Source organism: Cygnus olor, chromosome 7 (assembly GCF_009769625.2).
Source record: "Cygnus olor isolate bCygOlo1 chromosome 7, bCygOlo1.pri.v2, whole genome shotgun sequence".
NCBI lineage: Eukaryota > Metazoa > Chordata > Aves > Anseriformes > Anatidae > Cygnus > Cygnus olor.
The window spans coordinates 23,465,920-23,523,607 of record NC_049175.1 but is presented as its reverse complement, the minus strand read 5'-3'; the positions used below and the strand labels follow the sequence as shown (position 1 = coordinate 23,523,607).

The 57,688-nt window shown below is 62.1% G+C and overlaps 1 protein-coding gene across 1 annotated transcript; it reads right to left on the bottom strand.

The window, feature by feature from the left end:
- Positions 1-8,130: 8,130 nt before the first annotated feature.
- Positions 8,131-52,075, bottom strand: SLIT1 (slit guidance ligand 1). Its single transcript, XM_040564078.1, has 37 exons — positions 51,762-52,075; positions 41,864-41,935; positions 41,523-41,594; positions 40,896-40,967; positions 20,147-20,218; positions 19,945-20,016; positions 19,686-19,757; positions 19,286-19,449; positions 18,800-18,947; positions 18,223-18,294; positions 18,020-18,091; positions 17,844-17,915; positions 17,585-17,728; positions 17,300-17,463; positions 17,191-17,214; positions 16,681-16,825; positions 16,480-16,554; positions 16,125-16,268; positions 15,743-15,886; positions 15,383-15,549; positions 14,654-14,786; positions 13,968-14,036; positions 13,639-13,710; positions 13,339-13,410; positions 13,157-13,228; positions 12,277-12,440; positions 11,891-12,015; positions 11,639-11,736; positions 10,954-11,093; positions 10,705-10,798; positions 10,437-10,574; positions 9,920-10,157; positions 9,716-9,846; positions 9,458-9,612; positions 9,097-9,385; positions 8,690-8,901; positions 8,131-8,611 (listed from the first exon to the last, which is right to left on the bottom strand). Exons 1-37 carry the CDS (start codon positions 51,968-51,970, stop codon positions 8,364-8,366), a joined length of 4,626 nt encoding a protein of 1,541 aa, XP_040420012.1. The 5' UTR covers positions 51,971-52,075; the 3' UTR covers positions 8,131-8,363.
- Positions 52,076-57,688: the final 5,613 nt, after the last annotated feature.

The window sequence follows — 57,688 nt, the reverse complement described above, 5'->3', positions numbered from 1 at the left end:
ACACGGGGCGTGCTGGGCTGTATCCGTCTCCGTTTCTGCTGGCTTTGGCACGAGCCGGCCCCGCTGTGCCCTGGTGCTGGGCAGAAATCCTTCCCCATCAGCACCGCGCTGCGTTCGGGTTGGTTTTGTGGTCTCTGGCAGCGTGCTCGGTGCTCGGCTGAAGGCTGAACCTTTTTACAGACCCACATCCTTCTGGTGCTGGTGCCCTGCAGAAGGGGAGCCCTGTCCCTGGCAGTGCGTCCACGTGCACTGGTTGCGCAGCGCCCTCCTAAGCCTGGATTTGCAGCCTTTGGAGCGAGGTTGAGAGAAGGGGCTGGCTTGAGTGTAGTCTTTACTGTAGTTTGCATTTCATCCTTGTGTGAACAAGGTGTGGTCGTTTCGCCCTCGCTCGTGTCTCGGGGCTGTGCAGCGTGGAAGTGCTCAGCCCGGCTGAGCCGGTCCCTCTCCTGCACGCTCCCATGCTGGGCTCCTGTGCAAACCTGTGCAGCAGGTGTAGGAGCCAGCTGGGCGTCTGGCGTGGAGGAACAGGTCACCAGTGCCCGGCACCTCGGGGGAAAGCTTGTTCACAATGCACAACGCTCAGCGGCTGGGACTGGGCTGCTTCAGTCTGCATGCACCGAGCGGGTCCTGCTCGGCTGCCGCGTTTCGATGGCTTTGCCTGCACCTTGCTGCTGCACGAGGTCTCTTTGCATGAATCCCATCGTCAGCCTCCTGTGCAGACAGCAGCACTGCTGCAAGGGGCATTGCTTTTCACGTTTCACACTGATCCCAAATCCTGTGGAAAGCAGCTAATTGTCTCCAAATCTTTCATGGTACCCATGTAGTACAGAGGACGGAGTGAGGCGTTGGAGATGCGCATGCCCTTTGCAGAGCACCCCGGCTCCCTTGCAGGTGTTCCCTTCCCCCAGCGCTGGCGCGCACGAGTCTGCCGCACGTTTTTCTCTTACTATGAAATGGCTGATATAAAAAAAAGATCTTTTACCTTTCCTTTAAATCATGAAAGAGTAAGTTAACTCTCTGAACAGTGATGAAGTGATTAAATCTAGCCTGTCAGTCCCTGTACAGATTAATACAAAGTTATCTATTACTTTAATTTTTACTGCGTGGATTAAATATGTCAAACATTCCATCAGAAAAGGTTTAAAAGCATTTCAGGAGAGGTGTGAGGCAGGAGGGCACTGCTGGCAGTCAAACGACTGCGCCGTACCTTTCTCACAGGTTCTCTCTCCCTCTCGCTTCTCTGCCTGCGTCCGCATCTTCCTTTTCCTCCAGCTGGGGCAGCTGCTGCACAGACACGCGGCTCTGGCGTGCCTGAGCCCCCGTTCTCCCTCGGAATTTCCTCCCTCGCGTGCTGTATTTAATTTTTCACTGACTTCCACTAGCGCATGCAGGCGTCCTGCTTTCCATCGTCCGCGCTTCTGGGAGCAGGAGCCACGCTAGGATGAGCGCTCCACGAAGCTGTCAGAAGGCAGGAACGAGGTGGTGCTGGCCTGGCCCTGGCCACACTGGGCACCACGTAGGCATCATGGTCGGAGCCCCAGCAGCTCGTCCCAGCTCTGGTGGCCTTGACCCAGCAGCTCTGCCTGTCCCTGGGGACGTTGGAGGGCTCGTCAAGCTGTGGCTTTCCCACTCGAAGGGTAACGCTCCCAAAATCTGTGCGAAGATGCTACTGACTTGTAACAGGAGCTGGGCTGTGCCTAGGAGGTGTAAATCTGAATTTCTGTACCTCTTGCTGACGAAACAGAGGTGTGTGTGTGTGTGCGTGCTGCACAGTCTTGGTTATGCTGAGGACTGGGAGCAGCCTGGGCCATGGGGCACCTGGCGAGGCGGCAGAAGGCTGGCTCTTCCTTTTAATTTAAAAATTACAGCTTTTGACTTGAGGAAGAAGGGAAGCCAAGGGGTGGGTTACGTGCAGCCATCGCCTGTGGCTGGGTTATTGCAGCAAGCACTGTGGGCATGACCCAGCCCAGGTTGAGGTGGGCACACCGGTGCTGTATCGCAAGCTCTCTGAATTGCAGACTGGTGCAGGCACCTGGGTTACCAAGCCACAGATGCTCCTCATCTCTAGAAAAGCATATTAAGGCTTCCTGCTCGGAAGAAACTCCAGCTCCGTGCCAGCCTGCCTTCCTTGCTGCCTCTGCCCTCGGGAGATGCCGTCCCTGGCCCTTCTTCGTCTCCTGTGCATGTTCTCATGCTGACACCAGTTGTAGCTTCCAGGTCTTGCAGGCGGCGAGACTTGCATTTAACATGCATTGCACCTGCTTTTGTGAGTGCTGTATTTTGGGGGAGGAAGGAGGAATGCTTTAATTTCCTAATAGATTAAAGGGTTCTGCATGCAAGGCGGCCACCCGGCAGGCTGGCATTGCCTGGGTAACTCCATTCTTTTCATCAGTGCTCAGATGTGAACTGTTGCTCCTTTTCTTCCAAGTAGCCTTCGTGTTGCAGCTGGTTTCCCCTGGCCGTGGCTGAGGCCGTGCTCTGCTTGTTTCTCTCCGTCCCGCGGTGAGGCACGCGGTGAGGAGCGCTGCTGAGGCGTGGCCCCTGCCTTACAGCAGCGTCTTTCCAGTAAATGCAGCTTTTACGCAATGAAACGGATGCACGGGGAGTTGCAGATGATCTTAATGAATGGAAGAAAATGAGCAGCGTGACTTATTGCCTTATTCCACACGGGCATCCACTGCGTCCTGGTTTGCTCAGGTGCAGAGCTGCCCATGGGCACTGCCGCAGTGCCCTCCGCAGCCCCACAGCCTCACTGCGCTCCTGCTCCGTGCCACCCTGCTCGCTCCCTCATTTCAGGAGGAGCCAAGTGCTGTTACCTCTGCTGCCCCTTTGGCTTCTGATCATATTCTTGAAACTGTTTTCCATCCCAGCTCCTCAGTCTGTAGATCAGGAGCAGCATCTTTCTAGCCCTGCATCTCCACAGACATCTTTGGTGTCCCTCTTCAGCCGGGTCCCCTCTTTCCTTTGCTCGGTCATCTTCTCCCTCACCGTGTCATTGGCAGCTCTGGGTCTTCACGCTTCATGTGGCTGGGAGCTCTTCTCATGTGGCCTCCAGAAAGGGCTGGCCTGGCTAGGTTTGCTGTGCTGAGTCAAACTTTATCTGTCGGGCATGTGTCCGTGATGCTCGAGGGCTGCATCCAGAGCAGCTCGAGGCCAGGACGGCTCCTTCCACCTGCAGCTGTTAGACGTCCAGCAGCGACATCCCTGCAGTCGGTTCCTCTGCTGTCGGGTGCGTGCTGTATATCCCAGATGTGCAGTGTTTGTATTCCTCACTAATGAGGTCACTTTCACGTGGGTGCAGCGTGTGGCCGTGTTGCTCTGCAAGCACTGCCGTGCTATGTATTCGCAGCAGACTTTTTCCCAGGAGCTATCTAGCAGAAGCTGACTCTTTCAAGCAAGCTCTCTGCTGCATCACTGGTCGTCCCCTGGGGCCAGGACAGCAAGGTGACCCCGTCCCCGGGAGCAGCTCAGCCTCCTGCCCGCGTGCAGCGAGCAGAGCACAGCCTGGCCCGCGTCCCAGCCGCTCGCCGGCACCTCCGCAAACCTCTGCCGGTGTTTCCGAAAGCTCTGCCAGCTCCCGGGAACCTCCCAGGAAACGGAGAGGCAATCTCAGAAGGACACGGATTTACTGCTGCCCTGCTCTTAAGACTTGCTAATGGACTGTTTCTCTCTCCAGCTCGTGTTCTTTCAGCCTGACAGCTGCAGTCCCGGTTCAAGGAGACTGAAAGCCACGGTGGGAGGCAGCGGTGGGGCCTCTGCCCTCCCCATCGCCCGAGGCCACCAGCCTGGTCCTGGGGGTCCCGCAGCTCAGGTCCTGCCTTCGGAGGGTGCATGAGTGAGGCAGGGACAGGCCGGTTCCCCCACCAGGGAACACCACTGACGCTTTTCTCGTAGCTGTAGGTTTTTGAGCAAACCATGAGGGTATGGTTCCCCGGCATCGCGCGCGTCCCCCGTGTGTTGTAGCGTCCGTTCAGCCCATCCTTTAGCTCGGTGGTTGTGAAATGAATCCATCTGTTCTAAGATGTTCTCAGGAGTTCTTGTTTGTATTAAGATCACCCCTAGGCTTAGCGGAAATCACGGTCCCCGGCTCTCCTCGTCCCCTCCCTCCCCCTGGACCCCCTCTGGTTTGAGAGCACTTCCACCCCTCCCCGGGGGCCGCGGGGGCAGCTGGCGGTTTTGATTCAGGGCACGTTGGCAGCTTCGGGGCGGCCGGAGACGTCGAGAGGCACCCGGGCGGCTTTCGCGGCGTTGGCTCGCCCGCCGGTCCCTCGGACCGCATTGCTAGCCAATGTTTTCTAAGTCTGTTTGTAAGAGTACCTAATTTTAAAATGAAATGTGAATATATATTATGTGTAGGTGCCATGTAAGATAGTGTTGTGCTAGGCGGCAGGATGCTAACCTACTTTTTAAGCTTTTGGGGCAGGAAAAAGCGTTTTTCTCTCACTTCTCACAGATCTAATATTGTAAATAGTTTTTGTTTTTTATATATATTTATTTCATGGGCTTTCCACAGGTTCTTGTTCTGACTGGTGTTGGTTGGCGGGAGGGGTCTCCCAGCTCGTGCCGGGGGTGCAGCTTGCCGCGACCAGAGGGCTGGCTTATCGCGGGGGGTGGGATGGGGGGAACGGGGCTGGGAGGGGGGGGGGGGGGCGGAACGGGACGGTGATGGTGATGGGTTGGTTTTTGTGTCGCATCAGCGTTGAAGCATTAACTCTTCATCTCAGTTTTGATGATGTCAGAGCCGGCCGGAGGCCACGGGGAGGCAGCGAGCTGCCGTGGCCGGCCGGGAGGGCCGGGGGTCCCCGGGGCGGGGGGCACTGCAAGCAATAAGATTTGTAGTAATAATGTCTGCTTGGATGACGGGGTGCTCGGTGGAAAGAGCTTGGGGAGGGTGTGGGGGTCTCCGATGGGCGAGACGGGGGTCTCAAGGAGAGAGATGCTGCCCGACCCCTGGAGCCCCCCGGACGGCCGGGGCAGAGCGGGCAGTTGCCGACAGCCGAGCCAGCTCCAGAAGGCCGTTTGCCTACTTGCTTGCCGTTCTGCAGTTTTTATTCCCCTTCTAGGGGGGGGTTGAGGTTGTTTGCGTGTTCTTTTTTTTCCCCAAGTGTGCGTGGATTTTTTTTCTTGCTTTTTTTTCTCTGTGTGTGTGTGTTCTGGTTTTTAGCCCCGTTTGTCTGGGCGTGTGCCCTGGCCGCGCCCCGGCCCGTGAGCGGGGTCAGCCCCGCGTTTGTGGTGACAGGTCCCTAATTTTGGGGGGCAGGGTGGGCTGTGCATTGGGCTCCTGGCCCTGCAGGGTTCCCACGAACCCCATGCATCCTTCGCCCTTGGAACAGTTATGTGGAAAAACAAAAAAAAAAAAAAACAAAAAAAAAAAAGGAAAAAAAAAGAGTAATAAAATAAAACTACCAACCCAGTGCGTTTTTTTCTCTTTAAGATACTCAGCGTTTAACTATTAGTTCCACCCCGATAGCAAACGTTTTTCCTTCAACTTTGTCTGCTTCCCTGGGAGAGTCTTGTCCCTCTGTTTGTTCCTATATGAATTTTAGACACTGATCTGAAAAGTCCTCCTGTCCGGTACTGTATGTTTGAGCCTAACCAATGTGAACTTGACAGAACAGCGATGGGAAATGGCAGCTGGTGACTGCACGCGGGGGACTGCGTTCCCGTGTGCTCCGGGTATCGGGAAGTACTGCGTCTTGCTTGGAGAAAATGAACTGTCTGCTGTGAATTATTGGTTGGAAATGTTGAGAGGGGTTTCCATTAGATAATGTTTACATACCTCACCTGACGAACCTTTGAAAGTGTATATAAAAAAAAAATAAAATAAAATTATATTAAGTTGCTTTAAATCAATATGTATAGCTATAAGAGCTGGGTCATTTGAACTTTGACTATGTATCAACTCTCTAAATGTTGACATTTTGTGAACTCTGTGCTCCTGTCTTTTATTTCATACTAGAGTATCGAGGAAGCTGTGTTCTTGTTACAGGTAAAAGGTCCCTGACTCAGATTTGAACTCCTCAAGGACTCCCACCACCTTGTTTTCTTTTATTCCTCCATTGTTGATATTCACCCTATGAGCTTTCTAAAGGTCCGTATTTTATTGCAGCTTATTAAACGTTTCTTTGATATCAAAGTCTGTTTGCTGTGATAACTGGGCGAAGGAGCGGGGTGGCGTGCTCCAGCTCGCCACAAGCAGTGCAAGCCCTTGGTGCCTGCCTGGTGCCACGGCACGGCCGTGTGCTGCAGGGCTGGATGTTTGCACAAATAACCCTGGCTGTCCCCAGAGGCGGGAAACAGCCCCAAAAGCCGTGGCCGGGGCTGCTCCAGGAGCTGCAGGTCCCCATTTTGCCCATGCTGTCCCCACACTGTGCCACCACCTCTCGTGCCCAGCCCGTGCTGTCCCCCTGAAAGACGAGGCTGGGGCTCTGAATGAATCAATGTCATGTTCACGTGGAAGACAACATAGACAATACCGAACATCTCCTAAAACAATACAGCCTCTGCCAGCGAAAGGATGCTCAGCGCCGCCCTCCCCAGCCTAGTACAAACCAGCGTCTTCAACAGTGACACACACAAACCCCACGGGCCAAACAAAGCCACCGTCATTTTCCTGCCCAGTAGCATCTGTAAACAAAAAGAAAACAGCATTTGTTGACCCCGAACATATAAAAATACTATAACAAAATGAAATACAAATATATATTAGAATCTGTAAGTATTCTGTATAAAGAGATACTTTAGCGGTTAGCTTACAGCAAGAACAAAAACACAACACAACCAAGCCCCGGCCGGGCCACGGGCAAAATGAGAGGTGTCCCAGCTCCGCCGTGCAGCAGAGGGGTGCTGGTGGCAGCGACGTCCCCGCAGCGGTGGGCTTGTCCTGGAGGCCAGCGGTGAGCGGGGACGGCGACGGCACCCATCAGCCAGCTGCACCCCATGCGGACCGGAGGCCAACGCGCTGGTGTGATGCGATGGAGAGAGTCGGGGCTGCAGCCCTGGGAGGGGTTGGTCTGCCCGGGTGACGAGGTGATGTCCTGCCATGGGTGCGTGTGGGGTCCCAGGTCGGGCTCACATCATCCTTGGCCCCCGTGACCATAGAAGCAAGGCTGCTGCAGAGGTCGGGGTGTGCGGTGCCCCTGGTGCTGTGCCAACCCGGCGTGTCCTCCGGCACCACCGGCTTCGCAGAGCTGCTGCCCGGCACCGGCAGCTCCCACCTGAGTCCTGGTGGGACCTGTGCCGGCAGCTGTGGCACCTCCAGGCTTACCACCGCCTCAGGCACCTTCAGCATCCGTAAGGCTCGAGCCCTGGCAATCGGCATCGCAAACCTGCGTGCCAGCAGCCGCCGAAGGGACATCCTAAGCGGGGCACCAAGGGTCCCCCCCAGTTCTAAGGGCACAGTGCTGGCCCGGCTCGCAGCCTGCCCCAGCAGTGGGTGCAGCCCAGGTAGGGCTGGGGATGTGGGGTGGGGGCAGCACCGCCTCCCCCTACACACAGAGCAATGGGGAGAGGGTCCCAGAGCCCTGTTCCCCCCCAGTGTGTATGGGGCAGGGCTGGCACGCGCGCACCAGGCACTGCACAGTGACACCAGGACCCCCAAGGGTGTCTGCACCCCACTGCCCGTGCCCCTGGGTCCGTCCTGCTCATGTCCCCAGTGCTACTGAGCTACCCACCCCCGGGCACCGCAGGGCATCTGGCTCTGGGGGCTGCTGCTGTGGAGTTGGGGTCATTTGGAGCGCCCTGGGCTCCAGCACCCCAGCCCTAGTGCCACGGGGCTGGGCACGCTGCTGGCTGCACGATGGTGGGTCCATGGCAGGAAGGGGTGCTGGGGCCCAGGGGTGCTGGCTGCGGTGCACGGCCCCCCCCTGCCAGCCCTGGCTTGCCATGGCACACGAGGCTCTGCAGCACCAGGTCCAGCACAAAGTGTTGGAAAGCCCCCATCTGGACACAAGGGACTGGGCTGCTTGGGGGGGGACACGCAGTGGGAACACGTGCTCCCCTCGCCAGGGGAGAAGGCAGAGACAAGGGGAGAGCAGGCATAGGGGCAGAGCAGCCAGGCACAGCTCCCACATCGGATACACATGTGTAGCTGCAGTTCTTAAAAAATTCTCTATCTACACATTTGTTTTGTTTGTGTTTTTTTTTTTTCTTTTTTTTTCCCTTTTTTTTTCCAACCCTCTAGATGCAACAGATCTACCCTCCTCCAGACCCGCCAGGCTGGCCGGACTCCTCCGAGAAACATGGATGGGGTTTCGGAAACGTCCTGGCCCGTGGCCGCAGGGCTGCGGGGTAAAGCAAGGTCCTGGCGCCGGGGGCTCCCTGCTGCCCCCCCAGTGTCCGCAGCAGCCCCTGTGCCCCGGCGCTCACAGGCACTGGCTGCAGCCACACTTGCTGGGCTTCTCCACCTCCTCCACGAAGGTCGCGCCGTTGCTGCACTCAAAGGCGTATTTTCGGCGCCGCGGCCGCAGCCCGGTGCAGCAGCTGGCACCGGTGTCACCGCCGCAGGCACCCCGGCACTGCACCCAGGCCACCGGCCGCGTGGTCTGGCAGATGGCGTAGCCCCGCTGCACCTGGTGGTAGTCCCGCACCGGCTCCCCCCGGCACTCGAGCTCTGCAGGACAGCGGGACTCAGCCGGGCGCGCGGTCCCCCCGGCACCGCCACCTTGGCTCCCGCTGCCCCACCACCTACCTTGGTCGCACAGGGCCCCAGTGTATCCACTGTGGCACTCGCAGGTGGGTTGGCCACCCGGGGCCAGGCGGCAGCGGCCGTGGCGGCAGGGCAGGAGGCGGCAGGGGTCGGGCGGCGCGGCCGGCTGGTTGCACAGGGCGCCCTGGTAGCCCTGGTGGCACTGGCAGCTGTAGGAGAGGGCGTCGAGGGGCAGGCACAGCCCGTGCACACACCTGCGGGCACCCACGGCCGTCAGGTGCCTGCTGCGTGGCACAGCACAGCACCGACACGCACGGCACGGTGGCACCGGCACGGGTGTGGCACGGTGCGGGTGTGACATGGCACGGCCACCGCCTGGCAATGGCTGGGCCACTTGCGGTGGGGCAGAACCGGTGCCGTAGGGCAGCCGGCGGGGCGGGGGCACTCACTTGTGCCCCTGGCAGGGGCCGCCGCGGGGCTGGTCGCAGTGGGGCCCGTCCCAGCCGGGCTCGCAGTGGCAGACGGGGCCGTGCGTGCCGGCGGGCTGGCAGATGCCGTGCAGGCAGTAGAGCTTGCGGCAGGGCTCGCAGCCCGGCACCACGCCGGGCGTCATCCGCGTCTTGGTGAAGTCCTGCAGCTCGTTGTTGATGTAGAGGTTGCGGATGCACCCGTGGAAGCTGGTGCCGTTGAGGAGCTGCCAGAGGCGGAAGGCGGCCGAGTTGACGTCCACGGGCATCCCTGGGGAGAGCGGGGCCGTCACCGTGTGCCCGGCCACCCCCTGCCACCCCCACTGCCCTGCTGACCCCGTACCTCCCACGTAGAGCGGGGCCTCGCTGTTTAGGGTGTAGTGCTTGCCCGAGTTGTCCATGGTCATGGGGCTGCCACCGTCGATGGAGAGGTTCACCATCTGGTCGAAGGTCACCAGCTCCACGGTGTGGAACTGCCCGTCGTTGATGGTCTCGGCGCTGGCAGGGAGGGCCGTGTCACCGGGGCGCACCCTGTCCCACCGGTGTGGCACCGTGCCCGCGCAACGGGGTCGGGGCCGTGGGGAGCAGGGACGGCCAGTACCTGTATATGGCCGAGCTGGGGTGGGTGCCAGGGTCGTAGCTGACCCTGACGTGGCCCTGGTACAGCTCCACGGCCATGTGGTCGCTGTCACCGTTGTACAGCAGGATGCCATTGCCCTCAGCCGTGGAGACCTGGGGGTGGGAGAGGTGGGACCCCGCACCCCATAGCTTCCCCCCGCCGCCCTGCATGGCCCCGCACCCTCACCTGTAGGGTGATGTTGGCCCGGGGCCAGTCCTGCAGGTCGGTGAACTGCAGGTACGTGTCGCGGTCCACGAAGTTGACGCTCAGCAGCTTCTCGCACTTGGGGCCGCCGAAGCCGGGCAGGCACTGGCAGAGGGCGCGGGCGCCCCGCTCCACGCAGGTGGCCCCGTTCTGGCACTCGGCTCGCTCGCAGGGGCCGGGCGGGCCGGCGGCACGGGGCGGCATCTCGCACAGCTGCCCGCTGCGGGGCCGAGGGCGCGCTGGGCACGGGGCTGGGAAACCTCCCTCCCTGTCACCCCCCATCCCACGGGATGCTGGCAGCACCCACCCATGTTGGGGTCCCCACCTGCCCTGCCAGGAGGACATGAAGATGCCAAGCCCTGCCCTGGGGTCCCTCCCGGGGACCACACCATGGGGACGGGCATGGCCTCTCCTCGTACGCTGCAGGGATGGCTGGATGTGGTGGCCAGGACTGGTCCCTCCTGCACGGTGACACCCCCGTTAGCCCCCCCGGCGGTACCTGTAGCCCTCGGTGCAGAGGCAGGAGTAGCCGTTCACCTCGTCCACGCAGCGAGCATTGTTCTGGCACCGGTGGTCCTGGCAGTCGTCAAAGTCCTCGCTGCAGTTGCTCCCCACATAGCCGGGCACACACTCGCACCTGGGGCAGGATGGGGATCACAGCTGCCCCAAGCCCGCTGCGACTCCCCAGCATCCCTCCCCGGTGGCCCCCCACCACCTTGCAAGCTGCAGCCCCCCCAGAAACAACCCCGCTGTGAGCCAGGGCTCACCTGGGCCCCTGGCTGGTGGAGATGCACGTGGAGCCGTGCTGGCAGGGGCTGAGCTCAGCCGAGCAGAAATCCGGCGGCTGCTCGCAGAAATCCCCTGTGGGGCAGAAAGGGGGTGCCAGGGGGTACCCAGATGGGTCCCCACACAGCTCCAGACCCCGGGGGACAGCTTTAGACCCCAGAAAAACACCGGGCACGTCCTGGTAATGGGATGGCGAGGCCGTGGCGCCAGCTGGCTCCCACGCCAGTTACCTGTGTAGCGGGCAGGGCACAGGCAGGTGTAGTTGGTGGCCCCGGGCACGCAGGAGCCCCCGTTCTCACAGCTGTGCTCCTTGCAGGGGTCACTGACGGTGTGGCAGCTCAGGCCCTCAAAACCCACTGCACACAGGCACCTACAAGGCAGAAAACAGCATTTTGGGGGCAATCTCCCCAAAAACACCGGCACACAACCTCGGCACGGAGCACACGTGCACACGGAGGCTCCGGGGAGCAGGGCCCCGCGCACCCCTGCCCTGCAGCTGCCCGGGGAGCAGCACAGCCCAGCCCGGCCGGGCGCTCGGCGAGGATGCTGAGTTGCCAAGACAACGGGCTGAGAGAGGCCATTTAGCACAGGAGGCCACGAGGCTGCGCAGCCTTCCTCCGCCTGCAGCCCGGCGTCTATTTTCGGCTGCTAATTGTGCCCCAGTTCCCAGAAAAGCCTGAAGCGTTCGGGGTAGCGAGGGTTAGGCAGGGGCATGGCTGCTGGATCAGGGCCGCATCCTGCCCTGTACCACGGCTGCAAACAGTGCCCAGCAGAGGGATAGAGCTGCCGGGTCTCCAGGACCCGGGCGAGTGCGATGTCCCAGAGAAAGGAAGCACCTTGCATGTCCCTGGGGTGCCACTGCTCCATGCTGCTGCCCCAACACCCAAATTTCACGGGTCCCCATGCAGCACTCACCTGAACCCGCCTCCTTCCCCTTCCTGGGGCTGGCAGGTGCCGCCGTTGGCACAGGGTTTGGAGGAGCAGCCGTCAAGAGGCACCTCGCAGTCCTTGCCCTGGGGATGGAGGGAGCGGTGGGAGCGAGGAGAGGGCTGTGGCACCGTGCCCTGTCCCCCCCCGGCTGCTGCAGGCATGCAGAGCCCCCGTGTTGTGACCCCACACGGTGCAGGGACGTGTCCACCCCAGCTGGGGACCCCAGGGCCACGCTACCTTGTAGCCGGCGGGGCAGGCGCAGCGGTAGGATCCGAGCGGGTCGTTGTGGCAGGTGCCCTGGTTCTGGCAGGGGCTGGAGAGGCAGGGGTTGCACTTGGCCTGGATGCTCAGGGCTGGGGGCCCTGCGGGGAAGGAAGCAGGGATGCGGCCGTGAGCACGGGGAGGCAGCGGGAACGGCCACGTGCACGTTGGTCACCAGGGACTTGCCACCAGCAAGGGGACAGAAGAAACCCTATTTGATAAAATCCTCCACGTGCCGGTGTCCCTCATGCCCACGGAGCATCGCTGCCGTGCACGGAGCAGGAGGCAGCCTGGCTCGCCCACGGAGGGCACAGGTGGATGGACAGACAGACAGACAGACAGACAGCACAGGCGCTGCTCACCCTGGCACTCAAACTTCTTGGCGGGGGTGGTGAGCAGCAGCTTCCCTTCCATGTCGGGGGGCCCGGCGCAGCGGGCGATGCCCGGCTCCTTGTACCCGGTCTTGACCCAGCTGGAAAGCCAGCGCAGGTTGCAGCTGCAGTACAGGGGGTTGGCCCCGATGGCTCTGCAGGGGAAGGAAGGGCAAAACTGGGGGCCCTGAGGGCTGCGGTGCCTCCCCTCCTGCCCACGTCCCCGGCCCTGGTGCTAAAACACCCTGAGCCCCCATCCCACTGCAGGGAAGGGCACTTTATCTGCCACCCCTGGAAAATGCAGGGAAAAAATCTCCCACCGCTGCAGCACGGGCAAGCACTGGGGTAAGACAGGCCGGGCGGACGCGAGGCAGTGGGGACGGCGCACGCCGTGCTCGGGAGAGGTGCCAGGCCTTGAGGAGGCAGCAGCGGCACGAGCCGGCAGCACCGGGGCTGTGCAGGGCTGTCACTGCCGGCGGATGGCGAGACGGAGGGCTGCTAGTCCTGCTGCTCGCAGCGAGGGGCAGGGATGGCGAGGGCAGGGGGTCTTCCTGAGAGCATCCCAGACGGTGAGATGCTCTCAGCATCAGCAGGAGCAGCCAAAATGCCCCAGGGGCCAGGAGAAGGACCAGCCACTGGCACAGAGAGCAGCAAACACATTACCACAGCACAGCAGCTATGGCACGTGCACACCTGGACCAGGGCTTTCAGCATAGGGAGGGCCGGCACAGCACTGGTACACCCTGCAAACACTTCCCCCAGCACCAGCCCAAAGGGAAGGGGAGGCAGCACAGCCCCTAGGCAGCCCCGTGGCTTTTGCAGGTCTCCCAAACCTGCGTTCAGCCCTCTGCCTGGAGCAGGAGATACTCACAGGTGGGACAGGGAGGTGACATCTGCGAAGATGCCCTCGGGGAGGCTGGAGATGTCATTGCCGTGGAGAGACCTGCGGAGAACAGGGAGCCCCGTGATCCCAGCGCCTCCGGGTCCCCTGCGAGTGACATGGGGACGTGGGGGCAGCGCGGGGCGGTGAGCAGGGCTGGGGCAGGCACTTACAGCAGCCGCAGGGAGCGCAGGCCCTCGAAGGCCAGCGGCGGGATGCACTGCAGGGAGTTGTAGCTCAGGATCCTGCGCAAGGGAAGGAGGAGGCGACACAGCACGGCGAGCACCACGAGAAGCTGCACGCCCCCGCCAGCCACCCCACGTCCTGCCCCCCGGCATCCCCGGCAGCTCAGCCACCCCTTCACCCAGGTGAAAGGGGAGATCCTGGTGTCCCCGACACCCCTGGTCTTTGGGGTCCCCTAGGAACATCCCCCCACAACTCGGGCAGGCTGCAAGCCCTTGGAGCGCACTTACAGGGTGGTGAGCTGGCTCATGTTGGTGAAGGAGGAGTTGCTCAGGGAGCTGATCCTGTTGTTGCTCAGGTCGCTGCAAAACACAGAGCCCAGGGGCTGGGGCCAGCCCTGCCTCGTCCCCGCTGGCTGCCCACCCACCCGCACGGCTCTGATGGCCATGGGGTGCCGGGACACTGCTCCCAGCCAGCCGTGTGGTGGGCAGAGCACAGGGGTCCCTGTGCGCATCCCTTCCCTCATGGGGGGCGTCACACCACGGGGACAGCCTGAGCTGTCACCCACGGGTCCCAGCAGAGGGAGCGGCTGCCGGGGCTCCTGCCCCTGGCTACTTACACAAGCTGCAGGTACTTGAAGGTGGAGAGCTGCCCCGGCACCTGGGTGAACTGGTTCCCATCCAGGTAGCTGAAGGGAGAAGGGAAGCACCTTGGGGTGGCCGAGAAGCACCCTCTGCCCTCCCACTTCTGCACGGAGCCCCCCCACAGGCTTTGGGCTGCAGGAGCACCCTCAGCATCACCTCCCTCCCTGCACCCACGGGGATCCCAGGGCCTCCCTGGCTGCCGGGGATCCGGGACGCACACGCATTCGCACACCCACGGGCCCCACGTGCGGGTCCCCGGGGGCAGTTCCCCAGCAGTGTGTGTGTGCAGGCAGACATGTGCCGCCTTTACACACCCGCCACGAGCGTGGGCGGCCGTAACCACTCGCAAGGCATGTGCGAGAGAGGAGGATGCGGGGAGAGGAGGGGGATGCGAGACAGAGCAGGGGTGTGAGGGGGTGTCATGCATATGCATGTGCACAGCCCGTGCATGGGGCAGGCTGCTGGGGACCCTGCGCTGTGACAGCAGCCCTTGCACACCACCCTTGGTGGCCCTGAGGCTGCAGAGGGGCTCAGCACCGTGCTGGGGTAGCACCTGGGCACGGTCCCTTTGCCCCCAGCCAGGACAGGGGTGCACCCCGACCCCAGACACCCTGCAGCAGAGTGGTGGAGGAGGAAGGGAGACCCTCGATGTGGCACTCACAGCTCCGTGACGTTCTTGGGGATGCCCCTGGGCAGGGCCTTGAGGTGCTTGTTGCTGCAGCGGACCACGGTGTCGAGGCAGGTGCACTCCTGAGGGCACTGGGGCCGCGGGATGCAGCTCGTCTCCTCCTGACCTGCACAGGGCAAGGAGGAGCCACAGTGTCACCAGGGCACGGTGCGACACCCTGCAGGCACCACGTGAGGCTGGGCTCGGTGCCTTATACCTGCAGCACCCGCACCCATCATCTCCCCTCGCCCCAAAGCAAGGGTGCAGCACCTGGGTGCATGCAGTCCTGCTCCTGCACCCAAACTGCCACCCCACCAGGATGGGTGCGGACAGACAGCTCAAGGCTGTTCGGATTTTTGCCATTTTCAGGCAAAATTGCAGTCACCGAGACTGCAGAGAGAAGGGCAAGCAGCAGCCCCAGGACGGCCGTACGTTATCTAACCCCTCCAGGCAAGGCGCAGGATGCAACCCTTCGGGCTGTGACGAGTTGGAGGGGGATGATTCGTTTGTAAATATTTTCTAGAGGGCTGAAAAGCTGTTCTAATTTTTCTTTAAAAAGGGGCTTTTCTCTCGACACGCACGTTCCCTGCCCGCTCCCTCTGCCCAGCTCTGGGGCATCGTTAGGGGACGGCACCAAGGGGCGGGGGGACCCCAGCTCGCCGTGGGGTGCTGGTGGCTGGCACGGGACCGGGGACGGCGCTGGGACGGGAGGATGTGAGTTACCTTCCTCACACCTGAAGTCGGGGAAGGCCACGTCCTGCAGCGGGATCTGCCGGAGGAAGTCGGGGTTTTGGCACCGCGGGTTCCCCGTCACGATCTTCCTCTTGCGCAGCCAGTCCCCCAGCCAGGCCAGCTGGCAGTTGCAGTTGAAGGGGTTGGCGAGCAGGTTCCTGCACACGGGGGGGAACCGGGGGGGCACCACCTGAGACCTGGGACAGCCCCCCCGGGTCTGCTGCACCTCCTGCACCCCCTGGTGCGACAGGGACAGCCGAAGGGCCAGGACCCCCATCCGCCTCCACCTCCCACCAAGTGGTCTGCGAGCACCCCCAGGGTGGGGTCAGCGCCCTGGGGCCCCCGACGTACAGCGTGGAGAGGGACTGCAGCGTGTCGAAGGCGCCCGGCGCGATGGTGCTGATCTGGTTGTCGTACAGCGAGAGCAGGCGCACGTTGCGCAGCCCCGTGAAGCTGTCGTTGTGGATGCAGCTGATGCGGTTGTTCCTCAGCATCCTGCGGGGGGATCAGGGCACCTAATAACCGTGCCCGGGCTGTGCACACCTCAGGCAGGACCTGGGTGGCTGGAGAAGCCTCTGCCCACCCCCAAGGGCTGTAGTTGACACCAGCCCCAGCTCTGGATACAGCGCTCCTGAGCTGGCCCCGCAGCGATGCCAACAGCACCGGGCTGGTGGCATGGGCAGGGGCAGAAGGAGCAGGGACAACCCCGTCCCCATGGTGGAGGGAGACTCACAGGGTCCTCAGCCCGTCCAGGCCCCTGAACATGCCGCTGCGCACCGACTCCAGCTGGTTGACGGTGAGGTGCAGCTCGCTGACGGACGCGGCCCCCTCGAACGCCCCGTCCTCGATCTCCGACACCTTGTTGTTGCTGAGGTTGCTGCAGGGAGAAGGAAGCAGCAGGCTGGGACAGGGGGGCTCTGCCCTGGCTGCACCCCGAACCCTGCCACCTTGAGTCCCACCGAGCACCCCATGATGGCGGGGGTCCCTCGGGGGGGATGTGCCCCAATTACGCACCCCGACATCAGGACCCCATGCACCTTCCCACCCCCCAGGCACTCCCGGCAGGGCTGTGCCTGCCTGATCCTCACATTTTCTTCAGATGAGGAAGCTTCTTGAAGATACCGGTGGCCTCCAGGACGGAGATTTCGTTGTTGTTCAAGCGCCTGGGGTGGGCAGCAGGGAAAAGAGCTCAGGAGATGGCTGCGAAGAGCCTGGCACAAACCGAACCCTCAGCGAAACCCGGCGCCGGTGAGGCTGCGGCCGCGGGAGGGGAGGGCAGCGGCTCTTACAGCTCGGCCGTGGACTGCGGGATGCGCTCCGGGATCTTGGTGAGCTTCAGGTTGGAGCACTCGACCACGCCGGACTCGCAGCGGCACTTCGGGGGGCAGACCACGTCGCTGTTGCACTCGCTGTTGAGCTGGTAGTCCTCCGTCCCTGCGCGAGGGCAGGGGCTTGGGGGCTGCACCCAGCCGGGTGCTGCTCTGGTCCTCCCGCGCCCCAGCCAGTCTGAAATGTGCACCTATGGTCCCCTGTGTGCCCAACGTGGGGGGGGGGGGGGGGTTGTGCACAGGGGACGTTATCTGCAGGGACATTTGTCCTGGGAATGTGGGGTGCTGCAGCCAGAGCCCTTCTGCACCTGGAGCCATCTGTGCCCATGGGGATAACGGCATGGTTGAGGCTGCAATCCCTCCCAGCACCCAGTGCTTTTGGTAGCGCAGCACCCAGACCTCAGCAACCGGAAAATACGGGAAACGCAGGGCCAGACCTCAGGGTCCTGCGTGAGCACCACTGCCTCTTACCTGGGATGAAATACTGCTCCTTGGCTGCAGAAAGAAAAAGCACGTCAGCACCACCGAGTGCACGGCAGGGGACGGAGGGCTGCAGGAGGGGGACGAGGACGGCTCTCACCCGAGCAGCGAAACTTCTTGCTCTTGATCTGCCCGATGCGCTTGTTGGCCAGGCGCCGGGGGCTGGCGCAGCGGGCGCCGCTGGTCTCGATGGGGTTGGCGCGGAGGAAATCCGCCAGCCACTTCAGGTTGCAGTCGCAGACGAAGGGGTTCTGGGCCAGGTGCCTGCGCCGAGGGCAGCGGGTGACCAGCAGCCACCGGGGGGGGGGGACACCTGCTGCCACCACACGGGGACCCCGCTGCGGCATCCCCCAGGACGCCGCCCCGCAGCCGTGCGGGCACTCACAGGGTCTGGATGGCCCGCAGGGAGGTGAAGGTGCCCTTGGCCAGGCTCTGGATCTTGTTGTCGTAGAGCGAGAGCAGCGAGAGGTTCTGCAGGTCCTGGAAGGCGTCCGCCCGCACGCAGTTGATCTTGTTGGCGTTGAGGAGCCTGGCGGGGAAGGCAGGAGGTGAGGATGTGGCAAGCCCTGAACCCCTGTGTGGTGCCACGGCCGATGGCACTGACGGCCCCAGTGTCCCCGCGGAGCATCCCACCGGAGCCTTACAGCAGCTGCAGGGCAAAAAGTCCCCCGAAGACGCCCTTGGGGAGGTCCGTGATCTTGTTGCCGTACAGCACCCTGGAGAAAAGGGGGGTGTGAGGGGTCGGGTGGGGGCAGCGCGGGGCAGCACCCGGGGGTGCCACCTCCACCCTGCGCCCCGTGCCCCCCGTGCGGGCACTCACAGCGAGTTCAGCGAGCGCAGCCCCTGGAAGGCGTCGGGGGCGATCTCCGAGATCTGGTTGTTGCTCAGGTCTCTGAAACCCAAAGGAACAAGGCGGCCTCACCCCATTTTTCTTTCACCCCATGCCCCCGTCCTCCCACTGGGGTCCTCCCAGCAGCGGCCTGAGGGGTGTGGGGTGCTGGAGCAGTCGGGGAGCACGCTTACATCCTCCGCAGCTTCTTGTAGGGGGAGAAGGCGCCAGGGGGGATGGACTTGATGCCGTTGAGCTCCAGGCGTCTGCAATAAAAAAGAGGAGACGTGAGGGCTGCGGGGCTGGCCGAGCCCCAGCACCCCATGGATGAGCTGGGGGGGCTGCAAGACCCCAGGCTTGCAATAAATCACCCCACCGGAGCAGCACTGGGGACAACTTGTAGCTTGTGGTCAGGGCTTTCTCCATCAGGGAGTGTGACACGGGGGGACCACACTGGTGGGGGGCACAGAGGGCAGCACTGGGGGCCGGGGCAGCACCTCCTCCCCCCAGCAGCCTGGGTCTGGGGGCACCGGCTGCCTCGCATGCCTCACATCCCAGCAGGGGCTTTGCGCCGTAATTGGATTCCCCTAAGGAGATTATTTCTCTATTTACATTTTTAATGCAGCTAAATCCAGAGATGAACCTGGGCAGTGTGAGAGAAGGGCAAGGCCCGCTGCCCCACAGGGGCACTCGTCCCCATGTCCCCCCGCCTCGAGCCACCCCGTGCCGGCGGTGACTGCAGGGTCCCCGCCGCCGCGGCCCCGCACTCACATCTCCGTCATGGTCTCAGGCAGGTTGGCGGGGATGGCCGTCAGCCCCTTGCCCCGACAGTCCACGATGCCGTTGCTGCAAGTGCACATGGCCGGGCAGGAGCCAGAGGACAAGCTGCAGAGCTGGGCACGTGCCGCCTCCGTTTGTCCTGCCGGGGAAGCGGCCAGCACGGGGATTGCAAAGGGCTGGGACAGGAGGGTGGCACCGCCCCGGGAAGGGACCCTGGTGGCACGGAGCTACGGGTGCACAAGGTCCCTCTGTGCCCCAACCCCATACAAAAGGCACGCAGCTCCGCGGGCACGGACTTACACCCCCGTGTCACAGCGACAGGGTGCAGGTGTCCCCGTGGTGTCCCCACACCAGGGCTGGAGCTCATGGCGCGCATCTGAGCCCAGGCAGCGGAGGTGGGCTGAATCCACGGGGCAGACTTTGTGCCCCCCGTCCGTGTCCCCGCCCCGGTGCCCGCCACCTCCCCGACCCCCTCACCAGCGCAGCTGAACTCATTCTTCTGGATCTCGGCCACGTTGAGGCCGCGGAGCTGGGCCGGAGCCGCGCACTGGGTGAAGAGCCCGATGGTGGGGCGCTGGCGGAGCCACTGCGACAGCCAGGCCAGGTGGCAGTCGCAGAAGAGGTGGTTGGAGTGCAGGCGGCTGCGGGCAGACGGGGGGTCAGCGGCTGTGGGATGCCCCCTGCCCACCACCCCGAGCTCTGGTGGCCCCAGTTTCCCCAACCCAAATGCCACTGGCACACGGAGAGGGTGCGGAAGCAGTCATGGGGAACCCGAGGGCATCTCCCCAGGTTGCCAAGGCCACCTCGCTTGGAGGGTGGCAGGGGTGTCCCCTCCAACCCCTCCGTCACCTCCCGCCCCCACGGCCCCCACACTCACAAGGTCCGCAGCTTGGGCATGTGATTGAAGCTGGACACGGGGATGGAAGTGATGTTGTTGTTGTTCAGGGTCCTGCAGGAAGGCGGGGGGGGGGGCAGGTCAGGGCGGCCAGGTCGTAAAGGGGAGCGTGAGATGGTCCAGGCGGCACCAACCCCCTGGGAGCAGCAGCACCCACCCACTCCCCACTTTGGGGTGGATGGATGGAGAGGCGAGGGAGGGCGTATGGGCTAGGGACTGCAGCTGGCCCCTGGCCACTTACAGGACCTCCAGGCCCCGCAGGGCACGGAAAGCACCGTCCTCGATGCAGCTGATCTGGTTCTTGTCCAGTTGCCTACGGGAGAAAGCAGCAGGAGCGTTGCTGGGACAGCGCAGGGCTGCCGGCTGGCTCCCCGTACTGCCCGCTGCCCAGCCGACCCCAAACTCCTCCGAGCCAGCCCGCGCCCGGCCCTGCTGCCACTCACAGGTTCTTGAGGTCGGTGGCCCCGCGGAAAGCTTTCCTGGGGATGGCCTGGATGAAGTTCTCGCTCAGGTCCCTGCGGGAGAAAGAGGCAGGAAGGGAAATGAGCAGTGCCTGCACGACACGATGCCGCGCGGGATCAGTGTGTCCCCAGGTGGGGTCATGGCATCCAGGGATGCCCAAGGGGCTCTGCACAGCCATAATTTGGCCCCCAGGGACCTGCAGCCCCACTGACCATGCCGAGGTGACCCTGGCTCCATCCAGGGGGCCTGCATGTGGCTGGGGCTCCCTGGCACTGGCGTCCCCTGGCTCCAATGAGCAGAGCAGCAGGGCACAGCTCCGGGAAAACCCTCAGCACTTAAATACCCTGTGACTGCTATAATTACAGGTCCCTGGTGATTAACCGGTAATTACACTCGGTGGCTCCAACGGGCATTCCCATGGAGCCTGCCCCGCGCTTCAGAGGGCACCAATAATCAGGTCATTAATTTATCACCGTCCGTGCAATCACCCGCTCTGCGCACCAGGGGATTGGATGCCCTGCCTGCATCCAGGCTGGCTTTTAACAAGCGTGATGGCCAAAAACCTCACTGCAAAGTGGGCTCTGGGGGCACCAGCTCAGCCCACCCCAACCTCAGGGTCCATAGCCACAGCAGGCAATGGGGACCTGGACACTGGGGAGTAAATTTGTGCCCCATGCTGCCATTCCCTCTGCCTCCCCGGGGTCCAGGAGCCCCTCAGCTCAGCAGACACCTGCACTGCCTGCTCCCAGAGCCCTGCTTCAGCGTCCTTTGGGGCAGGAGGCCGAAACCTCGCTCGTGTTTCTCCACTCGCAGCACACGGCAGCCCCGGCGTGCCCGGGGAGCGAATCCCGGCGTCTGCCTGCAAGCTGCTCACTTCCAGCTCGCGAGGCAAATGCGGCGAGAAGGTTGCAAAACTTACTCCGCGAGGCTTCTCCCCTTCACAGCTTTTCGTGGCAGGCACCGATGAGGTGCTGCCGTTCGGGGTACTGAAGCCAAGAGGGACAGACGCTGGATGCGAGGGTTTCAGCAAGGCCCCGGTGCCACGCGCACGCTGCCGGCACGGTTACCCAGCTGACGACAACAGGACAAACACATGCTTTGCCTGCGGGATCCTCAGTCCCCGGCGTTAGAACAAGGCCCGGCCCCTTCCCTCCTGGTGTTTCGTCGCTCCCAGCTATGTTTGCTTTACACTTTGGCGCCGAGGAAACAGCAGATGGCACGGCTTCTCCTCGCTCCGCCGCACGGCTCCCCGCACCCTCGGCGGCTGTGCCAGCGCCACCTCGCACCCCTCCTAACACCCTGTCTGTCCTTTCTGGTTTTGCTTCTAGGTTTTTTTCTAAGACCTCAAGTTCAGGAGCTCCTGGTTGCTGAACCCAGAAGATGCCCAAGCAGCCGGCCCATCCACAGCTCCTCCGTCCCCTTGGCACGGGGACCACGCAGCTCCCTACACGGTGAAGGCGCAGAGGGCTCTGATAGTCCTGGGGGCGTAAAGGGGGAGGATGAGGAGGGGTGAGCAGGCTGTGGGGCTGTGCAGCCTCTCTCCTGTGAGTGCCAGAGGGCAGAGTCAAATGCCTGCACTGCCCACAGCCTGGGTGAGCCCTCCGGGGGGGCTGCAGCCACCCGCTCACCCGAACCGGGAAGCTCGCACCTCCTACGCTCAGCGGGCACAGTGTGGCTCAGGCTCTCCGCAGCCCGTCTGCAAAGCAGGCCCCCCGCTTGCTCCCCAGGAACATTTCCACCCCTTCTTGGCCCAGCCCCATCGCAGACACCTTCTGTCCCCGCTCTCACCTCCTGGAGGGCTTTCTGGCCCAGCAGATGCCTGCTAATTAGCAGCCACCATCCCCAGCCCACGGCTGTGAGATGGGGAGGGTTCGTGCTTCACTTCCCTGTCTCCCGGCACCTTACAGCCAGGCTCCTGGGCCAGGTGCTGACAGGTAGCACGCAGGACATCGGTGTTTAAGCACCTGATGCAGCAGGTCGGGATTTTGGAGACTCACCTACTTGGATTTCATCCCCCAAAACGCGACGGGGATAATGCGTGCACGGTGCTGGCCGGTGCGACACGAGGACGTGCCGCGGAGCAGGCGGTGCCCTCACAGCAGGGCAGGGGGGCACGAGCCGGGAGCCCCGGCGCGGTGCCAGGCGGGGGGCACGGCCCCCTCGGGGCTGGCAGGGGCTCGGCAGCGGAGCCAACCCCCCAGCGTGCCGCCCTGCCCGGCGCTTAGCGGGGCGCCCGAGCAAAAACTGTTCGACATCACTTCCCAGTGGGGAGCCCACTCAGGCAAACAAACCCCGGCAGCCTTAATCTCCGCCGCCAGAGCCCGGCGGGCGGGAGGGGGCCGCAGCGGCCAGGCGGGGAGGCCGGGGCTGTCACCACGCTCCCATTCTCCCGGCTAATCCCGACTTCACACTTTAACCTGATTGAGCCTTGTTTGGAGAGCTGGCTCCCCGTGCGCCGCGAGGGGATTAGGGCCGGGCGCAGCGGGGAGGTAATCGCTTCCTAGTGGTGCCGGCCCCGTGTCCTCCGAGCCCCCCGCCGCCTGCCAAGCGTGCTGGCAGGGCCTGGCAGCCCCCGACACGGTGCTCCCCGTGCTGCAGCTCCCTGCAGCGTGCAGCCCGGCTTGGCAGCATCCGCCGGGGCGAGCGGGGTAAATACTGGGGGGGTCCCCACCCTGTGGTGGGGTGCTGTGCTGGGTGAGACCTTGCCGGAGGAGTCAAGCGAGGGCCATGGCGCTATTAAGCAATGCGGTGTCCCCACACAAGCTGTTTTTCCCAGGGCAGAGGGACAGACAGCATGTCCCTGCTCCACAATTTACTCGAGGTAACGGTGAGCCTGTGATGCTGCGAGGATGCGGTGCCCGAGGAGAGGTGTCCCGGCCCCCCGAGGAGCTGCTGCTGCTGGGGACAGATGTCCTGCAGCTGCACTAGCAGGGAGCTGGGGGACCGAGGCAGTGTTTTGCCCACCGTGCCACCCACCCCTGGCCCCACCTCAGGCTCGCGCTCCCGCAGTGTGAGCATTACGTCAGGCTGTTCGATTTTTAATGGGCTCCGCCAGCCCAGCTGCCATGCTGGCCGAGGGGGACGGGGCAGACCGCCCTCCTGCATCGTCCCTGCCTCGAAGTGCCACCCCTGAGGTCACCGGGAGCCTGCTGCCACCAACCAGGGCGAGGGAGGAGAAGCACAGTCCCCCAGGAATGACTGCGGAGGGACAGCGAACCCGGGGTCACCCCGATGCTGGCACTCCCCCGCCCAGCCGCAGCAGGGTCCCCGCTCCAATCTCTGCCTGTCCCTGCCCCTGCTGGGGTCCCAGGGGCTGCTCCTGCCGCGGTTCAAGGGCGAGCAGCTGGCTGCTGCGAGGAGCATCCAGCCTCTGCGCCGCGGCACAGCCCTCCCGCGAGCCGGCCCCACTGGCAGCCGGAGCGAGCGCTTCATCAGGAGGCCCCAGCCGCCAACAATTATGTGCTGAGTAAATCGATGGGATATAATTGGACTATTAAGATCTCATTATCCTCCTGGCTCCCGGTGCTGCAGCTCGCGGCGCGCTGGGGAGACCGTGACCTGCAGCCAGAGAGACTGCCGCCCGACCCGTGCAGCCGGAGGGGCACCGGGGACAGGGCGCATGGTGTCACTTCCATCACCTGCTCCCGCACCGCCTCTGGGGGTGATCCCTGCACCCCAACACAGGGCCCGGACCTGGTCCCACTGCCCCAGGAGCCAGGCAGATCTGGGCTGTGGGACAGTCCTTGCAAAGGGACGGGAGGATGGCACAAGTCAGCGGGCAGGATGGGGCGCTAGGTCACGGCCAACGAGGTCCAGCCAACTGCAGATAGACATTTCCCTTAGGGGAGCTGCCCCATCCCCGCCTGGGGCTCTTTGCAGCGGTGTTTCTTTGTACCTCAGCACCAGGGAAAGCAGCAGATCTGAGCTCATTCTTGCCAGACCCATATATATAGAGAGAGAGAGGGAGAGAGACCAAACAATCCTTTGCCAGAGCAAGGCAACGCGCTGCTAAACATCACATTACGTACCCCAAACCACACACCTCAGCCACATAAGCCTGATCAAGAAATTCTAATTTAGACGTGGCACGGGGTGAAGGTGCACGCTGCAGACGGGGAGCAATGGGGTGAAGGTGCAAAGCCTCCCGCTGCTCTGCTGCCCTGAGAGGCTCACGGAGCACACGCTGCCCCCAGCCCCACCGCCTGCCCTCCGGGGGGACGCAGGTGCTGCACAACCCGTTGCAGCCGGAGAGCTGTGTCGCTCGGACAGCCGGGCAGAGCACGGGCAAGAGCAGGTCCCGCGTGGGCTGCGCTGCGCGTCCAGAGCCACGGGGCTCCGCTCGGCGGGGAGGGATATTGTGGTAACAGGAGGAGCTGGCCGAGGAAAAGAGGGGAGGGTGGGCGGGAGGCGGAGGGGGAATAAAGCATCTGCCACCCACCCTGGAGCCTCTTCAGAGAGGGAAACAAGTTAAAAGCGGCAGCTCTAATGGAAACACAAGTGAAATAACAAGCTGCAAACCCCTCGTGCCTGTCGCCGCCCCCTCCCCACGCTGTCCCTTTGTTCCAGCAACCTCGTTAGCTGCGGGAAGGGGAGCGGACGCCAGGCCCAGGCATCGCCAGCCGCTCCCTGGCGCACCAAAACAACTCGAGGGAGTGACAGCGCCTGCCCCAGCACCGCTGCCCGCAGAGGGACCTGCTGCGTGGCTGAGACTGCCCGGGCTCCAGCAGACGGATGGATATATGAGGGCTTTTCACCACCTCCACGTCCCTTGCACCCTGCAAGCTTGTTCTCCTCCCTCCTTCCACGCTTTTGCTTCTGTCTTGTCCTCTAGAAGCAGGAACCCCCTGCAAAAATCTCCACAAAGGTGTGGTTTTCTTCCAGCTCCCCCAGTGCCCACTTTCCCTGCAGCCTGCCGCCCCGGAGCACCACATTTCACGTTTGCATCGCCCGCTGCTGGGTCACACGAGGCTCTACCTGCGAGCAAGCGGGCAGCAGCAGCATGCACAGCGTGACCTCCGTCGCTGCCAAGGGGCCGAGAGGGGCTCGGGCAGCAGCTGAAGCACCCGCACAGCCCTGCGGTGGTCAGCACGGGGTCAGTCCCTCCTCGCCCCGTCATGACCCCGTGCACCGAGGCCATCTGGACCCTGCTGGGTGCCAGTGCTGTGCCATGCCACGAGCAATGCCGGGCTCCAGCCCTGCGGGATGGGGAACTCGCATCCTCCGGCACACAGCGTGCACTGTCTGCCACCAGCTCACGGCAGCAGAGACACCCCGACTCCATGCAGCAACGCTCCTCCAAAGTGCAAATGAAAAAGCAAATAGCTCTCCTGCCCAGCCAGCCCCGGCGCTGCGGGGAGCTGGCTGCACCTCTCATTAGCGGGCTTGTCCTGAGGTTTGCTGAGCTCAGAGCTAATTGACTCCCAGCCTCTGAGGCTTTTAATTGCTAATAAGTGTGAAGCCGGCCCTGCCGACCCTCCTGGATTCCTCCGAGGTGTGAATGAGGCTGAGCCAAGCCGAGAATCCTGTCCCGGCTGTCCCAGCCTGGCCAGGAGAGGTGCGAGGTTGCCCAGGGGCTCGCACCCCGCAGCTCCCGGGATGGGATGGCAGCTCCAAACCCTGCTCCCAGCTCCGGCACGGGCTGAAGCAAACTTCCTCTGCCCTGCAGGATGCTCTGGAACCGACGCTGAACTCCACGAGACCCAGCTGGAGTTACGCGGTGAGATGCCCTGCGAGTTGGCAGTCAGGGGACGTTGTCAGCGGGACAGCTCAGATCCTGCTCAGCAGCTGGAAAAAGAGATTTCACACAGCGCTGGGAGGGAACAGCCCTGACAGGAGAGGGTGTGAGGGGAGAGGCAATGCCCTCACCCCGCTGGCACTGCTCCCAGGTGGGTCTGGGGGGGCAGCACCCGGTGGTGGCCGTGCCAGAGGGGACGGGGACAGGAGCCGTGCTGGCTCCCACGGAGGAGCGCTCCGTGAAGCCCCTGGCACTGAAACACCACGAAAGCCTCTGCCTGCTGCAGGCAGTGCAGCTGCAGCCCTCCGGCCACCAAACATTCCCACCCACGAACATCCTCCTGCGTTCAACCCCTCCTCCTTGTTTTGGGGAAACAAACGAGGTGCCAGGAGCACGCCTGGGTGCTCCCAGTGCCTCTCCCCTCATCCCCACACGTGGAGCAGCAGCGGGCACAGCCGCAGCACCCTGCAAGACACTGAGCCCCCTGCATGCAGCTCACGGGTGCCTGGGGGTCTCGCACAGCCCGTCAGCCTCAAAGCGATGCAGCAGCCCCTGTCCCTCTGTAAGCTGCCATGGGGTTAGTTAGCTTTGAGGTTAGCGATGCGTGGCCCGTCTCTGCTCCGAACGCATCTCACGTCAGGTCCGGGCACCCCAAGAGCCCGCGGCTGGCTCCGAGGTGGGGCACAGCCTCGCAGACGCGCCTGGATGGCTGGGGTCCAGGTTATCCGTGCGTCCAGTTTGCTCTGACAGCCCCACAAGAAGCTGACAAGCGGAGGCTGTGCGTTCCCCAGGAGGTCGCTACAACTGCAGGCGTTTCACAGAGGCTGAGCAGCTCGCTGCCATCACCTGCGCTGTGCCAGAGCACGCAGCTCACAGGGGGTCCCAGAGAAAAAAGCACGCACACTGCTACCGCTCCTCCTCCGTGCCCATCCCTGCCACGTTACGCATCCCTGGCCGCATTTCAAACAGCTCAAGCGGGGATTGCAGTGCAGGTTCCAGCTGAGAGAAGGGGACCGGGGTGCGCAGGATGGGACCTAGCACCAGAGAGGTGTGCTCACGGGGCTGCACCGCTCCCCAAAGCCCTGTGTGTGCTGCTGGCCCGGGCTGTGTGTGCAGGTATTGCCACCAGCACCCAGCGCGTTGCCCCCGGTCTCCTTGGCACGCCGGTGGCTCTCTGCCCGTGGCTCTAGGACCCAGGGAGAGGAGGCGCCGAGGCTGATTACCCCTGACAGAGTGGGCCTGGCGGGTTTATTTTTAACAGTTCTGATTGAAGCTGGTTTCCTGCTGACATTAACACTCCTGCATCATTATCGGCTCCCCGGCTCCCAACCGCCAGGATTAAAGCGGGGATGAAGTCCCCGAGCGGCGGGGTCCTGGCCGCATACCCTGCAGAGGGAGGATGCCCAGGCAGGCAGTTCTGGCAGCTGCCAAGAGAGAGATGAGGGGCATCGGTGGCAGGCTGCGGGGCTGGCACCACGGGATGCACGGCAGGCGGTGCTCACACACATGGGAACCGTCCCCGTGCAGCCTTGGGACAGCGGCACCCGCCCTGCGTGTTGCTTGCCCGGGCCAGCAGCCAGGTCCTGGTTCCAGGCACGGTCCCATTCCGGCATCCCCCAGCTCCTGGAGGAGTGCATGGGGCAGGGGTCGCAGCCCCTTTATTTTCAGGCTGGGCAGTGCAATGCAGAGCAGGTACCAGGGATCCCTAGGGGGCAGAGCTGGGTGCTCAGAGCTGAAAACCTTTTTTTTTTTTTTTCCCCTAAGAAACAGTCAAATTCCAATGCATGTGGGCTAAAAATACACCCCAGTCTGCCAAGGACTCTGCCCGCTCCTACATATCTTGGATGATTCACATTTTGTCGGATTCCAAGATTAAAAATACCAGGGTTTGGAGACAAGCACGTCTCAAGAAGGTGTCAGAGCCTGGCGGGAAGCAGCAGCAGCCCCAAGCTGCGAGGGAGCACGGCCTGATCCTGCCACGGCCTGATCCTGGCACACTGCAGCACCTCGCCTGTCCCCAGGTTGCCCACAGCAGCCAGGGCAACCCCGCTGTGCACCCCCAAGCAGCTCCCAAACAGGACCAGTGCCTACGTGGGAGCTTGCCTCCAGCTTGTACCTAGCGTAATTACGTTCCCGGGTATGAAATCACCAGTAGCTAATTAGACGGACCCGTTCCCGCCTAATATGCCGAAAGCCACCTCCTAATTAAATATTATAGGGATTTAAAAGCATTTCTGACAACATATTAGGTATGTAAAATACTGCAAATTAGCCGGCTCTCCCACTGAAATCCTGCCAGGGAACAATGCAGCTTGCCGGCCAGGAAGGGATCTGGGACATGGCTTCATGTGAATCGGGAGAAGGGCCCTTTCTTCTGGCTGAGCTTTTTATTAGGGTTTGGGATTCGTGGAGCACAAAGGCTGCAGCCCAGAAACTCTGAGCCCCTGAGCAAAAGCCCTCGGCACGATCATGGCAGTAAAGGCAGAGGGGATGCCAGGGAGCCCCGAGCTGGTTAGGTAAGCATTAATGCAAATTGTCTGTGAGCCCAGAGATGAGGTCCCAGCCACCGCAGCTTGGAGGGGAACGGGTATTTTATGCATTATCAGCCCAGCCAGCACCACGGACAGGCACGAGGAGATAGCGGGGAGCTGCTCAGATGCTCGGAGAGGCAATTTCCACCCCAATGTGGTGCATTTGATGTCGTGTGAAGCCCATTTCACACACACCGCCTGCCTCTGCCTTGCACAGCACGCAGGGATGGGGCCGGCCCCTGCACAGCCCCAGCCACACACGCGAGCACCCCACAGTGCCCCAGCCACCCCGATGGGCACCTGGAGGTCCCCATTGCACCCACTGAACCCCTCTGGCCAGAGAACAGCTGGGTTTGGTCTCCCCTGCTCAGCTGGAGAACCCAGCGGGGATGGAGCTGGGGGCCGTGGGATGCTGAAGGGCTGCAGCATCTCCCCTTCTGCACACAGGAGCAGCACTACGCAGCCCGGCACGGCCCGTGGCTGCTCCGGGGCCGGGCTCTTCCCCTAAAACCAGAGCAGAGAGCAGGAGGCTTGCAAGAGAGAGGGCTGGGAGCGAAGGCAGGGAACAGCACCGGGTAATTGCCCGCAAACTCGCAGGGCGTTTGAAATTCACACTTCAAAGTTGATGTCTGAGGGGCCTGGCCTGCCTTTGTGGCACACCAGGGGCAAGTCGGGGAGCATGAAGGGCAGTGGGGAGAGGCGACCGCTCGCGCTCCCATGGCTTCAGTGCCAGCGTCAGCCACCCGCTGGGCTGCACTCATCCCTTCCCTGCTGCAGCTGCCAGCAGCGCCCCTGCCTGTCCCTGGCACTCCCAACCGAGGGATGCAGATCTGCGACCCCAAACCGGGCCAGGCTGCGCACGCTAATGCCCCAGCTCTCTGCTAAACAGGGCGGGATTGAGGGTCTAAGTGCATCAAAGCCAGGCTTTGGACTGGCTTAGAAAGGCACCCCGGTTTTAATCTGCCTGCCCACACCAGCTACAACGAGACCCCCCCCCAAGCCATCTGCAGCCCCGCGAGCAGCATCCCAGCGCCTCACACAAGGCAGCCGAAGCCCAGACACGGCAGGGCTGGCCGAGCAGCTCTCCGGGACAAACTGTCCCCTCTGCACCTTGGGGACAGCCACACCAAGCCCCTCTGCTCAGCCCCCAGCGCTGAGCCAGCACAGAATCCATCCCTCCCAGGGCTGCAGCCCACACCGCTGCTTTCCAGGGGATCAGCAGCCTCATCCCCCTTTATCCAGGGACAGATTGGGGACAGCGTGCATCGGCGGCCACAAATCCGGGCACCACTCTCCCTCCTCCAGCCCCGAGATCTCCTGAGCCCCCCCCGAGCCTCGCCAGCTGGAAAGCTCCCCCTGCAAAACCCCCTCTGCGGGGCCGGGCGATGCCTTCCCCGGAGGCAGCAGGGGGCACGGGGAGGGTGCAGGTCACCGAGAGGGGACAGGACCCGTGCAGGGAGAGGGGCTGCCATGCATGAAGGCATGCACAACAGCAGGGAAGGGGTCCCGCTGCTCGTTTTGCAGCGGGAGGAGGATTTGCACTGCAAACAGCCCCTGCCCCTCGTTATTTTTTCTTATCCCTTATCTTATCCCTTATCAATAATTCACAGGTACAAACGATAACGTTAGCTGTCATGGGCTGGGAGCCACATGTCCCCGGCGAGGGGGAAGGGGCCGGGGCGGTCGCTATTGTTAATGCGTGTTGCACTGGGTGGGGGGGGAGGCGGGTTGGATAAATATTTAACAACGTGTCTCCGAGCAAATGTCCATGACCAACGGCTGAACATGGGTTTTACACAGAGCTGCTCCTGCCCTGCAGAGGGTCATTAGCATGTTAAAAGCCGTCAGAGCGGGATGATGGAAGCCCCTCATGGGAGGACCCCCCCCAGCACTCAGCCTCGGGGGGGGGGGGGCGGCTGGAACATGGCAGGGCTTTCCCTGCCAAATTCCCCTCTCCCGAGCACAAAGGATGGGGCTGTGCCCTGGGTGGTGCAGGGGAGAATCCCAAAGTCCCGTACGGAGGGCAGGAGCGGGTGTCTGCCCCGCCGAGGGGGCACCTTGGGTGCCTGGGGTCTGGTGGGTGGCCGGGGCAGCGCATTGTGCAGCGGCGTTACAAAGGGCAGACAAAGAGCCACACACCGCATTTTGTGCGAGCTTCCTCTCCCGGCCTTTCTTTCGCCGTGTTGAGGGTGAGCTTTCTGTGTAAATCCCCGGGGGCGCGAGGGGAGAATAGGTGTCTTTGTTGGAGAGGCTGGAGGGGGAAAAAAGAAAAAAAAAAAAAAAGGCACAAGACCCAAAGGCTGCAAGGACGGAGCACAAAGATTCGCGGAAAAAGATTCGCATGCAAAGAAATTCCTACAGGCAGAGGATCAGCGGTCAGCAGGCTGTGAGCACGCAGGCAGGGCTGCACCCATGACGCTGGGAGCCCCCCGCTTTGCACCCCTCGTTCTGCACACGCTGTCCCCAGAGGACCCCGGGGTGACAATTCTCCAGGGGCAGGCTCCCAGCTACAGCGGGACCCCAGCCCCAGAGCACGCAGCCACCAAGTCACCCGGGGCTACGCGCCCCTGTGTCACCCAGGGAAGGGGACATTCAGCCGCTGGGATGCCCCTGCCCACGCAGCCCAGGCACAGAGCTCTCCCTGGGGACCCGCTCCAAGGCTGTCCCTTCCCATTTTGACCACTGGGGAAAGCAGCACGGTCTCCTTTGCAGCTTCAGAGGACATCACGTCCACCTCTTCCCTGCTGAGTCTTCAACGGTTAACAGCGGTGAAAAAGCCAAGTTTATTTCTAGTCTGAATTTGTCTGCTTTCAGCCTCCAGCTACCGAACAATTTTATGCTTTTTCTCTTTATCTTCCGTTAAAAAAGAAAAAAAATTAATGAGGTGTCTACAATCAGGCTTCTCCCCATGCAGGTATGCAGAGGCGGTGATCAAATCCCCTCCTCACCTCCTCTCGCACACACTAAATAGGCCGAGCACTTTAATTCTTGTCACTGGGAGGCAGGTTTTCCACACCTCCAATTACCTTGCACTTCCTCTCCGAGCACTTTCTAATTTCCCAGTCCCTATCCCGTGGGCCCTGAGGCAGGAGCACCTTTCGGGGGAGCCCTCCCACACGGCGACCCCCAGCCCTGCTCTGCTCATCCTCACCCCCTAAGCTGCAGCGCTGGGACCCTGCGTCCCGGAGCGGGCTGTGAGCTGGCTGCTAAGTCCTTTTCGGTGTAACCACGTCCCCAGACGCCGTTCGTGGTCTCGTAGCCGTGACCTACATTTTTTTCCCAGATGCGAGCCCTCGCGTGCGGCTGTTTGCCAGCGCAGGTGTTTCGGCGGAGCTGCGTGCCCCCAGCTGCTCTGTGGGACCCGTGTCCCGCCGGCAGCCCCAGCCCCCGCTCCCTTCGCCTGTCAGCACGCCTTTCCTTCCAAACCGAGCTGCAATATCCCACTCCGTGTCGCTGCAGGTGGCTCCTTCCCCAGCTGCATCGCTCACACGGTGCAAGAAACGGAGGCGAGGAGCAGCCAAAGCGTTGGCAAAAATCAGTTTTACCACCCAGGAATTATGGTGGGGCAGGAGCAGAGCCCCCCAGCACCCCGCCAGCGATGCCACCGCCACAATTTCCCCGTGAAGTCTACCAGTGAATCATGTTGTCAGAGATGCTACACTGATTTTGCAGAATATTAATGTTTTCATGGCAATATCCTTCAGGCAAGAGTAAAATGACTTGCAGAAGTCTCGGTATATCATGTCAGCGCAGTCGCTACTTATCAACCCAATTTGTCAGCTCATCAAAAAAAATGATATCGGGTTTGTTTGACGAGAGCAATTTTCCATGTGGAGTGGCATTAATTATCCTTTAATTCCTCCCTGATTGCCGCCCGTGCTGTAGCTGGGATCGGTGTCACGCTGGAGGCAGCTCCGCATCGCGGGGACACGCTGCCGCTCACCACGGCGCTGTCACCACCAGGGTGGCAAAGTGCCTGATGTCCAGAGCTTTGTGCCCCCCGGGCACAGCTCCTGGTCCGGGTCACACCAGGTCCGGGGACCTCGTGCCACCCCGGCAAAGAGCCGGGTTTGTGCATCCCTGCCAGGGCTGGGGACCTTTCCGCCCCTCCAGCCCCTTTTCTCGGGCAGCGTGTGCTGGGGAGGCCCCCGGCAGAGCCAATATTTGCTTTCTCTCCGGTCAGCCCTCGGGCTGAGGAATGCGGGGTCACCACCTGCGGGGCTCTGTGGAGAGGCGCTTGTGTGGCTGGGACGCGGGAACGTCCCCTCGCGGCCGCGCTATTTCTTCTCTCAATATTTGTAGAAGGAAACGAGAGGCGGGGGACCAAGCCCGGGCCAGGATGGGGGGCAGACGGCGTGTCGGCAGAAAGTACCCCTTGGGGCTCCTTCCCCTTAGCCCCGAGGGGCTCTTCTGTGGACCACTCCCCTAAGAAGTTTAAATCCTGCTGTTAGCCGTCCTACGGCACGGGAGATATCCCCAGCAGCCAGGAGGCTTGCAGATTGTGTCACTGCTCTCAGCCACAAATAAAACTCAGGAGCAATGACCCTGCCCATGGCCCTGGGGGTCCCCACCGGTGACACCGCTCCCCAGCGGCCCACTTAGCGCTGCCCTTTGCCGGCGCACACCTGATCTCTTTTGTGACCGACGTGCTTCGCATCCCGGCGTCAGAACCGGGGTGACGGAGCTCCAAGGTACCCCCAGAGCCCAGGTGGGGGTGCAAAGGACTAAATATCATCGTTCCTCGTGTTACGACCAAGAAGAAACTTCTGCTCCGGTGGTGCTGCTGTGGTGGGCTGTGTTTGCACTGTCAGCTCACCACAGAGCCAAGGCACCTCCAAAGGCCGGACTCGCACGCTGTGTTTATCCCCAGCCCGGCGTGCCCGGAGCCTTGTGACCTCTAAAAGGCTCCTGGCGTGTCCGCAGGCTGGCCCCGGGCACCGAGAGGCAGCCGGCAGCCCAGGGGACCCTGTCCCTGCAGGCACTAGCTCAGAGCAGCCGCTTGCCGCAGCATCGCGGCTCCCAGCCCCGGCCGCCTCGCCCCCAGCTGGGGTTGGGGTTGTGAGGCTGTTTCCCAGTCCGGGATGCCCATCTGGAAGCCATTAGGCACCTTTAATCCCCCTCATCCATTCTGGTGCTGTCTGAGCTCCCCCCCACCAACACACACAAACGCTGCCATTCAAGCAGTTAATTTAAACAAATTCTGCCCAGCCGCCACGTCGCGAAGCGATGAAAAAGCCAAACGAAGCAGCTCAAAGCCAAGGGGGGAGAAAAAAAAAAAAATGAAAGAAAGAAAAGAAAGAAAACCACTCGGCACGGCGGGGCTGATACCCAGAAAGACCAGCTGCATCCTCCTGTCCCAGCCAGCCACGGTTCCTCCCCTCTCGCAGGCAATCAGATACCATGCGGGCTGCGTAATTGGATGGCGAAAGATGGAGAGAGACATCTTAAAGCTGGGCTCTAATCTCATTAACACCCGGCTGCGGGGATGCTGTGAAATCGTGGGGATGCAGGAATGAGCCACACGCTGCGCCCACGGGGAAGAGAGCGAGTGAGCCGGAGCGCCCGGAGAAGGAAAATGCCTCTGTATGCACGGTGCCGCGCTGCACTGCCCCGGTTCCATCCCCACCACGCTGATTAGTAATTAATAGTGCTGGTGGTAATTGCTCTCCTGCTTTAATAGCCACTGCCGCAGACCGGCACGGACCCAGCAAAACGCGCGGCCGCGCGTTTTGCTGGGTCCGTGCCGGTCTGCGGCTAGTGGGGACCACGAGCCCCTCTAGCAAATCCCCCAGTAGGGTCCTTCAATGGGTCCAGCCCCAAAAAATGCATCCCCAGGCCCCCGTTGCCTGGGCGACCCCGCAAGCCCGCATCGCATCACGGTGGCCCCTGGGAAAAAGCATCCCAAGCCCAGGATTTGGATGGCGGGGGGGGGGGGGGGGGGGGGGGGGGAAGCGCCCACCCACCTGTGGGGCTTGGAGCAGGACAAAAGCCCCTTTGAGCGCCGTGCCGCAGTCCCCACAGGGATGGGAGGGCTCTGGGGGTGCGGGGCCAGGACTCCTGGGTCCCAGATCAGTGTGGGAGGGGTCTGGGGATGGAGAGTCCCCTCCCAGCTTGGAGGTGAGGGGGTATTTTGGGGCTGGAAGGAGCGTTTCCTGTGCTTTCCATCAAAGTTTAATTTAATTCTCTGCTCATCCTCCATAGGATCCTGAAACCATCGTTTCCCAAACACTTGGAGGACGGCCAAACTCACCTCACCAGCACCTCCTGGAGCAACTCCTTTGCTCCCCGAGCAGCTCTGCCCCAAACTCCTTCTCCCACCAGAGGGACAGCGAGACGGGGAGAAGGGGGGGCAAGGAACCCACTGCGACCCCCCCCCCCCCCCGCTGTGTCCTGCCGCCCCGTTTACAGACAACAAACAGTGAGATGTCTTCGGTTACAGACAGCTCCCTCGGGAGCAGTAAAAATTAATCCAGCTTTTCCTGTCCTGAAGGGAAGTACAAACGGGGACCAGAGCCTCAGGGGGCAAAGGGGGGGGCGGGTGCAAAAACCATGGAGAGGGGGGGAGGCTGCGGGTAAGACCCTGTAATCCCCAGGCTGCTATGGGGCAGTGGGGGTCCCAACCCCAGGCGTCTGTGTCTCGCTGGTTAAGTGGGGATAAGCCTGGGATGATAATTAAATTAACAAAGACGAGGATCTGGGAGATGAGCCCCCACCTCCCTAAAGCCCCTCCAACACACCGGGAAAGGGGCTCTCCAACCCCGTGCCGGGACCCCCCCAGCGTATCCCCAGCTTCCCCTCGGCAGTGCCCCCAGACCCCTCCGTGCTGGGAAATGCCACCCAAGGGAACCGCGGGTTAATTAGCCAGCTCTGCACATTGCCACGTCTGGGGGATACGTGTGCGGGGGTACCGAGCTACAATTTGCTTTAAAATCACCACCTCAGACTTCTTTCCCTCATGTCCTGGAAATCAAATTACCGGAGGATAAGTCTGCTCACGATTCTTTGAAATTACTTTGAACCTTTCTCCTAAGCGAGCCGTAAAAACAGGAGGAAGGAAATGCTTTTATTCTGCTATCAAAATATACGGACAAAGGGAGCACTTCTTCGAGTGCTTTTTTAACTCTTTCAGAGGAACAAAAGTGGTTGGGGGGGGCAGATGGGGCATATGGGTGCTAAGCTAGGATGGACGGGTTCGAATATGTCATTGTCCCATGCAATTAGCACCACTGCCCAGCATTAGGAAGATCAGCCCTTGAATTTTGAGTTGTGTTTCAATGCAGGCTGCAAATGCAGGGAGGTGGGCAGCGATGCTCTGCATGGGACAATGGCACGTAGAGGGGGCAGCGGCTGGAAACAGCACCTCGCTTCGGTCCTGACCCCTTTGCCTTAATAACTTAGCAAAGTCAAATCCAAGCCGTGCACCCAAAGCAGGGCTGAGGGTGCACGGGGCAGGTGTCCCACACAGCGGTGGCTGGAGGGGGATCCCAGAGGCAGGTAGGAGAGGGACGAGCGTGGCAAGGGTGGGAATCGCTGGGGAAATGCCCGGCTGCAGCCGCAGCCCCCTGGCCGCCCGCCTGGCAGCGTCTCCTGCGCGGTCGCCTCCCCACCTATTAGTGGTGCATTTGTTTCCCCGCGTTTCCTTAGAGCTGTCACGAGCCACACTGACTCTTTGTTCCCGGGGGCTGCGGCGGGGCCTCTCTTCCCCCTCCCCGATCCCCCCGCCCCAGCTGGGGGGGGGGTCTCGCCTCGCACAGACCCTGCAGCCCCCCCCTCCTGATTGGTATTCGGGGGGACGTGTCCCAGCCCGGCCCCCCCAGCCCCGCGCTGCCTTGCTCCGTCCCCGACAGAAGGGTCTTTGTCGGGGAGCGCGAGGGGGTCCGGCACCCGGAGTCGCGGGGACAACTTGGGCACGGTGACAGCGGGGACGCTGTGCCCGAGGGGAGGGGGATGCTCCCGGCAGGGGCTTCACATCCAGGCGTTGGGGATGGAGGGGGTGAGCTGCTGCGGGACCCCAGAGGGGATGCAGGGCAGAGATGCCGGGAAGCAGCGCGTACACATCTGTGCGCAAAGCACCACGCGCGTGGGGTGCCGACGCGAACACCGCGCCGTGCCCGTGGTCCCCTTCCCACGCAGCGGTTCCCAGGCGCACACCGAGCTCCCGGCTGCAGAACGAGGCGTGGAGCACAAAACCTCACTGGAGGCACCGAGCCTCAGCCAAAGCCCCAGCAGGAGCGGTGTGGGAAGACAGGGCGGGTGTCTGGCACGGGAGAGCTGGCACGCAGCCAGAGCCAGCCCACCGCCTCGGCAGGATTGCCAGCAAGCCAGGGCACAGCAGGCACGAAGGAAACATCCTTGGGGTGCTGTGCCGGGGGAAGAGCACCCCCCCGTGCACCCTGACCTGCCCATGCACACGCTTGGCACCAGCACCAAGGCACAGGACCGCTCATCCACCCACCCAGCGATCCCCTAGCCCGCATTCCTATCCCGCCCGGCGTTTCTCCATCCCGCCCAATGTTTCTCCATCTCCCCTGCTCCCACCCGGGGCTTTCCCCGAGCAGCACTGCGAGGAGCGGTCACTGGCACAGTCTCGCAGGCAACACCTCCCACGCGCAGCCAGCCCCATCTGAGCCGGGCCTGCTTTGTTATTCCTTCCCCCGACAGCTCCTTTTTCACTTGTCACCCTGTTTTGCTACTATGCAGCTCACAGCTTCCTCCCGCGTCCTTGTGGTCCTCTCCTTCTGAAGGATGTCATTTGCATTTTCTCGAGTTATTTAACACCACTCGATTTTTTTTTTCTCTTCTGCCTGCCTTTATAGAGGCAATGGGGCTGCTTTTGGGCCAGATGCGGGAGTGGCAGCGAGGAACCTGCCCCAGAGCTCGCTGTAATGCAGACCCCTGTACCTGAGCACCACACGGCAGTGCTGGGGGCTCAGGTCAAGGCTCCCCCATCGCCCAGAGCTTCAAACACCCCCGGTGCAGGGAGGGCTGGCTCACCCCTGCTATCCCTCCCAGCTCCCAGATAGGAGCAAAGGGACAGCATCGCTGCTTTCTGCAGGCTCTGGCCACCAGAGGAACACCTTGCTAGGAGCAGGCGCCCCCAGCTCCCACAGCATCCCCTGTGTCCCCGGCTCTGTCTCGGAAAGCCACCGGTGCTGATTGAGATGTTAACGCCGCTTCCAAGGAGCCCCGTGGAGGCTGGCTGCTGCCCTGACAGACGGACAGGGAGCAGGACCGCCAGCCCTTTCTTCCCCCCCGGCCTTGGCGGCGAGCACGGACGCAGCACCAGCTCCTCCACCGTTTTTGCTGGCAGGGGTCCGACGAGCCGTGGCCAGCATCCGAAATGCTCAGAGCTGCCCGCGCTGAGCGCCGCTCCTCTCCTCCCTTGCGCCAGCTCGGCTTCCCCGGGAGGAAACTCGTTATTTATAGCCGTCCTGGCTGCTGGCAGCACATTTCCACAGCCCACGTCTTTGCCTCCCTGACGATGCACCCGCAGCGTCTCCGTTCTCACCCTGCTGCCTCGGCCACCCCAGGCTCCTCTCTCCTCGCCCAGCACCCCCAAAGGGGCTTAAATAGAGATTCAGGGGGAAGATTTGAAGGGAGCAGGGAGAAACCCAAGGGCTTGGCTTTTCCCAAGGGAAAAACAGCTCCCACCAGCTCGGGAGAAGGGCAGGAGCGAGCGGGGCTGAGCGGAGATGCGCACGGCCGCAGGGAGCAGCGCAATAGCAGAGGTCACCTTCGTGCCTGGCCGATTCCCCCCCGGTGCAAGGCGAGATGCATTTTTTATCAGCTCACCACTTCACAGGAGACGTGCCCTTCCCCAGCCCGCCGCGGGGGCGGCCGCGCCCCCCCCGGGCCCGCCACGCTTTGTTCTTCCGTCCGGCGCTGACAGTTTAATTAAACCCAGTTTGAGATGGGGTCGCCTGGGTCACGCGCGCTCCGGCAAAGCCTCAGATCAGCGCCATTTCCAGCCACCGGCGCTGCTTAATGAGTTACCCGCTCGTTACGGCGGGTATCAACAAGGCAGGCCGTGCAGCCCCCCCTTGCCATCCCGCTGTGGGTCTGGCTCAGCCCCTTCGCTGTCTCCTGCCCCCACGCTCAGCCCCAGGGCAGCCGGGGCAGGATCCAGCCCCAAAATCAGCCCTTACATATCCGAATGGGGACGGAGTGGCAGGTCCATCCCAATGGCAAACTGAATGGCAGGAAGGGAACTCAGTGTGCACTGAAATCGCCAATTTTCAGGCAATTTCTGAGCCCACAGGCTGTGGCAGCAGCAGCCCCAGGTGCTATCCTTCCCCCAAGGAGGGGGCACCAGCTCTGGCTGCATTTACTGCAGCCATCCCTGGCCGAGACAGACTCTGGGCAGGCGTCAGCCCAATATTCCCAAGTAGCAAGAGAAAACATTCCTCTCCAGGCATCTCACCTCCCCCACGGCCTCATTTGAGGCTCGTTTTCCACTGGCCCTCTCCTGCCATTCCCCAGCTTATTTGCGCCCCGGCGGATCAGGTTTACCTCCAGCCCGTTCCATTATCCTGATGCACAAATGCTCTTTACAGCCTGAATCTGAGTAACTAATTGCAGCTCGCGCAGGGCCTGGAGACCACAAAGCACCACCGGAGTGGATTAGGTTTTGACACTTGGACCCAGGAGGCGGAAAAGGCCTCTCTGCATCCTGACCCGAGCCAAGGTCCTCCTCTGCATGCCCGTGAGAGATCTCTGTGAGTGCAAGACCATCGCATGGCTGCCACCCACCGCACATTCAACAGATTTGCCCTAACTTCTGCTGCTACATAACCAAGGTGCTGCTGAAGATTCAGCGAGAGGAAGGCTGGAGGATGCTGCAGCACCCAGGCCAGCGCCCAGGCACCCACCCGAGCAGACCCCTCTGGGTCCCGCACCCACCCCTGTCTGCTTGAGCTGTCGCCCGCCTGCCGGACCTGGGAGCCCCAGCAGCCCCAGAGCTGGAGATGCACGCCGGGGCTGGATGTGGTGGGCAGGGCACTGGGAAGCTGGCACTGGCACCAGGTGCTTGGAATGGTCTGGGGACAGCACCCTGTAAGAGCTCTCAATTCCCGTCCCATCCCTCACGGTGTCCCAGCCAGACTCTGGGGCAAGAAGGGGGCACTGGCCACCCCAGATCCCTTTCAGCAGTTAAATAAGCACGAAGCCTGGTGGAGAGGCTCCGATTTCAGCTCGAGCAGAGCTGATTTCAATTTAGCTTAAACCTGTTCCCCACTGACTCATATCCCTGTAGCCCGAGCCGGCTTTGCAGCAATTTAAGAGTGTCCTTGTGACCTCCCGCACCGCCGCACCAGCACGGTTTCAGATCTCACCTCCTGCTAAGCCAGCGTGACGGGGCGTCTAGACAAGGTCTGCACTGGTACCCCCTTCCCTGCCATCCCCCCAAACTGTCCTGGGGAACCTCAGGAGCAGGGAGCCACAAGGAGAGTCAGCAGCAGGTCCCTGATGGTCCCCCAAGCGCAGCACCTGATGCTCCCAGGGACCGGCACCACCTATTGCTGAGGGGCTGCAAGACCCAAGCCCGCTCGCCCTGTCTCAGATCGCAAAAAAAATAATCAAAAGCCATATACAGGTGCTGTGCCAGCAGAGAAGGCCGGAACACAGCTCTAAGGTGGGACAGAAGAGGTTTGACACCACCAGACCAAGGGGTGGGAAGCGACAGCGGAGCAACAGGCGGGGTTGGCGTGCGCCCACCCGCACGGAGGGGTGTGAGGGGCACCTCCCCACCTCCCTGACGAGCCGCTGGGCTTTGCTTTTTGAAAGAGCCCAGTGCTAAAATCTAGGGAAGATGAAAAGGGAAACATGACTGTTTGTAAAATAACTCTCTCCACTGTGTTTTTGTTGCGCAACGGGCGGCTGGAGGAGGATGGGCCTTTGCTGGCGCCACACTACGGCACAGCTGAGCTCAACAAATGCCATTTGATAATTAATTGAACGCCTGTGCTATCAGCTGCCATTACCTAGGCCCATCGCTGGCACCCGTCCACCATTTCACACATCCCACGCTGGCAACCCACACGGCGGTTTAACCCTTCATTAAACGCCGCGACCGACTCCTGGCACCCGCAGCATCGCCCTGGGGCAGAGCAGCTCAGCCAGAGCATGCCCCAGGCACTGCCATGCCTATCCTGGCAGCATGCTGGCCCATTCGGTTATTTTACCCGCTCCTGCCTCAGTGGGGACCTAATGTCCTCAATTCACAGCTAAGAAGTGGAGATGGAGGATGCCACACGTACAGACCTCGCGTCCTGGCCACAAATGCCCTGCTCCTGCATGGTGCAAGCATCCTCTCCACGTGGTGCAGAGCACCCAGCCCAAACCACCAGCACTTACAGGACATCGTTAAACATCAACACAACCCCCTGAGCCCCCCAAGGGACACCCCTGCCCCTCCAGTCCCCCAGCAGCCCCACACACGGCCGGGTAGGGGACCTGGGAGGTACTCACAGCCGCGACAGAGCCTGGTTGTGCTGGAAGAGGAGCTCGGGCAGGGCGTGCAGCTGGTTGCGGTTCAGCCGTCTGCGGGGAAGGAGGAAAGGGTCACGGGCTGGGGAGGAGAGCTGGAACCCCACCCCAGGCACAGCTTTGGCTCGCTCCGGCACACCCGCTTCCAGGTGATGGGAGCCAACTGGGCATTAATAGATTTACTCACAATATTGCAATTATATGCAGACAGGACTCCAAGCTGTTAGCTGCTGATTGCTGCTTAACTGCGCTGTTAACCTGCTGCTCACTCGGCTCCTAATATTTGCTCGAGCAGCTCGGGGGTTTTAAGCTGCTGAGCTTTTTTATTGAGTACTGAACTGTAGCTCACGACTCCCTGGCTCACCCACAGGACACAGCTGATAACAATGGTAGTGATTTGTGTTTAACCTGCCCCTCACCTCTGGAGCATCAGAAAGGGCTTTGAGATCTGTAGGAACAGCAATAGGCTTGCTTCCCATGCTGCTGTGCAGGAGTGATGCTGTTTGAAGTCACACAGCACCAATGGGCTATGGGTTAAGGCAAAAAGTGCCCGCAGGGAGCAGAACTGCCACCCCGTGCCACCCACCCGCCTGCACGCCCACCACTCACAGCCGCTCCAGCTCCTTCATGTCATCGAACGCCCCGCGCTCCACCATGCTGATCTGGTTTTCCATCAGCTGCCTGCGGAGAGGGACACAGGGAGAAGGGGTTGGCTTTTGGAAGAGTGGTCTCCAACCCAACCCAACCCAACCCAACCCAACCCTACCCAACCCAACCCAACCCTACCCAAACCAACCCAACCCTACCCAAGATCTTTCTCCCCACCATATGCTCCATCCCAACATGGATGCCCACCAGCCCCACCAGCAGGTGCCCACCAAAGGGCTCAGCACCATCCTTAGCCCCCCGGAGGGGCCGCACGCTGAGCGTGCCGCTCGCTGGGGACTCACAGGACACGGAGCTGCTTCAGCCCGGAGAAGTCGTTCTTGTGGATGCGTGTGATGTTGTTGCCGTTGAGCTCCCTGGGGAGAGAAGAGGCGGAGGTCAGGGGGAAAGTGCTTGGGAACCAGCCGGGCACTGCGGCACCACAGTCCCCAGAAAGGCATAGCCCAAAGGACAGCAGTGGCCACTGCATTTCTGTGCCCTCAGTGCGCAAGCTGGCTTCGCTCAGGGACCACAGAGCAGCAAGGGATTGCCCTGCTCCCCAACCTGCCCATCCCCGCGCATCCCTGCCTGCCCAGACGCACATCACCCTGTGGGGAAATGCAGCAAACGTCTGGCGGGCACATGCTGAACTCATTGAGCCTCTTAGAGAGGGCAAGGGCAATAAGAAAGCCGACAACTGGTCCCTGGAGAAGCAGGATGCCTCCGAGCACACAGCTGCAGGTCACCCACATGCATCACCACCAGTTTGGTGCTCAGCCACCTCACGCCTCTGAAGCACGTGTCCGTAGGATGAGCACACTTCAAGGGCTTCTGCAACCCTTCTGCGAGCCAGGTTGGTCCCTATGTCCCACCTCTTGGGGGAAATAAGGAAAATCCTGCTCCCTCCACAGCTGCTGCCCTGCCCAGGGTCTGCTCAGCACTGGGACACGGTGCGCCCCGCCATCCCAAAGCCCACTGCATCCATCCTGAGCCGAAGCCTGCCTCCGTGGCCATACGAGGGTATGGGGTCAGTGTCGAGATGGCCCCAGAGGCGTCGAGCAGCGTGTAGGGCCGCCCGGTACAGCCTGCGCAGCCGCGCACCCCGGGGTGCTGCCATTGTCCCTCTGAAGCGGCTGATAATGGCTAATGAGTTCCAGCTCGCCGTTATAGCCCCATAATTACACAGCTATTCAGCGGCTGAGATTGCCGGGCTCCTGCCATTATCCAGCCGTGTGTGTGCCTGCGTCGGGAGGGAGCTGGGGGGGGCACGTTACTAGGACACAGATGAATGCAAGTGGGGAATGAATAGAGGCTCCCCAGCCCCGGCGATTAAACCGAGACCCACGCTCGGGCTCCGCAGCCCCCCCGGCTCACCCTGCCTGCGCCGCACGGCACCGGGCTCCAGCAGGGCTGGGGATGCACGTCGGGGGTCTGCCATCTCCAGGGACTGCTCTGTGCCTGTGTCTGGGTGCACATTTCCCCATGGATCCCATCCTTGGGGCCAGCTGAGGGAAGGGAGGAACCCCTGCTTTGAGTGTGATTTTCCCCAAATGTCCTAAAAGGTCCGTGCCGAAGCAGATGGCCTCGGGGAGGTCCCCAGGGCCGCATCAGAGGCCAAGCAGAGGTGACAGCACTAGCTCCTGGAGAGGACAGTTTCCCAGCAGGACCTCACATCACCTTCTTTTAGATGTATGTAATACCATAGGCTGCGGTGTGTACGTGGGAGCTGGGACATCTCTGGTACTGCAGACAGAGCACAGCAGAGAGCTTTGATACGAATGCTGCCCAGCCTGCAAAGCCCAGGGATGACTCCCAGCACCGGCACTCCACGGCAGGAGCAACGGCCAGAGAGGCAGGGCACAGGCAAAGCAGAGCACAGACACGCAGAAATATCCAACAGCCATGGACAGGCCCCTCCTCGTGCCAAAACCAGCACCTGCCCTCTCTCCCAGGATAAAGCCTCCTGAACCCAAAGACTTTCCAGCACAAGCAGGGACACAGCATGCTGCTGCCCACCCAGCCGCAGCAGCCTCCCGGTGTGCCCCCGAGCACCCTGGGGTGATGCAGGGCCAGGGCTGGTGGCTGTCCCCAAGGGGACAGTGTCCCAGGACCCCTGCACAGCCCTGCTTCCTCGGGGGCTTGCCCTGCGCGCTCCCTGACAACTGCTCTCGGCATCTCCCCTTGCCTTTGTTCGGGTGAATGATGGCCCCCGCAGCCGAGATGGGAACGAACAGCAGGTACAGCTTATTTGTAAGGATGCCGAGGCAACCCTGCTATTTAACTTCAGGCCATTTTTTTTTTTCCCCTCCAAATCCCCCTCGGCTCCTCATGGAGATAAATCACGGTCTGCTGTGCACAGACCCCGGCTCCCTGCAGCTCAGCTGCTGCCGCCGAGCCCTTCCCAGCGAAGAAAACCCCTGCCCTGCCCCATGCAGCAGGGCCTCGCCGAGGGCTGGTGTGGCTGGGGACCCGCCTGGAAGGGTTTCTGGGCTGTAATTCTAAAGCCCAGATGTAGGGCATGCTCATCCCCCTGCAGCTGGGGTGATGTCTGGATGCTGCAGTGGGCTTCGTTGCACCGCATTTGCATGGTCTGGGCTGAAATTCGGTTCCTATCTCTGGACGGCTCATTCCACTCCCGGGAATGTGTCTTTTCCCTCTCCGGGGTGGGAGCTACACCAACTCTGTAACAAACTTGCCGAGTGCAAATGCTGCGGGGTAATTTATTAAACACAGCCAGCATGAGCGGTATTTCCCTGGGCGCTGATTTATCAGGAGCAGGGGAGGGGAACGCTTCGGGGGCAGCGCAGCCTGTTTGTGCTCTGTTACAAAGCAGCAGCTTTTTGGCACACACACAGCTCCCGCCCTTGCACTCGTCTGCTGAGCCTTGCTCCCCCACCGAGGCAGAGAACTAAATTGTGGTGCTCCCAGGACAGCCTGAGGTCCCCACTGTCCCTGCGCCCTGCCACTCGCTCCGTCGGGGCCGTGCATCCCTCTCTCCGCGGTCCCCATCGCCCTGCGGTGCCTGCCCTTGGCTCGGGGCACCCTCAGGGGCACGGCTCCTTCCCAGCAGCTCCGTGTCCCTCACCACAGAGCCCCGGCCCCAGGTGGAGGCAGCACTGCTGGGTGATGATCAGGGAAGCTGGGAGATGAAGGCTGCAAGGTCACACACCCCACAGCAGGACCGCTGCAGCCCTCCATCAATCCTGCCAGACACCTCCAGGGCTCATTCGGCAACCCACGCTCCCCAGCGCCTGTTCCAGCATCTCACCTCTCCTGCCATGAGGACCATTCCCAAACCCTGACCCGCTCTCGCTGCAGGTGGACCCCATCCGTGGCCACCACGCTGCTCCCGTGCCCATGCAGCTCCCCTCTTCCAGCCCCAGCAATCCCCTGGCACGTGCAGCCCTCCATCCTCTCTATTTTGCCAGGGTAGGACCTGCTGGGTCGTGGTCCAGCCCTCATCCCTGCTGCTGGCTGCTGCCTCCCACCGGACACCTCCCTCCAGCCCCCAGGCTCCTGCATCCTTTTGGCCAGACCATTCCTCCTGTTCCCTGAGCCCACTTGGAAACCAAACGTCCCCCAGCTCACGTGTCTCTCCCAGCCTGGTGTCATCTGCAAATGTCATAAGCAGCTCCCCTTCCATCATGGTCCTGCTAATGGAAACGCCGAAGAGGAGCAGACCCCAGACTGACCCCCGTGCTCGGCACTGGGGCACAGAGCAGCTGCAACCTTTCATCCCTATACCTTTACTGCATTTTTCAAGTCTTCTCCAGGTTTCACTCAGCTGCTTGAATGCAACAGAGTCCCAGCACTTCGCAGCCCCGGGAGAGCCGGTCCCCCCGGTGCCAGCACGGAGGGGAGCTCACCACATCTAGAGCCCGAGGGGTTCGGGGTAACCCCATCCCTGCAAGGTGCAGGAGGGGATCCTGGATGCTGCCGCCTCTGTTCGGGGAGAGGCGCTGGGCACCCGCACTGACACAGCAGCACAAGGGGCTCAGCACCTTCTCCCCCTTTTCCTTCCCACCCTTGCCTTGAACTACCCCTACAAGGAGGTGCCCACGGGGTTCACCCACCCAAGCCCCTCGGGGGATGCAGCACACCCCAGCACAAACACCCTCCTAGGTGCCTGCAGGGCGATGTGTCCAAAAAGGGGAGCGCCAGGAGCAGCTGTGTGCTCTCTGGGCTCCTCGCAGGGTAACCACCCTCTGCTGGAGGGGAAACCAAGCCCGAGCGCGGCGCTGGCCCCCAGAGCACAGGACACTCTGTAAGCCTTTATGAGGTACTAAAGCAGGTTAGCATCACGATAAATTTTTAAGTGCTACAAACAGCATTGATTGTGCCACGGGCGCTGTGTAACGGGAAGGCTTTCTGTTCTTCCTAAGTTCTCTCCGGGGTTTTCATGCTACAGCCATTAGCCGCCAGCAGTCAGGCAGCGCTTTCCCCTCGCACAGCATCGTGGTGTGTCACCTTCAGACGAGCCGTCATTCTCCATTTGGCAGAGCAAGGTCCAATCCAGCCCGATCCTCAGCAAAGCCTCTGCTCACCCCTCCTGGAGCGGCTCACAGCGGGGGCACCAGGACATGCGCGCCCCAACCCTGGGTTTTGGGATGGCGACCCCAGTGCCCGCTCAGCCCCAGCCTCCAGGTCTCCTGGAGCATCCCATGCTGGAGCTGGGGCTTCCTCTCACCACGAACTATCCGGGGCAGGGGGGCACTGCCTGGTGCCTCCCCGCTCCCCCCAGCTCCCCACTCGGTGGGCTCCCCCCGCCGGGGCTGGGAGCTCGCATCTCTCCCACTCGCAGTGCCGAGGGCTGCTCCTCGGCTGCATCGCTTGAAAAATTAATCTTCCCTTTTTTCTGTTCTTCCTCCTCCTAGCAGCTTCTCTCCCCCATAGGACACTCGCCTCTGCTATTTTGAGTGGCAAGTGCATCCAAAATGCACACCAGGAAAGCAGAAACCCAGCAAAGCTTCCGAGGCTGGAGCCCCGAGACGGACCCGGAGGGACCAGCCCTGCGCCCTGCACCGACGCCACCGAGGTCACCTCACCCGTGCCGCAGACCTAATAACCACCTTGTCACCTAACCAGCTCCCTGCCCACGCTGCTAAATTGTGGCCTTGTGCTACAGGCAGGAAAACCTCGGCTCCTGCCACCGCCGCCTCCTGCGCGGGGACGGCCACCAGCTGCGGGAGCTGGCACCGGGGCCAGCGGCAGAGCGGGAACGTGGGGCTGGTGTCCCACGGGACGGGGCCACTGCTAATGCACAGCTGCTTTTATAGCCCTTCAGACAACACGTAGAGAAATGTTTGTTTTCTTTTGGGTTCCATGGAAGGTTATTTAGGTAGCAGTGAACATAAAGAGGCTTGTGGACGCGGCGGTAAGCACCACCGGAGCGGGCAGGGAACCATGAAGGACGTGGATGTTAAGACAAAGGCAGGCGCTTCCTTCGCCCACCTCACCTCTCCTGGAGAGCAAACCGGAGGAAGCCCCACCACAGACAAAGCCCCCCTCAGCACGGGGTGGCAGACTCGTCTGCCTTTCCCCCTGTGGGACACCCTGCCCCCGCCTGCGCCACCTCGGTGGCACCACGGATCCCCTCTGCTCCGCCGTGCTCCCCGCGGGGTCTCTCGAGCATCCTCAGTCCTTCCATTTTACACGGTGCTGGCTGCCCCGCGCTGCTGCCGGCTGAGGATTCATTAGGAAAGGAAGGAAACAATGAAGTGGGGAGCGTGAAACTCAGGGCAAATGCAGGTGCCACAACGAGCCAGCTAGAGGGGGTGCGGGGTGTACGCAGGGTGCTGTGCCGCATGGCCACCCCGCCGCGGTGCCCAGCGCACCGGGGCGCAGCCGAGGCATTTGCAAGTGCACGCCAGGGAGCGAGGCTTGGAGCCAGGAGCAGCTTCCCTCCTCGCTCCTGCCCCGGCGCAGAGGAGTCGCCGGCAGCACAATGCGTCGCCCCGGAGGAGCAAAGTGGCAGCACATTGAAGGCAAAAATATCTGTTTTAAAGGATGCAATAAAACAGAGCCGCGGAAGGGTTTATAGGGAAGCAATTGCTGTGCGGGGTGAGAAGTGGTCACCAGAGGCCAATCCGACGGGCTTTATTGCCTGTTACCGGTGACTTTTCCCAACCAGGGGACAATAGATCCTCCGCTATCAGCCTCAGCCCCAGTCAATACAAACACGACATAGTTTTTTAAACTAATATTTTTCCAGCATGCAATTCCATGGAGAGCGAGAACGCAGCGTTACCATGGCGATATATAGACAGCATCTGCCTTGGACGTAGCTGAAGGGAGAAATTGGAATAGAATTGCAAATTTCCTCTGTCCGGGAAGGCTCCCAAGGAAGCCACCGCGCTGGGCTGGGCAGGCTGGGCTGCCTCCCGCGGTGAGCCCGCACCCACCTTGTGCCACCCCGGCCATCCGGGCAGGGTGAGGGCTGCGGGGTCATCGCAGCACTGCCCCGGCTGGAAATCGATCCCGCATCCTGCCCCGGGGCTCTGCAGCCTGCCTGCTCCCCCACACCTGCAGCCAGCCCCCTGTGCGCTCAGAGGAACACCGAAACCTCAGCCGGCACCTCGGGGATGGAGGGGTTGGCCCCAAAACATGTTTCCTAAGGAGGAGCGGTCCCAAAGCACCCCAAAGAGATGTAGAGCAAGGGCTGGTGCCGAACACACGAGCGCTGCTGCCATGCACCAGCCCGGCTGCCGCAAGACATTTTGCTCAGGCAGCTAGGGGAGAGGCGCGTGCATGAATTAAGCGCTCTCCAAACAAGAGCTCGCTGCTGTAATTTCGGCAGCAGATGGGCACGCAGCGCACCAGCCTCGCAACCGCAGCCACCCTGGCAGCGCGCGCCCGTTCCCGAAGGCTGGAGCTCAGCTCCCTTTCTCTTTGCCAGCGACCTGGATGCAAAACCCCCCCCAGTTGCAGCGGGGGGGGACTAGTCGGGGGGTGCACTTCTAGATGGGGCCCGTTTCAGTACGGGCAGGTCCTGAGCTGGGGGAGCAAGCCAGCCAGGAGCCCCACGGCAGGCTCCGAGGGGCATCCAAGGGGGCGCAGCAATGGGGCGCTGGTGCTGCCGGAGCCCCCCAACAGCCGGAGCCCCCCAGCACACAGGGAGGTGGTGAGAGGGGTGAGCGGGGCAATTCTCAGCTGTCAGCTGAAAACTTCAGAAGCAGAAGCAAGTGCAAGGCAATCAGGCTCCATTCAGGCCCCATTAGCAAATAGCCGCGCTGGAAGCAGCCATTTGACGGCGGTGAATTTGCACTGATCCTGCTGGCACGGGGAGAATTACCCAGCTCCCCGACAGGGGAGTCTGCTCTTCAGAGGCGCTTTCAAAGGAAGAAAGAAAAGCAAGCGAGCAGGCAGGGAAGGGAACCGTGCCCTTCTCCCACGGCTCTGCCCCTGCAGCTGAGATTCGAGGGGCTCCCAGGGGCAGATAGCTCCCAGGGGAGACTGGGGGGACGGGACCTGATCCCTGCTGCCACACGCAGCATTTTCAGGTGGGGTTCCCAGGGACAAAGCAGCCTGGAGGATTATCACCCGTCCTGCCCACCATGCCCCCAGGAGCCGCTCTATCCTGCTTGCCAGAGGCACAGGCACTGTGCAGAGCTCCCAGAGATTTTGCTGCCTCTCCCCTTGCTGCAGCACAAGCCTCTCTGCTCAGCGCCTGCTCCAGGTGAGCCTGGGGGTGTGGGCACCGCTTGGCTGCCCCAGTGCAGGAAAGCCTCACCCCGACCCTCCTCTGGAGCACTGCTAGGAGGGCACATCACCTTGGGGAGCCGTCCCCACCTCCCTGTCTCACTAGAAAAGACCTTTGACAGTTTCTCTCTGGTGTGTGATCCTCCCAAACTGCAGAGCTGCAAAACCTGGGAGAGGTTTGCCTGGGACAGGAGCTGGCCACCTTACCCCAGGGGTACCAGCTACACCGGAGCCCACGGTCGCATCCCCTGGGCAGGGCGTGCTGGCATGTGCCAAGTGCTCAGTGCTTCCAGGAAACACAATCAGACCAGTGACTCTGCGAGGCAAATAATCCCTGTTCTTCAAACGAAAAGGGTGTGTTTCAAAGGCTCGGACCTCATCACCAGGCACTGCTGCCCCAGCCCATAGAGCAGCGTCTACAGGTGCTGCACCGTCCCCGCCGGGTCTCATCCAGCTGGGGGGGCACCGCAGGAGGCCGGGAGAAAGCCTGGTGCCTCCAAACACTGCGTAAGGCTGCAGCTGTGCAACAGGCAGGCAGCACGGCAGCAGAGACACCGCTGCCCCTTGCCAGGTTGGCACCGCTCCCGCCGCACATCCCGGGGCTGGGAAAGAGCCAGGCAGCGAGGGCACGGGGGAAGGACCGCTGGTTTCCCAAAACAAGCCAGCCCTCGGGGACAGCGAGAGCCATGCCCGGTCCGTGCTGCAGGCTTCCCTGCAGCTGCTAGCTGCCCCTGCTCTGTTAAGCAGTGAAAACTTGGTTGCAGCCTCCTTACGGGGAACCTGAACTCGCTTACGAGCTGTTCCAGCATGAATGCGCTGCTTGGGGATGGGACCTGCTGCGCGCAGGCACCCTCCAGCACCTGCGAGGGCGTGCAACAAAGCTGGAAGTAGTTATCCAGCAGACAACACCCACGAGGGAGCAGCACGTCTGCCTCAGCCCCGCCGGCAGATCCTGCAGCAGCAGCTGCGTGAACGTGCAGGGAACCCGGGGGGGACGGGCACGCAGGAGCGGGGCAGGCGAGGCAGAGCGGCAGACAGCGAGCGGGATCAGCTGCCGGAGGGGAGAAATGCCCCGCGGGGCACCAGTGAAGACCCCCAGGGGTCTGTCCCCTCCAGCAGCAGGACCACCGGCTCGTCTGAGCGATGCTGAGGCGGGGGCTCGCTGCCCACCCCCCCCAGCACCCTGCACCCGGAGCAGCTGCTGCGGGGCACACGGCGCTCCCCGAGGGGCAGAAAGGGCTGCTGCGCAGACTTTCCCCCAGCTCTGGGCATGCAGGGGAGGGTGCCACGGCCCCAGAGCTCACAAACCAGCAGCCCGCAGCCGCCTGGTTGTTGTTGTGCGCAGTAATCACTTGGAGGAGGATAATTATGGCGGGAGAAGATAAAACTCCATGAAAGCGGTGCCCCGCAGAGCTCCCAGCGCGGCACGCTGGGTGCAGCCCAGGCAGCTGCCACCCTGCCAGGCTGCCTGCTGTCCCTGTCTGCTGTCCCCAGCCGCAAGCAAAGGGCACATTCACACCCCAGTAACCAGGTGAGGCACGGCACAGGGGCAGGAGGAGCACCGTGTGCCCAGGATACATCCCACGGCAGGCACAGTGCCAGCAGGCTCCAGAGCAGCCCCTGGGACGATGCACCCACTGCCCCTGAGCAGAGGGGAGAGGCTGGGGACAGCTCTGCTGTTCTGCTCGTAGTGGGGACACCTGCACACCAAGAACCTATACAGCTGGACCATGTCTGTGCCCCACGGGAGGAAAGTTCTCCCCATGGGGGTCCAGCCTAGAAACCCAGAGACCACCCCGGAGGGTCTGATGAGCGGGGAGATGGTGGCACGGGGCTGGAGGCTGGTCACACTGTGGGGTCCCCAGGGGAGGCTGGGGGGACGGGACCTGACCCCTGGTACCACACGCAGCATTTCCAGGCAGGTTTCCCAGGGACAAAGGGGTGCCCAGCACGGCTACAGGCTGGGGGTGGGAGGCGCCCACAGGCAGCCCCTCCAGCTGCGTGGGTGCCCCGCGGGGACAGCCCCACACCTGCGTGTGGGCGCACAGCTCCTCGCGTGCTGCCCCAGGTCCCTCGCACCCATGACCGCCAGTGCAAATGCCCCCTGCAGCAGCCCCCCCCCCGCACAGCTCTGCCCCCCAGAACCGGCACACGGGGGCTCTCTCACGCTCTGGACCCCTCGCGCATCCCTCCCACGGACGGGGGGGCTGCACAAATACCCCGCTCCCCACCTCGACGGGGCGCACCCCACGGCGGGACGCTGCCCGCGCCCCCCGGCCGGACCCCCGCGCGCACGCGAGCAGGACGCACCCCCCGACGGGCTCCCGCACCCGAGCCCCCCGGCCATTTGCACAAGCCCTCCCCAGACGCCCCCAAACACCGCCAAAACCTCCCCAGGGCCGCTCGCCGGGCTCCCGCACCTACATCCCCGACGGGCTCCGGGCACCCCCGGGCACGGCCCCCCCGCCCCCGGACAAAGGCCGCCGGAGCCCCGCGGCTACTCACAGGCGCTCGGTGCCTCGGGGGACGCTCTTGGGCACGGCTCGCAGGGCCGTGCCGTGGCAGTCCACCGTGGTGCCGCTGCAGGCGCACAGCGGCGGGCAGGCGGCGGCGGGGGGGCCCCGGCACAGCGCGGCGCAAGCCAGGAGCCAGGCGGCGACCCGCAGCCCCGCCGGGACCCCCGCCGCCCCCCCGGGGGTCGGGGCCGCCGCCATGGCAGCGGGCAGCGGCGCTAGGCGGCGGGGCCGCTCAGCATCACCGGGGGGGGGGGAGCGCGGCGCGGCTCGGCTCGGCTCGGCTCGGCTGCGGGGCGAGAGCCCCGTCGGCGGCGCTCCTCACTGCCGCCCCATCCCGCAGCCAGGCACAGCCTCCGCGCTGGCTCCTCCTTCCCCGCCGCCCTGCCCGCCCCCCCCCCCCCCCCCCGCAGCAGCCCCCGCCTCTCCCGGAGCCCCCCCACCCCGGTCCCCAGCCCGGCCCCCGGGCACGGAGCCGTCGGGGCTCTGCGCCCCGAGGGGAGAGGGGGGCTCCGGTCCCGGCTGGGGGTGGAAGATCCCGGGGGCTGGCAGGGGCTGGGGGCATCCTCCGCGTCCCCCCGTGCGCTCCGAGCACCGTTCTCCGTCTCCTTTCCCATCCCAAGGGAGCAGCTCAGGAAATAAAGTAGCGTAAATGTTGCTGTGGCTGATCCTCTAAGAACGAAGAGGCAAAATGTACCTGTTTCAAGGCAAAACATAAGCAAACCCAAGAAATCTTGTGAGCTTGGCCCCAGGCTGTTGATATCTCAGAAACGAGAGCAGTGCGTTCGCTCTGGTGCCGTCCATTTTCTTCTCTGAGGTCTACAAATGAAAAGAAGGAGAGTGCAACCAGGAGGGCCAGACACCTGCTTTATTAGTGGCACCCGAAACGCTTCCATAACCCCACGACTCCAAGAGCTGAGTCGTGAAGGGAGACAGCAAAGCTTTCCGAGATGCCCACAGAGCCCTGGCTGCTGGAGCAACCGCTGCAGATTTCCTTCTCGGAGAGGAAACCCATCAAAGGAAGGGATGTGGGAGCTATCAGGTTGCTCCAGCAGCAGGAGACGAGGTGTGTGAGCACGGACACCCCACCACGCACCCCTTCCCCTGGCCAGCAGGGTGTTTGCAGGGCTGGCAGCAGGTCCTGGGGCCAGGAGCACCTCTTAAACAATACGGTGCTACACTATTCCTTAACCAGAGAGCCAGAGAGGTGCCTGCTCGGGGTCCCCCTGCAGCAAGGACCCCCTCGCACACGCAGGGCTGCGCGCCTTGGCGCGGATCAGCAGCCCTTCCCCGTCCCAAATGCCGGCTCCCATCATCTGTCTGCATTTTCGTGACATCTCCTTCCTCTGGCCCCAGTCCCGGGAGGAAGCAGCGGCTGGGACGCATGAAAGGGGTTTGTTCCCTGTTGCTACACAGCAGCCCTGACAGCGAGGAAGATGAGCAGCTTCCCAGGGGCTGGGAGCTGACCCCGCGCTGGCACGGCTTCGGCGGGGACCCTGGTGGCAATGGCACCTCAGAGCACCCGCAGGGGCCTGGGTCAGCGTGCCAAAGACCTCAGCTGAATTTCTGGGCGTGAAGGCTATTTCCTAATAGCTCTGTGCTCCCCAAAGCTCCCGCTCCTTCCCTCCCAAATTCCCTGTTGCCCCACGGGCCATGCCGCCGGGCAGTGTCCCCAGAAGGGGACATTGTGTCCCTGCAGGCGCTGTGCCGGCTCTCCCTGGGCTGCCCTTTGCCTCTAACGCTGCAGGAAGGCAGGGCAGGACGAGGGATCTTGTTTCCCATCTCTTGCAGCCCCTTGCCCAGGGCAATTCCCAGGGATTTTGCTGGGCTCGCTCACCGCAGGGTCGTGGTCCTGGCAGAGCCGGGAGCCAGCTGCCCCGAGGCCACCTCCTGCCTGCTCCAGCCCAGTCACGGCTCAGAAAATCCCGTCCCAGGCCAACCTCTGTCTTTCATCCTGTGGGTACCCTGGCTCCTCTCCTCCTGCCGGAGCTTCTCGCCCCCTCCTGCCACGCAGCTCCATGGAGCATCCCGCTGAGCTGTGCTGACAGCCACCGACAACCCCTCTGCAGCTGCTCTGGTTACAAAAGCAATCCCCTTCCCGGGCTGCAAGCACAGCGAGGGCTGAGCAAGCCTTGAGGGGCAGGGGGTGGGCTTTGCACCGAGCCCCCCCTTCAAAAACCTCAGCCTGTGGTGCACTGGCTGCAGCCTGTGTGGCAGGGAGCAGCCCCGGCACAAGCTGAGGCTGGTGCGGAGGAGAGGGAGGTGGCACCGCTGCGAAACGGGCCCAGATGAAGATTTGGGAGGCAATGCTGCAGGCTCCTGAGCACGCTGCATGGGCTGGTGTTAGCCTCGGAGAGCAACAGCTGCCTGGGAAAGGCCCAGGGCGCCGCTGAATATGGATGAGGAGCAGGGAGAAAAATAAAAACCAAACTTTTCTTTATCAGGGGAGGCCTGGTCCTGCCGTCTGCCACCGGGATCTGGGCCAAACTGCTTGATAGAGAGAGAGACCATCTGGATCGTCTGATGGGCTCTGGGTTTGGTTAAAATCAAGCAGAAGCTTTTTTGCAGGAGAGGAGTTTCCATGGGAAGATCTGGGGAAGGATTCCAGGGTACACGCCAGACCTGTCGTGTAAAGAGATGCGAAGCAGCTACAAAGCTTCAAACAAAAACTGCTGCCAGCTTTATGCCAACCCCCCCAGGGCAGCACCCGGGCACCATTTCCATCCACCCGGGACGGGCCATGGCACGCCACTGACCCGCCTGGCCCCTCTCCTTGCTGGGCACGGGCAGGAGCTGCAGGACAGCCAGGATCCGCCGCTCCCGTCCTTCCCATGCACGCAGCAGCCCCCGGGCGGCTCTTCCAGCAGGCGGGATTTGCTCAGGGTAGGACCGAGCGCTGGTGCATGTAAAACGCAGCCTCTGTGCCTGCCCAGAGCCTGCTCCAACTCCCTGCATCACCACTAGCAGGGTCTGCACCGGGGCTGTACTTTGAGCTTTCCACCAGCACTGCTGCCCAAACACGCCCGGCCTGGGAGCGGCTGCAGGACCCGGCTGGAGACGTGCCGGGACCTCCGGCTGCCCGGCGTTCCCCAGGGACCTCTCCTCCATCCGCGGCCACAGCTGTCACAGCCGGCCGGCTGGTGCTGGGAGGGCAGGCTGCCTTTGTCACTTGGCTTCGGAGGGTGAGGCATTGTTTGGAGCGGGCGGCGTGTCGGCCACGGCACCTGTTGGGCTTGCGCAGCGCGACAATGCCCTTGATGGGTCTATTATGGAGTGGGGCGGGCAGCCGGGGGCCGCTGGGCTCACAGCAAATCTCGCCTGGTTAGCAGCAGTGTCAGGCAGGGCTGGGACGTGCTGAGGAGGCACTCCTTCTGGTGACTCTCCAGGGATAAGACCCAGCTCCCTGGCAGACACCACCAGCGTCGCCCTGCGAACGTGGCCAGCATCGCCCCCGAGACACTGCCAACGTCGCCCTGCGAGCGCTGCCAGCGTCACCCTGCGAGCGCTGCCAGCCTTGCCCTGCAAACCCTGCCAGCGTTGCCCTGCGAACGCTGCCAGCACCACCCTGCGCCAGCACCACCCTGCAAACACCGCCAGCATCGCTCCGCGAGGACGGCCCCGCTGACTGCGGGAGGGGGACGAGCCCCGCACCCCGGCTTCCCGAAACCACTTCTAGCCCACAAGGAAAACATTCGCGCCGAGCAGCCCAGACGCAGCTGGGGAAATGCTTGTTCCCAGCGCGGCTGGACACACCAGCAGCCTGGGAGCCGTGCGGCACGGCGCAAGCTGGTTTGAATAAACCACACGCGAGGAGGTGCTTGCGAGGCGCCTCGCACATGGAAGCACTATTGTTCATGCAGCGTGGGACCGGGGGCTCGGGGTCCCCAGATGTAGCGATCGTTCCACATCCGTGCAGTGCATACACACGCGCTCTGCCCTGCTCGCTCTGCCTGGAGCCATCCGCTAACCCTCCTCAACGAAGAGGCGTTGGAGGGATAATTTACTGCTTAATAGAGTAACTTTCTGTTTGCTTTTGCCAAGCGCATCCAGCATATTTCTCCGCGGTGCCATAAACTGCAATGCCTCCACCATAAAACCCTGCCTCCCCACAGGAGCAGGTGGGTTTTCAGCTGATGACCCCGGCCACAGGGTAAGCAGAGACGCTCGGCTTTGTTTTTGGAGGAATAAGGCTTGTTCTCGCCAATCCCTTCTGCTTTATCACAATCCCCCTTCGCACTGACACCCCTGAGCTGGGAAACCATCTAACCTGAAAATAACGAGTGTCTCAGCCTGACGGATGAGGGAGGCAGCAGCTCTGTCCTGATCTTATTAATGAAGACACCCTGGGTGCAGACGAGCTTCCCTCTGCTCCATATTTATGGCTAGCTGGCGGCTGGGCCCACGCTGGGCTGCAATCAATAAGCTGCGTGCCCGCGCGGGCTCGTTGTGCTGCCGCAGTCGCAGGCAGCCTCTGCGCCTTGCTGATACGTACCCGGTGGAGGAGGCACTTCAGGGAGCAGCTGCTGCAAAAAGGAGTTGCAGACCCAGAGGTGTGAGCCCAAGGGACTGGGTGCCTGGGTCTGGCCCTGAAGACGGATGACAAGAGGATGCCAGTAGCCAGCAATCACTTGAAAAGCAGAGGGAAAGGGTTTGTAGCCTGTCTTGTGGCAGCTCTGCTCAGCTGCAGATGAGTGCAGGGCTGTCATGTGCGCTGGAGGACCGCACTACAGGCTACCTGCAGAGCTTTGTCCTTAGGGTGCATCCCTCCCAGCACCCTGAGCGCTGCTCCCTCCCTTCTCCCTGCCCTCCACGTTCTTGTGTGCTTTATTCTTAGCCCCAGGTCGCTCCCTGCCTGTCCCCCAGATGCAGGCAGGGAGGAGAGCAGGTCCCCAAGGCCACAGGGTCCACGCCAGCCCCAAGAGGGTGAGGAGTACAGGGGTCTGTCCTGCCAGCCCCCTCTTGCTCTGCTGCAAACAGCCCTGGTGAGGTACAGCAGAGCAGGGCTGGAGGAGATGCACCCCAGGACACCCCCACATCCCAAACCTGTGCAGGATTGGGCCCGAGAGCTGGTCCAGAGATCCCACATCTACTCGCCTACACGATTTATGAGCTCCAGCACGGAGCCCTCACAGGGGAGATGAGCAAACAGAACTAAACATGGTAATTTATTCACTCCATGAAAAAATATTAGTTAATCCAAGCCAATGAGATTGTGAAGCCTGATAACTGGTCTGGCTGGTGCCAACATCTATCGCTAGCAGTGCTTGTGTTTTTTGTCTACATCGTTGCCCTAGGCAGTGAGATACAGCAGCAGCATGACAGCTCCCAGCCACACATGATAATTTAAGAGAGAAAATATCTTATTTCATCTCTGAACCAGGGCAGAACAGTTTAAAAAAGAAAAAAAAATCAAGACAACTTGCAAAAATTGATTTAGATAGCAGTGACAGTCTGCAGAACTTATTTGCAAGTCTGGGCAGTGCACTTTAAGATAAAAAATGTTTAATGAAACGAAGGATGAGTGCTGCTTGTTTGCTTTGTAATGTCACTGCTGTGCAGGAGTAGTGACAGGCCAAACCAAACACCCTGAAAGCTGAAAGATCCCCTTCCAAGGATGTACCTTCACCCAGTGTTTGGTCCCAAAGACTGCAGCCAAGTGCTTGGGTTGTGGTTTCAGGGACTGAAAACTATTCATTTTCAAAATTATGTAAGCAGGCTGAAGCTGTCGCTTTGAATCACAGCTGCCTCGGTGCTATCAGGGAGGCAATATTTGGATTTGCAATATTCAAAATAGCTCCTGTGAGTTTTTGCATCCCTTTGTTCAACACTTTCAAAGCCAGAACTGTCTCTCCAGACTCCCAGGCCCGCTTCCCAGTGCGGAGAAGTCCACTCGCTGCTGCTCCCCAGGCTGAGGGGAGA

Excerpts from the sequence above, each read along its gene's own strand:
- SLIT1 (XM_040564078.1), bottom strand. The coding sequence starts at position 51,970 with ATGGCGGCGGCCCCGACCCCCGGGGGGGCGGCGGGGGTCCCGGCGGGG. Across the intron at positions 17,215-17,299 it reads CAAGAAGTTTCGCTGCTCGG|CCAAGGAGCAGTATTTCATC; the intron begins GTGAGAGCCGTC and ends TTCTTTCTGCAG. Across the intron at positions 14,787-15,382 it reads CGACTTCAGGTGTGAGGAAG|GTCAGGAGGAGACGAGCTGC; the intron begins GTAACTCACATC and ends TGCCCTGTGCAG.